The sequence below is a fragment of the Podarcis raffonei genome, chromosome 4 (assembly GCF_027172205.1).
Source record: "Podarcis raffonei isolate rPodRaf1 chromosome 4, rPodRaf1.pri, whole genome shotgun sequence".
NCBI classification, from domain to species: Eukaryota; Metazoa; Chordata; class Lepidosauria; order Squamata; family Lacertidae; genus Podarcis; species Podarcis raffonei.
The window spans coordinates 58770004-58842092 of NC_070605.1; the positions used below are offsets into that span (position 1 = coordinate 58770004).

Genomic DNA, 72089 nt, shown 5'->3' on the forward strand with positions numbered 1-72089 from the left:
GTTCACTATCAGCCCTGCTGCAATGGTCCAAATGGAATAGTCTTGGGGATAAGGAACATAGCCAGTGGGGGAAACAGTTGGAGGCTGCAACCATGGAAGTTGTATTGTTTTACTGGGTGCTCTCTCTGTGCCCATTTTTAAAAGTTCCACATCATGAGCTTCCTACGTGGAATGATTGAGGCTTCTTTTACTATGCAGCTCCAAATTGCCATAAGGAGAGATATACGGAGGAATTGTGAGAGTCACTCAACCTGCACAGTGTAAGCTCTATTAGCAATACAGTGGTACCTCGGGTTACGAACTTAATTGTTCCAGATGTCTGTTCTTAACTTGAAACTGTTCTTAACCTGAGGTACCACTTTAGCTAATGATGCCTCCCGTTGCTGCTGCGCTGCCACCGCACGATTTCTGTTCTCATCCTGAGGTAAAGTTCTCAACCCGAGGTACTATTTCTGGGTTAGCGGAGTCTGTAAACTCGAAGTGTTTGTAACCCGAGGTGTTTGTAACCCGAGGTATCACTGTAATGCTCACTACATAGAACCATCTAAACTTGTCTTTTTAATATAATGTGGCAGCTATAATGTATAAACCAAAACAAAGACTCTCCAAAGATGCCTAAATGGTTGCCTCAGAAGCTACATGAAGCATGTTGGAGCACCTGCATACCCTCCAACATTTCTCCAATGAGAATAGGGATGGATGTCCTATTCCTTAATAACAATGACAACAACAACAATTTTATTATTTATGCCCCACCAAGCTTGCTCCAGCCACTCTGGGTAGCTTCCAACACATATGAAAATATAATAAAACATTTTAAAACTTCCCTGTTTTAAAACAGCCTTCAGATGTCTTCTAAAAGTTGTATAGTTACTTCTTTTTTTTTTTGCTTGGGGGTCACATAGCTCCATACCCTCCAACATTTCTCTGATAAAAATAGGGATGTCCTAAGGAAAACTGGGACGTTCCAGGATCAAACCAGAAACCGGGGCTGCTTCTGTAAATCTGGGACTGTCCCTAGAAAATAGGGACTCTTGGAGGGTCTGCCACTGATGGTCAATAATCCCTTTAGCCCCTTTTATCTGAGGTAACGAAAAAATGGACACAGGAGATGATGAACAGTGTCACACCCATTCCAACCTCAGAACGGTGAGCGACTCCAGGGGTTTCAAATCTTACCCCGGGTTTTGGTTTCCTCAGAATGAAACTCAGTGGAGACCGGGGTGTCTTTGGGATATATGGTTTTATTTACGCATATATACAACCTGGGCATAGGACTGAGGCGCTCACACCATTAATACCCCAACAGATCTGACTTCCCCATTGCTTTCCAGGGATGCCCCAAGCCACAGCTTTCCAATAGATAGCAAGACATGGCTCTCTGCCTCCAGCTCCCTGCCTCCAGCATCCAGCTCTCAGTCCACATGCTCACACAACCTTGGCTGTTGTTTGCCTACATAGCAATTGGTGAAGGGGTGGGGGAAAGGCACAGCCATTTGCTCAACCTCTTGTGGGCCACAAATTCTTCACCCCTGCTTCCCTATGGATTGTAGACAAATGTACTTTGCCCTTCAAATGAAGGTGTATTCACCTAATTGCTTGTTGTTATTATTAGAAAATGTGCTAAAAAACCCAAGTAAACATTCAGAAGGAAGGGGAAGAAACAAAAGAGAAATAAAATAATGAAGAATTAAGGATCAAAGCTTTTGTTTTTTATCTAGCCCCACTGAGTTCAGTGAAAAAAGAGCCTTTTGACTCTTTCTCTCCCTCCCTCTCCTATCTCCCTCCTACTTCAAAACACAATTTATATCCACTGTATGAATATCTTACATTGCATTAGTGCATTATGCTGAAAGTAGACTATCATATTCCAGGCATAAAAGATGATTTTTTAGAGCAGCTTTGATCAACAGATCCTCAAAGAGGCCTGCAAGGGCAGCTGAAATGCTTTTTATTAAGAAAAATAAGGCTGTTTCTCTCCTATTTTTCTTAATTGAAATAGATGCTGAATGTGGGACAGAACAGTATAGTGGCCCAATTAGAGAATACTAGCACATCTTTGAAGAACCCTTGATCAATATTAGATTTTAAGACAAACTAGCAAAAGAAGACTTAATTTTAAAATTTGAGGGGATACTTCCCTTCTTCTCAGAAAGATTAGAAGAGGAGGAGAAAGGGAACAGATTTTTTTAGTCATTTCCAGGGAAAATTGGGGGTAATGCCTGAGGGATTTTCAAAGCAGAAAGCAGCAGGTTAAGAGCTCTTTCTAAGTGAAACCAGCAACTGAGCTTTCAGTACTATACAAATAAGTATTATGTGTCTGTCAAAGTAAGCAGAATATAATTCAGGACCAGATTCTAGGCAAGTTGATTGTCTGGGCAACATCTATTTTTTGTTATAACAAATGCTCCACACACATGATTGACGAGTGGTCACTTATGCATTGTGAAAAAAGGGGAAACACAGCACCAAAAAAGAGAGGACACATATTTGCACATGCTAATCTATATGTAATAATAATAATAATAATAATTTTATTATTTATACCCCGCCCATCTGCAAGGCAGTAAATGCTATTATTTAAATATCAGAAATACAATAAATCTCATCGCACTGGGGGAGACTGTGACCAGTGTGTTGTCCTGGTGCTAATTCTTAAGGTCTCTGGTCCCCTTGTAGTTCAACTTCTTTATCTTTAAACTGAACTTGGAAGGGCCAGCCGTTCAATAAAATAAAGTACAGCTCTTCAAATACAGAACCTTTGGCCCTTCAGATGTTGCTGAACTAAACTCCCATCATTGCTGGCTACTAGCTATGCTTCCTAAGGTGAAAAAGAGTTATAGTTCAGTAATATCTGTGGGCCAGAGATTTCCCATACCTGAATAATCCTCTGTAAGACAGAAGGACACAGGAGTACCCCACACACATCTGAACAGAAAATAAAGTCACTAAGTATCTGTCACTGCTTCGTAGTCAGGGGTGTCAACTTGAATAAAATATTGGGGGCCCCACCATTTGAATGGCAATGCCCATCAACTGTGGCGGGGGACTCATATAATTTGTGGGAGCTGGATCCTATGACACCAGGGTTGATTCGGCTGATAGATGAAGATTTTGTTCCTTATTTTACCAGCTGCCATTTGATGTGATGTTTTACCTTACTTGTTGAGTTTTACCGATACAAAATTAAATCAACTTTTGTGTAGGATACATTCTTTAGTATCATTGCTAAGCCTGTACTGTTTACAAAGCAATCCATTTAATTTAACAATTGGGGAGAGGGATATTCACATCTTTTTCAATAACATTTGTGAACTGGAATTTGCTTTCATTCTGTTATCCCCTGTCTATAAAGAATCAGATCCAAGCCCCCAAGGAAACAGACCATACAGGCAGTGGTGTGGAAAGAGACTTATTTGAGTTGGATTGTGCCTGAAAGGAAATGATTACTGAACTCTGGTTTGGAAATGATGCTGATATCCGAGGGCGGTTTTTTCACCTAGACATTGTGCGAAGATGCTGAACAAGGAATAATGGCTTCACTGGCTGCAAAGGCTGGACATGAAATAAGTCTATTTGTGCTGAAAAGGTAATGAGTGAGGAGGGATTGCGAAAAAAATAAAGCTAGTAGCTCAGTATGGACTAAAGTTTCCCCCCGCTTCATTGTCACTGAACAGGAATCCATATCCTTCTAGCTGCTTTTCACAAGGCTCAGCTAGTTAAACAGTGTCTTTTTTCTGACGATGTAATACAGTCAGATTCTTTGACATTAATCTGCAATTGGTTTAGTCTGGTGAAATACCAGTGCAAGTAAGGGAGTCGTTATTGCAAAAAAAAAAAAATCAAAAAATAAATCACTTCACACGTGCACATGTGATTTCAAATCACAATGATTTCAAAATCAAGTGATGAAACAGGCTTCCCAGGACAGAGACACAAAGGGTCCATTTTTGAATGTGTTGAGGGGTGAATCTGATAATGCTTGATGTGTATTAGGCATATACGTCAATCATCTACTAGTCTTTTCAGTCTTTGCGTTCATTGTATAAAACTGTGGCCTGGATTTTGTCTATTAGTTCCTCTTCACTAGGGTGAGCAACAAATATATTTCTAATATTGAAGAACTGATAATGATTCATGCTGACTAGAGCTGGGGACATCTTCTTCTTTGGCGATCACTAGTAATTGAGTAAGATTGTCTTCCATTAACACGGTCATAACTGTGAGTCCATAACTGACTGTGGAGGCCAATTCTGGATCCACACGTCCTTCCACAGTGGGGACGTAAGTTTCCGGGTGGGAGTTAATCATGGTGAGGGTTTTCAAAATGTGCCTTCCTTTTAGCACATTTCTCTCTTTCGTCCTGAGTTCAAGTGTCTTCAAAGTCCATGACACCTTTGGTAAAGGCTGTTCTCCAATTGGAATGCTCGCAGGCCAGTGTTTCCCAATTGTCGGTGTTGGGGACATAAAAAAGTAGCAGAAGGCATGCCTTCCATTCCAGGCCATTTTGTTGACTTGTTTACTACGAAGGTTTTGGGGTTTTTTTAAATTCAACAAAAAATGGCAGCCAGTAAAAATGAGCAAACTATGGTTTGCACTTGGTCAACTGGTTGTAAATTTAGATCCTGTACAGCTGATCCACCCTAGGAAGAAAACTACTGAGCAGTCCTGAATTACTGAATAGGCAGATTAAGCACATGTTTACTAAAGAGAATTCTTTTTCTTTTTAAAAAGATATTTAACAAAAAGCACTGAAGGAGTCATCACGGGGAAAATCAGAATTTTGATAGACTTCTTTACGCTCCGCTCCAGCTCTTCTGCCATTTTTCTTTTCTCTTTTTATTATTTCTCCTCTCCTGAACAGAGGGCACCCTACTAATGTAGATCGAAATAATGTGAGAAAATCAGTGTCTGTCATTTGTTGCACATGACATACATGAACCTACATTTCAGCATACATGTAAGACTTGTGTCATTTTGAAAAATAAAACTTTATTTTACAATTTAGCATTGTTTTTATTTTGAATCACATATATTTTCAGTGCTTAGGGCCTCAAAAGGTCTTGATCCAGCCCTGCTGCTGACTCATAATTCACATCGCAATGTCTTAGCATTATGTTCTGTCATGACCTACTTTTCTGGTAAAAAGCAAGCCTGAAGAGGCAGGGAGTTGGGAGTTGAGGAGGGAGAGGAGAAGTCCTTTGCATAGCCTGAGATCCTTTGGGATTCTGCATTCTCTTTCCGTATATCAATACAGAGAGAAAAGAACCATATGGGCCCAAGCAAATAACATGTTTTTGCAGAATGTTAATTGTTGCAATGATGGCTTCTACAGTCTCACTTGCAATTTACTTAATAAGATGCTGACAAAAGTATATGTTATTTCTGTTTCCTGACAGATGAAAGCACACATTTTTCAAGTTGTTAGGAGGAAACTGATTTTTGTAAAAGCAAAAGGGTTTTTTTTTTAGCAATTTGACAATTTGCAGTTATTAAGTGATGGATGTTATTGCAAAAAAGAGAAGTGTGTATGCAAACTTCATTTATAGTCTAGGTTGCTTCAGAACTGTGGATATTTGAGAAAGTACTTTTTTAAAATGTTCAAATTCTGACAGAATTACTGTCTAAACATAAAATTCACTCCTTTAGGTATGTTATAGTCTCTACAAGACCAGTTTTGTAGCACAAACACGAAAGAGGCTTGTGGCATCTTCCAGGGATCAGAAACCTGCGGCCTTCCAGATGTTGCTGGACTGCAACTTCCATCACCATTGGCTATGGCGGCTGAGGCTGATGTGAGTTCTAGTCCAACATCTGGAGGGCTTACGGGTACCTCCCCCTTGTTACTGCCAAACAAATTTCATTAGGGCATAAGGTTTTGTGGATTGGAGTCCACTTCCTTCACATGAGGTGCCGGTTGGGTTAAAGCTTACATGATGTAAAGTTTACATGGTAAAAGCAGCACAGCCACCATTTACAGCAGCAGCATTAATTGCTGACAACGCAGACATGTTAGGATTCCTAAATTAAATAACACCTGTAGCGAGGTGTGTGTGCATGCGTGTTGTTGTAGTTCTTTTAGAAAATCCCAACCAGTTACCATGATTCACTTCAGAGGTGACAGAACTTGTGGCACAGGAGACAAATGTGTCTTGATCACAGTAATCAACTAGTGAAGGTGAAACTTTGTGGGTTCTAAGGTCATATAAAAACAGCTCAGGGCATATCGCAGCTTGGATGATGACGGGAGACCAAGTGATGCATAAGAACATAAGAAGAGCCTGCTGGATCAGGCCTAAAGTCCATCTAGACCAGCATCCTGTTCTTACAGTGGCCAACCAGATGCCTCTGGGGTAAGGTTACCAGATGTCCCCGTTTCCCGGGGACAGACCCTGGATTTACAAAACAGTCCCCTGACAAAATCCATCTATTTAGTAGGAAGTTGAAAAGTGTCCCCTGGATTCATTGAAAAAAATCTGGTAACCTTACTTTGGGGAGCCTGCAGACAGGACAAGAGCACAGCAGCCCTCTCCTCCCTTGTGCCCCCCAGCCACTGGTATTCAGGGCTCTAACAATGGAGGAAAAGCATCGACACGGGCAGCCTTTTATTCTGCAAATATGTCTAATGCTCTTCTGAAAACATCCAGGTGGGTGACTATTACTGCATTTTCTGGAAGCAAGTCCCATAGTTTAATGACACATTCTGTGTCTTTATCCTGGCTTTTGACAATTGAGGTGTATTGGTTTTTTTAAAAAAAATATTTTGATGATTTTAAGTTGTTTTACTGGGCAGAGGGCCTTCTAGGTAGTGACGCCCTCCCTCCCATCAGATGTCAAGAAAATAAACAACTATCTGACTTTTAGAAGACATCTGAAGGCAGCCCTGTTTAGGGAAGTTTTTAATGTTTGATGTTTTATCATGTTTTTAATATTCTGTTGGGAGCCATCCAAAGTGGCTTGGGAAACCCAGCCAGATGGGCGGGGCAGAAATAAATAATAATAATAATAATAATAATAATAATAATAATAATAATAAGTTGTTGTTGTTGTTGTTGTTGTTGTTGTTGTTTTAATACCGTGTTTCAATACTATAACCCACCCTGGGACCTTAAGAGTGAAGGGTGGGAAATAAATACATGACGAACAACAACAATAACAACCTCAGTTGCACAAAGGAAACCCTGGCCACTTGGCCTGAACTGCATTATGCTCTGAGACTGCCGGAGTCTCTGAGGCAGCTTTGGCAATACGTATTTAACGCGCGGTGAGAAGGAAGAGAGAGACTTGTTTCGAAGTCGCGGGACCTAAGCTTCCAGACTGGAAGATGCTGCTGCGATGGGAGCAAAGCAGCTGCGGAGGGGAGCAAAGGCTTCCCGCGTTGACCAGCTTGCAGCAAGCGGCGTGCGACTGCAGGGGGCGGCAGAGAGCAAGGGCGGAGCGAGCGGCGGCGGCCCCCTTCCCGGCCGCCCTCTGTGACGTCAAAGGGGGGTCGCCAGGCAACCGGACTCCAAACAGCGCGCCGGCGCTTGCTCCGGCCTTGGGCAGCGCGGAGGGCGACCGGCCGGGTTCGGGCAGCAACACCAGCCCGAGGCGGCGGGCGGGACCGGGGCAGCCATGGCGCTACCGCTCCTGCCCGGGAACTCCTTCAACAAGAATGTAAGTGGGGGTCGGCTTGGTTCCCGCCGCCTCCTCCCCCCCCGCCCGGGGGATCCCCAAGTCCATGTCTCCGGCGCCGCCCCCCGAAACGCGCATTGCCTTCCTCCTCGCGGGAGCCGCGCCTCCACGTGCTCGCACGGATCTCCTCCCGAAATCCGGCTCAGGAGGACCCGCCACGGATGAAACACGAGACGTGATAACAACACCCCCCCTCCCGCTGCACTGGACTCCCACTGCATGGCAGAACCACTTTCCTTGTATTCCCTTTATGAAGCTGGACCGGGAATGCCCCCCCCCCCAGCTCAAGTTTGGGGACTTGTCATTTTAGCAGATAATGTGGGGCTAGGGGTGGGGCAGCACCAGGAGGTGAAATTGATTAAGAAGTGGGGTGGGGAGGAAGAGATATGAATCACTTATCCCCTTCTCCTTTCACCCTCCCTGTGTGATTTGTAACATCACTTTTACATACTACCTCTTCTTTTCTACGAGGAAATACCTTATGTTGAGATAGATCTCCGTAGTTCATCTCCTGCTGTCTGTATTTGCTGCCTGCCTGTGGCTGTGCAGAGGCAGAGAGGTCTTTCCTTAACCCTCTTACACTTTATAACAACTTCGGCTGCACATGCAACATGCATTTTCAGCACGTGGTTCACATCAAAGGAATGGTCACTTAAGGGTGCTGGAAATTGTGGCTTGGTGAGGGATGAACTGCAGCTCCTGATATTCTTTGGTGGGGAGCCGTCTGCTTTAAATGCATGATGTGCATGGGGCCTTTTGCAAGCTCTGTCTTCAATATACCCCAAGCATTACCAGCCACTCACACCTCCATATTCAATACAAAGGTACATGTATCAAAGGAATACTTCAGCAGGGGAGGCAGGTCCGTTAGAGTGAATGAGGCACTGCCCTACCAACCTCAGCCAGCCCCCCTTTGTCTTCCTTTTTCCTTAAACACTCCAGGTTCTCATTTCCTCTTCCTTAGTATTGTTTCCTCTGTAAAACGAACCAGGGAAAATATTGGAGGCAAAGCTATAATTTGTTGGCTCTGTCTGTTATTGGCTCTGACTCCACCCACTATTTGTCTCCCTGCCTTCTGCCCTGTCAGTCCCAATGGGTACCAGTTACTATTGGATTAATGTAAGGATTTTTGTGTCTTGAAAGCAGCATGATTTGCATGGGCATAGAATCATAGAATTGTAGAGTTGGAAGGGATCCAGAGGGTCACCTAGTCCAACCTCCTGCAATGCTGGCATCTCAACTAAAACATCAATGATATATGGGCATCCAACCTCTGCTTAAAAATCTCCAAGGAAGGAGAGTCCCATCACATTCCAAGGGCATCTGTTTCACTGTTAAACAGCTCTTACTATCAGAAAATTCTTTCTGATGTTTAGTCAGAATCTCCTTTCTTGTAACTTTAAGCCATTGGTTTGGGTCTTACCGCCTGAAGCAGGAGAAAACAAGCTTGCTCCATCTTCCACATGACAGCCCCTTAGATATTTGAAGATGGCTATCATATCTACCACATTCTACCAGCTTCTCCACAATCATGGGGGACTGTGTCAAAAGCCTTACTGAAATCAAGTTACAGTACATCCACAGCATTCCCCTGATCCACCAAGCTTGTAACTCTATCAAAAAAGAAAAAAAGAAATGAGATTCGTCTGGCATGACTTGTTTTTTTGAAGCCCAAGCTGGGTCTAAAAATGACAACATCCTGTTGATTTCAGTGAGCGCTGAAGTCAAAGTCATAGATATATCTGTGTGTGTTCCAAGGACATATTTATGAATGGATTTGTACTACTATTGGAAGAAGCATAAATCTGCAGGGATAATTTATCTGCAGGGATTATTTGTTAAATGACAGGTTCAGGAGTGAATATTGCAAAATATGGGCTCAGCCACAATAAAATTATTTCTAGGGTTATCCAATACAGTAAGGGCTGGATTTAAACCAGGCTTCTGCTTTGCTCTTTATTGAAGTGTATTCCATCACTCTGTTCCTGAAGTTCTTTGGAAGAAGTTTTAAAGGAAATGTTGCTTTTCCAGACTTTTTGTGAATACTGTAGTTGTCTTGGTTATTAAAAATAGTTGGTTTGCTCAGAAGGATGCAGAATGCATTGTAAGGAACTGTTAGGTGTTTACTTGTGTTTCCACAGGCACCTTGGTGATGGATTGTTAGCTAGGCAGTCACTTAACATTATTCCCTGCCAAATAGAAACTTCTTATGCTTTCTGTTTAGGCCAGGTTTGGGGCACTTTTAGATCCTGCCCCTTTGTACAGTAGCAACAAACACCTCTGAATATCGTATGCCAAAGCCAGACAAAACAGGACTATTATCTTTGTGTTTTGTTTGTGAGTGCCCAGACTCAGAGACATCTGGCTAACTTCTTTCTGTTGGAAGCAAAAGAGGAGGCTAAGCCTTAAAATGACCCTGAAAAATGATTCTTTATCAAATAATAATGTTTCTTCCCCCTGAGGAAGGTTACCATTTACCAAAATGTGTCAGAGCATTTTATTGTTTCCCAAGGGGTATTATTATTTGATAGAGATTTATTTCCCAGGACCATTTTGAAGCTTTGCCTCTTCTTTTGTTGCCTCATGTCACTGCTCCTTTAGTATCTGTTAGAAACAGAATGGTCTTGGGTCAGATCCCACAAAGCAATTCTTACATTTTTATAATAAACCAAAATTACTAGCAGTCTGTTAGACCAAAAGCTGATTTTGGCCAGTTTCATTGAGCATGAGAGCACTTATTCTTTTACAGTTCATTTTACAGCAGCCATTGACCTTGGTGGCAGCTTAGTGGCTGTTGGCCAGGCCGGCTGAGGCTGAGGGAAGATGGAGTCCAACAATGTATGGAAGAAAGACATATCTCTCCCCAATGAGCAATAATGCTGTATGACAACTCCATAGGTTTCTAATGAGAAGAGCACTAGCTTCGTTTTCATAAGATACAACTCTACACCACTTCAGCAACAAAGTGGTGGTAGATCTCATTTTAAGACTGCTACTTTCCTCAGCGAGTGTATTGCTTTTGTGAGTACTGGGCACGCTGGTATGATAACATGATCAACTTGTGTCTCTGGATGTGCCGGTCTTTGTGCTGATTGTTGCTAATCCAATTGTAACAGCCAGGATCAGCACTATTTAAAAATTCTGCCCCATGACCTTGCAAGCATGATCTACACATTAAATCATTTTGTTATTGGATGCTGCAGCTTGGTGTATGATGGTCATGTGTAAATGAAACAGCTTGTGCGCACCCACTATCAGGATGGGGGTGATATGATGGGGGTGAGATTCTCATCCTCCTCACCTGCTGTTACCAGTCTCTACTACCCATCTGTTACTACTTTCAAAAACTGAAGGCATAAGCTGCCCTTTCCTTCCTGATATCATCAGTTCCTAGCCATTGGGATAAGGTCTAGCCATTGGGGCAAGGTCAAGCGCCTGCTTAAGTCCCATTGTTTAAATGTGGCCCAGAGCTTTATCAGGCTGGGCTGCCTATGTGCAGTACTGTACTAGCCTTCTTATGGAAAAGCATTGTGATGGATGTGATAACTTTCAGAAATCATGAAGCATTATGCTGTCACAAACTTGAACCAAGAATTGGTAACTGAATCTGAGGAAAATTCCCATGTTCCAGAAGGAGGTGCTTTGGCGTTGTGCCATCAAAACCAACATGCTGTATTTTTGAGTGTTGTTTGTGCTGGCACTACAAGCAAGACCAAGCTGATAATAAAGCATGTTGGTTTTGATGGCACAATACACAAGCATCTCCTTATGGAGCATGGACACATGGCTCCTGCTCTTCTGCAATGCTCTTCTTTTCCTTTGTTTGTTATTCTGTCAGTAAAGGTAAAGGTACCCCTGCCCATACGGGCCAGTCGTGTCCGACTCTAGGATTGTGCGCCCATCTCTCTTAAGAGGCCAGGGGCCAGCGCTGTCTGAAGACACTTCCGGTCACGTGGCCAGCGTGACAAGCTGCATCTGGCGAGCCAGCGCAGCACACGGAAACGCCGTTTACCTTCCTGCTAGTAAGCGGTCCCTATTTATCTACTTGCACCCGGGGGTGCTTTCGAACTGCTAGGTTGGCAGGCGCTGGGACCGAGCAACGGGAGCGCACCCCGCCGCGGGGATTTGAACCGCCAACCTGACGATCGGCAAGTCCCAGGCGCTGAGGTTTTACCCACAGCGCCACCCGCGTCCCATTCTGTCAGTATGTCTCCAAAAATATAAGCACACAGCTCTTTTTGATTTAACCCAGGCATAGGCAAACTCGGCCCTCCAGATGTTTTGGGACTACAACTCCCACCAACCCTAGCTAACAGGACCAGTGGTCAGGGATGATGGGAGTTGTAGTCCTAAAATATCTGGAGGGCCGAGTTTGCCTATACCTGATTTAACCCTTCTCCACCCTGAGCTGCCCAACAAGCCTAACGTCCATGTTCTGAAAAAAATAGCATTGATCATACTTCTCTGTAGTATTTAAGGTAATGTGTAGTTTGACTGCAGGTTGCCTCAAAGCCAAGTTTGGAGAGGCCCTTTGTCAATTTTAATAGTTCAGCTAAAGTCTGAAGGGAAAGTCTTAAGACTCCCTGCTGGAAACAGTGGTGGTGAAACTGACAAATAACTGCTGTATGTTGTACTTTGAGGCTACATCCATCCATCATTTTATTTGTATGCTGCCTTTCCATAGTTCAAACCGTGCTCAAGGTGGCTTACAACATAAAAAAGATTACATAATTACAAACGTAACCAAAGTAGTCAAACAATAAACGAAACATCAGAAAATACACAATCAAATTGAACAATTTCCACACAAATTGTAAGAAGATTTAAAATAAATATACGGAAAGTTAAGATCAATAACAGCAACAACAACCCCCAAGGACTCCGCCTAAACAATACCCGTGTCCAAGAGTCTGTTCAGCAGCCTCAGCTTTTGCAGCTGGAGTCAGGGCCCTTCTCTCCTAGGCTAGGTGGGAAAGACTGCAAGGCAAGAAGCAGGTCTTCCAGGGCTCACAGCCAAGATGGCTAGCCAGATTTAGCCCCCCATTTGCAGTCATAAATAAGATGCCACTACTTTTTCCACTTGTGATTTAGTTTTTGATGCCATGCAGTTGTGCCCTACCCCATACACCCGATAATATGGAAGACTTTAAACTAATAATAGAGCTGAGGGCTTGTGTTTTGCCATCTTTGCTTTACTCAGAGCCATAGATTCCACGGCATTCCTGTTATTTCAGACCTACAAGCACAACAACACTCAGTGGTTCCATTTCCACAGAGGGCAGTCCCATTCATTTCATGGCTTTCCATCTCAGTGCCACAGAAATGAGTGGAATTGTTCGGCAGATATGCCCAGAAAAACTACTTCCAAGAGGGACTCATTCTGTGTATCACATCTGAGTCAAGAAAATGATAAAAAAATTGACATGGGCATTTAGACTGAAATTAAAATAGATTTAAAGCCCTTTAATTATTATTTTATTATGATTAACATTGCTTCATGGATTCTGAATTGTGTGACTCAGAATCCATAGGTTTCATTCTGGTAACTGCAATCTAAAAATGGCCTCTTGTGTTTTCTGAAAACATTATTTATTTCCTCTTGGTTGCAGCTAGGGAAAGAAAAGTTCCATAAATCTCAACACTGGAGTTACTGCAATAAGGTTTCTATGTTGGTGGGAGAAGACAAACCTGGAATAGGAGGCGAACCTTTGCCTGGACAAAAGCTGAAACCAAAGTACAGTGTGTTTCCTAGAGGGGTTGGATGTGATGCGCCTTCGTGGGTAGCATTTGATAAACAGGTACAGTGAGACAGATTTGTTGGTTCACATTATTTGCATGTTTCCAGTGGCTTGTGTGTTACTTGATCCCAGCATCCTTAAGTGAAACCTGAAATATGCGTAGCACTTAGGAGGGTGTAAAGGTGAGCAACACACAACTGGGTGATGTTCTGTACTATTGACATCTGACAGTTTCATGCTCTTGGATTGGATGCACAAGGGACATTTTAGGGAACAGGGGACCTTTATTTCAAATTATTTATTTGATAAGATTTATATACTGCTTAATTGCCTAAAACCTCTAAGCAGTTTACTCTCTTGAGCCAGGGATTCCAAAGAATCATAGAATCGTAGAACTGTAGAGTTGGAAGAGACCCTGAGGGTCATGTGGTCCAACCTCCTGCAATGCAGGAATCATTTGCCCAATGTTAAGGGTCTCATGCTCTACTGACTGAGCTATCCCACCAATGAGATGGGCTGCAGGTAGAGGGGTCTGGATTGCAATTTACCTGCCAGATCTTGTGCTGTAGGTGTCTAGCATCTTTGAATCACCAGAATGCCATTCCTGAAATTCATTTTGTCTGATACTGTGGCTTATTTTCAGAATTCAGAGGTTGCTTTTCATCTCATAATTGTCACCTTCAGAGAGAAGCATCTGTCTATGTAGAAAAACAATTCCAGAGAGTATTTGCCATATTATTGGCTGCTGTTTTATGTCATTCCCTGGGCACCTGCCTAATTCCAAAGAGCCCTACACACCTCACCCTGCCTTGCAATATTTTACACAATGATTTATTCCAAGGAAAACAGAAAAATGAATGAATTCCAATTTCCCCAAAAGTTCTTTTTGTCCCATTTAATTCATTTCAGCTTCGAATTTACCCCTCCAGTTTGTAAAGAAATCAGAGGTTGAAGAGAATTAAGCATTTGCTATTTCAGATAAACTGATTATGTAAACATTGTGGCATAAATTTGCTGTAACACTGACCCTGTGCTTTGTGAATGTGAAGTGCAGCAGCTGCTGGGCCACCCCATCCTGTGTACTAATATTAAGACACCTCTAGTCTTGGAAACAGAGCATAAATGAATAACTGTGCTGGGGTAGTGGAGCAGTCTAGAGCCTTAACTATGAATCTCACTTTAGTGTGAATGAATTTAGTGGATTTAGGCAAGCCACAATCTCTCATCCTCAGCCCATCATCTCCAGAATGAGGGCAATAATAGTGATATCCATTCCTATAGCATTTTTGTGGGGATTACTTAATGACAATTACTGCATTGAGACATCATATTCATGGTTTGAAGGAGGATTGGGAATGAGCACTGTGCTCATCTGCTCCCTGTGGTTTGTGCAAGAGCTCTAGTCCAGGATTGCTAACCAGGATCCAACTGTAGTTTGCAATCCTGGCCTTGACGGCTCACTTAGACAACCATGATTTGCTGTTACATCTAAGCCAGGAAGGCTTCTGTTAAGCTATGTATACAAGGGGAGAAGGGAATGGGGAACGGGAGATCATATGTGGAAAGTGTAAGACCTTGATAAGAAATACTTATTTCTTATCCTCCAAATAATAGAGATGAGAGGCTTTGAACACTGAAAAAAGTGTAATATGAGTGATGAATGTATTATTATTATTAATTTATTGAATTGATATTGTTACTCTTATTAAATATTGTTATTAATGTGTTTTTTTAAAAAACAAAAAATGTTAAGTACTATAGGCATTGTGCTGTTATTCTTATGCCATCTAAAGGTACTTTCACTTCTAGGCTTGGTATTTCAGCATTGTAAATTTGTGGTTTATGAAGTAGTTATGCATTAAAAGAATTGTATTTCTTTGTCCCTCTTTTGTAGACTTCCTGAAAATTTAAAATGAAACTGAAGGAGAAGCGCGTGCTCATATTTCATTTTAATAATACATAAAATGGTGTGTTTAGTTTTTCCATTGTGTAATGCTTGCTACAAGGCTATAATGCTTGCAGCATGATCTACAAGCCAGTTCAGCCAACGTGCTTTGGATTTAAATCATATCCTATGCTGTGAAAACCAGTGAGGCACAATCAGCATAAATCCAAATACAATTACTTAACTGGGCTTGGGATTAGGATGTTAAATAGTTAAGTTGCATATGGGACAATTCATGCTTGAAAATGTTCCTCGTAAAATTTGTTCATCAAATTATACTGTCCAAGCAAGCCAAACATAATGCATTTTCCAGAGTGCCCCACAGGACTTGGCTAATTTCCATTCTCTCTCCCCGCCACCCATCATCTCTACTTGATATACAACTTCTGTTAATTTTATTTAAAGAGAGAGAATAAACATTAACACAGAGGCACTCCAAACACCAGGCAGCTGGTGATATTTTGTCACAAAAGTTATATGCGTACATGAAATAGGAATACTGCAGAAGTTCAGAGATCGGAATCGGAAGGTATAATCTGCAACATTCAGTTCTTTGCTAATTTGAAAATTCTTCTTGCCGAGGCTTATGGTTGTTCCCTTTTGATATTTGTAATGTTAGCCATATAATCAGTGTTTAATTATCTATGCACAGCCTATCTAATTAGGAGATTAAATCTGCTCATTAAGTGCAAATTCAGACGAGACTTTACTCTGCATTAATAGCTTCTCTCACCCCCACAGCTGCTGTCACTCTATCTTGCTAGCAAGGCATACTTGGGCATTTTTTGCAGTAAGCCATGCTACAGGATTTCATCTTTCCTGCAACATGGATATGTTTACTCAGAATTAAATACCTCTGTGTTTAAAGGGATTTACTCCCCAATAGGTGTCCATGCTTGGGGTCCCCTGTCTTAGGACTATATTAATAGATTTTCCAATGCACATTTTCAAAGCTGGAAAATAATCAGAGCTACACATCTCTGCAGCATCAGAGGAATCAGGCCTCACTGTGAAATTAACATCCCATAAACCTCCTGGGGAATTGCCAGAGTTCATTCAGCACTATATTTATGTATCTCTGGCTTTTAGAAAGTTACTTTCCTACATTTATTTTTCAAAGCACAAATAGGAAGATGTAATGTTGATCCCCATCCTTAGAGAGAATCGTCCACTCTTCGGTACCCTGATGCTCTCCTTTCTGGTCTGGATTCAGGAGTATGTAGTAGATGCCAGTGGGGACTTTGAGGAGGGCTGCTTCTTGTGTGATATGCGTGGTCTTTCTTGACAAATAAAAAAAGAAAATTGCTGGAGGGTCTCTGCATACAGCCTCCGTCACAACTCATAACAGTATTATTGCTTGAAATATTGGGGAAGGACTAAGAATTCAGTAAGCTTAATCAGAAAACATCACTCTAGGTTGCTGCTTTTCTTCTTGCTCACACTGCTCCATTCTGGCTTTGTCCTTCTAACTAGCTGCAATTTGTGGGAAGGGCCTCACCCATTTGCTATCTCACACAGAGCCCCTTTCCATTGTTCCCCCTAATGGCCCATCACCCAGGTGATCACCTCATCAGGAAGCTAGCCTGGATTACTGTGTAACACTTGTTGGCTCCAGAAAAGATCTGATTTAGGAAGGACCATTAATCATTTAACTATAATAATAAATGCATTTTTCTTATAGCTTTCCCTTCCTCTCAAGAGAGCCCAGGGTGGCTTACAATAATAATAAAATGGCACACTAAAACAGTCTTAAAATCACAATTAAAACCACAGATCAGCAATATGTACGATAGCAGATTGTATAGGAAACATTTATCAAGTTACAAAGGCTTGCAAGAACAACTAAGAGTTTAGCTGATGCCCGAACAGAACTAATGTGTGTTTGTGTGTGTATACGGAGTGCGTGTGTCAAAATAACATTATTTTGTAATTTCTAGTTTGTAGCATTTCTGCACAACTTTCACATACTTGCCAATCTTTTTCACAATATGTGTTAGCTTGCAGACTGTTGTAATCCCACACATGTCTACTCAGAAGTAAGCTCCATTGAGTTCACTGGGACTTATGCCAGGTAATGTAATAATGTGGCATTGAGTCGAGGGATAGGAGAATCTGTGGCTCACCAGATACTGTTGGATTCCCAGCTGCCTCAGCCAGCCTCTGAACAGTTGCGGGTTCCCCATCCCTCGTTTCGACTATTTTCTCAAGTGATGGTCTCATGTCGTTTGTGCCATGTGGGAATGTTGTCAACGAGAGAAGCTGGGAAATAGTACTCGATTGTACACTGTTACAGGGATGTTGCAGAAATCATCCAGATTTGCATTCAAACACAAATGTGGGGCTTCTGCCCTGCAACTACCCACCGCCCCAATCTCATATGCTCAATCATGGTGAATTAATGAGTGGTTTTTGGCTCCACGAAACATACACACACACAACATAATTGGTGAATTTTATGTTGATATTGTTGCTTCCAAACAACATCACTGACTATGGCAACAAATCACTCATACTCAGCCAACTCTTTAATTATGCAAAGTTAACAAAAGAAACTGGTTTGTAACCCTCCTCTTTTTGAGTGGTAAATATAAGGCCTGATTAAATGTGATTTCTTATGTAATGAAAGCGTGATGAAGATGAGTAAATGTAAGTATGATGAGCAGTACATGAACACAGCCTAATTCATTGCGGGGGGAGGGGATAAGGACCAGCAAAGCTCTGCTTTCACATGCAACATGGGAAAATAGAAGGGAAAAAGTGAGTCTACACATTGGATGATGAGGTAGGGATTAGCACATCACTACACTCTAATCAATGCAAGTTTTACAAGAGTATTGGACTTCTCTAAGTAGAAAACAATTCAAATCACATGTGTGACAGGATGACTCACACTGCAGTCCTACACGCAGAATTTAATTGGACTCACTTCTGAGTAGACATATATAGCATTGCACTATCAGAGAAAGCTCAGATGTTGAAATCCAAATCTCTGTGCTTACATTTGCTCAATGCACTGCTTTGTTTAATTTACAGCCTCACATTACTTGTTTACAACCAGTGCTTGTTGATTTTAATTTGTGTTTTTTGTATAGGTATTGTCTTTTGATGCTTATTTTGATGAAGAAGTTCCTGACAAAAATCAAGAGCTGTACAGAATAAGACATTGTAAAATATATTTTTATCTGGAAGATGACACAATTCAGGTGGTTGAGCCCCAAGTGAAGAACAGTGGAATTCCACAAGGTATTTTTTAGTTACAAATGCTCTCCTTGAAGCTTCCCTCTTCATAAACTGTAATCTTTGCCTGTCTGATACAGTTTGTTCTTTACATAGTATTATTATTGCTTACAAGCGGGAAACAGTTAAATGTTAAGAAGTTCAAGTTTAGGTTCAGTTACAAGTTCCAGTGACTCAGGTTAAGGCCAGCTGTGAATCAGTAACCAGTTTGGTGTCTCCTAAACTTATTTGAATGAGATAGCATGGGCCACACATTTCATTCTCTTTTTTTGGAATCTTATCCAATCAGAACTGAGACTCTTTTCTGAAACTTTGTCAAAACCAGTGAGAGAGATTTATTTTTGTGTGCCTTTCCCAGTGGAGATATAAGGCTGCAATGTAGCGCTTTGGTTCTGTCAGTGTAAAGATTTTCTATGAGTGATGGAACCTTCTCTTCCCTCCATGTACCCTCTACATTTGTTCCTGGGGTTTCCCCAACCCACCGCAAAAGATTTTGGGCATGATGCAGTGGGAGGAGGGGTGAATTTTTGTCACACTAATGGGAATCCTTGTTCTGGCTTCCACTAGTGTAGGGATTGAGATGAATACGGCCCCTTGTGGTATGATTTGGCATCAACTCCAGGTGAGAGAGATGTCACCTTCAGCCTCTCTCTGTTTTCGTAGGAAACATTTAGGCAAAAAATAAAACAAGCAAATGAAGTAAACTAGTTCAAACTGTAAAGTCAATGTGGGACAGAAATGTGTGTAACCTTGATCAGGACTAAACCACCGGGCAGAATGAAAGCTTCAAATACCAGTTCAAAACACCTGAGGATGCAAGATTTTGGACTGAAGGTGAGAATGATCACCTTGAAAGATAAATTCAAATCTCTATTACCTTTCCAAAGACAGAATGCATAACACAGTGGTAATAAGAAAGCATCTGTGTTCAGGGATTTGACTGAATGGAGAAATTTTTGCATACATATACTGTTTATTCTTGTTAACTGAACACTGGCTGGCTAATGTTTTCTGATATGGAAGGGTTATATCTATCCCTTAGGGTTAACGTTAGTTTCTGGTGTAGTCCAGATCCCACAATCCAGAGCACAGCTCAGAAGGGGCTGGCCAAGTTCTCCAAGGTCAGCCAGTGGAACAGGAGAAAGACGCTGCCTGCTGGTGGGCTTCCCCAAGGCCAGCTGGATGGGAAAGGAAAGTGCAGTCAGGCACATAAGGCCTCGGTCACATCCTCCAGCTTCAATGAATCACTGATTGTCTCAAGGCATCGGATGTTCCCAAATACTTTAGAAACTTGGCACTGTGTATACTCATGGTCTGGTTATCCTAGCTGGAAGAGGGCGATAGGGCATACAGGCTGTTGGGTGAACAGGAAACATGTTCTCAAAGAAATTGTTGTTCCACTCTTTAGGAACTACTACTCAGTGAATTTAGGTAGGGAATATAGCCTCCACTGACCTTGAGCTAGATGTTCTCTGCAAAATGTTCTGCAGTTTATTGTCAGGATGTATCTAAAGCCACAGATTGAAAACTGTGTTTGTGGTGTAGTGGGTTAAGAGTTTAGGGTTGTAACTTTTTGCCTAATTTGGCACTGAGAGCACTGAAAATTGCTGGAGGAGATACAGATGTAATGAAATAATTACTGGAAGAATTGTGAAAAGATGCAGACTTGATGTGTATAACAAGCATTAAAAGTAAGGTTGTCCCTAATGCTCAGATTTTGCTTATGGATGAAATTGTTTATGGAGCCCAGAGTTTTGTTCATCTGCTGCATATTATACACAAGCATTTTCCCTGTTTGACCTGCTGTCAGTACTGTATAGTAATCAGTCACGTCTCTATTGACATCATGTTTCTGGGTCAAAACATTGCCCCTCTGCATCTTTGCCTATTAGCACCAGTATATTTCCTTGCAGATTCAAGTATATGCAGTTTAATGGAGAAGAAATGCATGAGTAATTTTTTTTAAAATTATGTTTTAAGGGTTTATCCTTGTAAGAGCCACCATTAATAATTGGTTCCATTAAGGCTGTGATTTTATATTTTTCTATTTCATATTTTGTACCTTGTTTGTTGGACAGCCTACCATAATAAGTACTTTGCTTTGATTTACCAACTGGTTCATCCATCCGTGTATCTATAGTGGCAGCTGTAGGTTGCTCTAGAACTGCAGTCCTTCATTCATTCAGTTATTGTGAAGAGTCCAGGCAGTGCCATTGCCATTAATTTCTGAATTCTTTTCTCATTCTTTTCTGGTTTTTGTTGATTTTTCTGATGATGAGCATGATTGCTGCTTTAGCCCATCCTGTGCAAGAGCACTGTTGAGGTACCTTGTGGGAGGAGTGGCTTGTTGATTGCATGGTTGATCATGCTCCAGCATTTCTGTTTGCAATACTGCTACCTGTTCTGTAAGTGTCTTCCCGTTACCTTTTAATAAAGAGTTTTGCCACTTAATGTATTCCTGTGATCTTGTGCAGCCATGGTCTCCTTGGGCACTGCTGAATACAGTAGGACTTACTTATGCATACACATGCATAGGAATGGGCTGTAAAAGTGACTGGAAGGAGCATGAGTCAGACATAACAGGCAAGGAGAGATCCATCCAGTGCCAAGGGAGACATCCCCACATGTGTACTATTGCTTATTTGAGAACGGAGGTACAATGGGATGGTAAGAAGACAGTATTGCTTACTAGACAGTTATTTTATAATCCGTGGGACTTAGTTCCAAGTAAACACAGGGAAAGCTAGCCAGAACACCAGTGATTTTAATTGGTGTTTAGCTAAATTTGGAGCAAGAACATCTGCTTCAGAAATTTATAGGTTACACAAAGCACCACACTGAACTGTGTACCTTCTTAAAAAATTGTTCATTTTCCAAGGGGAAAGTATTGATTTGCAGTCTTGCTGCAAGGGCATCACAAAACAATTGGGTCTGAGTTGTGTCGAGTCCCCTGCTCTTCCCTGGAGCCAGAAGAGTCAGAATCATACCCTTTGCTTATCCTGGCTCCTTTGTTGCAAAGCAGTTCTTGGAAAAATGTGATGCAGAGTGTAGAAGAGTAGAACAGCATTCTGCTACTAAATGTTAAAAATAGTTTAAAAGAATACTCAGAAAGTGCTTCCTTCATCCATTCCTTTTTATCAGAAGGCGTTTTCTCCTTTCTTTGCTATGTGGCTGCCCACTTCAGGTTTTAATACTACTCGAATTCCCCTTCCAGATGATTGCAGACTCGCAACACCCCAGCAGTGTTAAATGGAGTACTGGGGATGGAACCATAGTGTACCCAGTCATAAGACAAGAATTATGATATCATGAAATTGATGGTTGAAAGACCTCACAGTCTGCAATCAGATGTATGCATATCTCTGAGAAACAGCAGACAGATTTTAATCATGTTGATTGAGACACAGTAGAAAGATAGCATTTTGTACTAGATTAAATTTTCTTGTTTTTATATTTTACGATCTCACAATACTAAGTCTGTCAGTTGTAAAGATCTTGCGACACCTTTGAATTTCAGATGTGAATTCAGGTGTGAATTCTATTGATATGGTGATATTCAGAACATAATTCATTGGCCTTGAGCAATAGTTTCTGATTTACGCAAGGTGAAATGTAAAATGTTAATTGGTTTTCCCCTGGTTCAAAGGGGGGAGTAAAGTTTGCAATAAATCTCACAGTCTCAGATGCAGAGCTCAGATACAGTCTGCAAGCTGTGAGTGGGAGAGGAGAGGGGTTGTTCCCCCCCTGAAGTTTCTCCTGTTTTAATTGTGTATATAATATGTACTGTTTAAATATGTTTTGCTTATGGAATTCTCTCAAAATAGAGGACAAAACTTTTCAGGAGTTCGCAACTGAAAAGTGGTGTCTGATATTGCTGAGGCGAGTTTGGCAGGGCTATCTATCTGTTTTTCTGCTTTGAAATGCAGAGTTGCCTTGAACAATTAGCTCAGGCTGAGTTTTATTTTGGTGTGCTGATAGGCAGAAGCAGAAGAGGGGGGTTGATTTCCCCTCAGGCTCACAAGCTGGAAGTTTGCTTGTTTTAGTCTGTGTCTGCATCTAGGGAGGAGATGTGTAAGGCCTTCAGCAGGGCATCAACCTCACTCTAATGGGACTGATGATGACTGGCTGGAATTGGGCCAGATTCAGCTACCAGATATTTCTGGACTGGCTAGTTCCAGGTAACAGCTTAAATAGTTTCAGTTTCAGACCATGCTAAAGAGCTGGTGTCATCATCCACACTCTGCTCAGCAAGGAGCAGGTGCTACTCCCACTCCCAGAGGGGAGAAGTATTGCCCTGAGGGGTGTTGCAGTTTGATTAGCTGGTGATGTTGTCGGAGGTTGACAATGTTTATTTAAAGCCTGTGCCAAGTAGATCTTGGGGTACCCAACAGGTGGGGTAAGCTTGTACAAGCCGTGTTTTCTGGGCTTAAGCTGGATGCTTAGTGTTTCCCATTTCCTGCGGTGAATTTCAGAAGGAGCTGACTTGTGTTTTGCATAACTAGTTGGTCAATGGTTTTGCCTACATGGTGGTGTTTATAGTCTAGTGGAAGTGAGTTCCACGGATGCTGTGTAGATGGTAGCTGGTTTGCTCCAACAGCAGTCTAGTAATGCTGGTTAGCCTGAAGTCAGTTTCCTGCAGAGTTGAAAGCAGGAGTGTTTCGTATCCCTCTGGAGCAGTATGGGATGCAAGTGTGCAAGCTGTGCAGTCAAGTTTGAGTACAGTGCCCATAGCTGTTAAATCTCCAGGAACATAGGGAGTGATGTCTGTTATTTACAGAGGGGGTTCTTGCTCTGTGCCAGTAGAGTGGACTCGGTATTCTGGGAGGAGAATTCCCAGAAGGGGAGCAATTTTCTCTGTGATCAATCTTCTTAGGCTAGTGAAGAAGCCAAGAGGTGTTCATCTCTTTTCCCAAAAGGCAGAGTCCATTTTCTCCCAAACCTGAAGGGAGGAGGGAAGTCAGAAAGAAAGAGATGGAAAGATGGTGTTCTGTGTATCACAGGTTTCTATGTTTGCCTCACTAGGAAGTGGTGGTATGGCAGAGAAGCTAGCAATTCTAAAGTAACAGGAAAAGTAGCTGTGAAAAGGTTGCACACGTGTTTTCATTGTTCTTTGACCATGGGCTGTGAACAGGTGTCTTTGGAGGTGTCTCTGAGGTTTTTTGGAGCCAGGTAGTCGTTCCACGTTGTCAGTGTCAGGAGGTTTGACTGGCAACAGTGTGTGCAGCCAGTGGTGTCAAGACTGAGGCGGATAGCTCAGAGCCATTGAATTTTGAGCTGTATCATTCTGGTATTGGAAGTTTGCTGTATATTTCTCAATAGAGTCGACCAGATTAATTTACTCTGTTAGGGTCTTGAGTAGGGTTTGTAAGTACTTGCATTGTAGTAGCCTGGAGGGGGCTGGAACATGTTTTTGTTATTTGTAGTTACTGTCTTAAGTGGTCATCCTCAAGACCTGAGGAGCTGAAATGCTTTGTATAAAGTCCTGCTTGCCTGACTGGGAGTCAGTGTCTAGTATAGTGTTTCAGTTTGGCAATGCCTTGGTGTGGTGGACGTCCAGGAAGCAAACTGATTGCTGCTGGTGTGTAACCAAATCTTAGTTTTTCAGAGACATGCTGAATTGGTTAAAATGCTGGGGTTTTGCAGTGCATGATGTGTAAGTACTCCTTATATGGTCATGGTCCCTATTGTTTCTATAAAAATGAGGACGGGTGTTGATATTCTCTCTCTCTCTCTCTCTCTCTCTCTCTCTCTCTCTCTCTCTGAGAATCATTTGTTTCAGAAACAGAAGAAGTTTCAAGAAGCAGCAGAAGGCTGAGATTGTTTTGTCTGCGCAAGGACAGTTTCTGTGGGAACTGTTCTTTGGACAGGTGCAGTGTGATAGGAAATGCTGATAACAAGGATTCTGTGTAACTTGTTGTGAGTCTCTTGCTTGTGCCTTGCGGTGAGAGAAGCAGAGAGTGAGTCTTGGACTCTTGTTGGCCTCTAAGCATGCCTTGACCACGGCAGTGGTGAATGCCTGTATATATTTGCTACCAATACGCTTTTATGCCTGTCAAGTAAACCTTCTATACTTGACTGAATCTTTCGGGTGTCCATGAGTGTTTATTGCCTACTTCAACCCTGAAGACACTTCCAAGGAAGGAGCTGCATTGAGATGTAACTCTGCTGAGTATGGATACTGGCACACACAGGCAGCGAAAGTGATGCCGAACTCAGTCCTTCTAAATCATCCATCAGAACTTGATGAATTGATCCAACAATCACTAAGTCTAGCATCCCAAAATCCTTTTTCCAGGCACATGCAAAAGAAACAAAGAAGTGTGGAATTCACCAATAAATGCTATCAAATATCTTGTATAGTGTCTGCCCCATAACTAACTGTTCTAAGGCACAGTCATTTAGTGTCTTTAGAATATTTACCACTGGAACACACATGTACCCAATCTATGTGAGGGTAATTGAAGTCACCTATTACTGCAGTATTTCCTCCTTTGGATGCCTCCCTGATTTCATTCTCCATCTCAATATCACTCTGAGTGTTTTGGTCAAGGGGTGATAGCACACCACGAGTACTAAATTAATCTTGGGGGGCTGCATCACCAACCACAGTGATTTTATGGAGGAGTTTTCCCCTTTGGGGATTTTTAGCTTGTTGGACTCTATATTGTCTTTTGATGTACAGACCAATACTTATTGCCTGTCTGTCCTCTTCCTGTAGAGTTTGTATCCACAGACAAGATGTCCCACCATTCTCTTCATTCCACCACTATATAAAAACTGTATTCTACGACCAAGCATTCCAGTTCATCCATCTTGGCTTGGAGGCTTCTAGCTTTAGCATATATACACTTACATATAGTATATCTCTCCAAATGTCTTCTGTGCTTGCGTTTTAGGCTATTGAGCTTTGGCCTCTTTGAATTGCTAACACATGCCCTGTAATCTGAATGGCTAGTTCTATCCCTCCGCCATTTAAACTATCATAAAGTTTTCCATCTTCTTTCTAAACCACACCCTCCCCAGCTCCTGTTGGCTTTCCCCCTGCAAGCAGTTTAAAAGTTGCCCTGCCACCTTTGTGATTTTTCATTGTGTTCTGCATATTTTCTCATTATTCCGAAACCTTTGTCTCCTTGGCAAAAACCATGAAAGCTTTGTTTTGATATTATTATCAATTTTAAGTGTTGGAGGTTTATAGAAAACTTAATGGATAGTTCTCCCTGACAAGTGGGAGGGCCTTTTCAGTTAAGCTCCTCATCTGTAGAATGCTCTTCCCAGCAAAGTCCACCCACCTTGGCTGACATATTTTTGGTGCCAAATTAAAAAAAATCACATTTTCCCCTGTGGTTTCTGATAGACTGTGATAATGTTGCAGTCAGTATGCTGTGAAAGCTTCCAGCGGCTTTTTCAGAGTGGGATTGCCATGTATAATTTTTCTGTATTGGCATGTGTTTTTGTATGAATGTGTCAATAGCACTGTAATGTATTTATGTTTTTGGTTTTTAAATATGCTGTATGTTGCTGGAGACCAAATAAATAAATAAATGCTCCTAAAAACTCTTTAAAATTATAACTTTCATAATCATTATGATGACTTATTCCCCATGTTGACTCTCTTCTCTGCCACTGCCCTGAATCTCCTCCCCACTCACTGCAATGCTAATATTTCAGACACAGGGCCACTTTTTCAGGGCTTGGAGTTACTCAGATATCAAGCTGTAAAACCACTTCTAGTTGCATGTGGATGGTTGCATTTTATCTATGTGTGTATTCATTCAGTTATTGGATTTATAACACACCTTTCTACTCTTAAAAGGCAGCTCACAATACTATCTGAAAAATTCAGTTTAAATGCAGTTTAAAATCAAACTATACCTTTACAAGCTAAACTAAAAATATAGCACAGCACCGCAGTACATCAGGCAGATTAAGCACTCTGGCAGAAGGCAAACCAAATGGTTGCCTAAATGAAAACTTATTAACTTGGCGATAGAATGCCATAGGAGGTGGGGCCAGATGAGTCTCTTGAGGCAGGGAGTTACACTGACCAGGAGCAGCTACAGAGAATGTAAAAGAAACACGCTGCACAAAGAAAAGAAAAAAACCAGCATGTTAATAATGAACCTAGGCTAAATCCTCTGATATGTTAATTTTATATGTTTTTTCTTTTTTTGAGATGGAGAAGTATTCAAATATGTGATACTGTTTGAATTTTCTGATGAAGCCTGAAAGAGATTCAGCAATTGATTCTGTCAAATGTATAAACTGGTCCGGTGATTTTGGGAGTTAGAATTAATTTCTTTTATTTGGCTGTGACTACTGTTAGCTTTTGGTTCACAGTTCATTTCTTAGGAATGCAGACTGATAGATTTCAGTAAAAGTACATATTTATAATATGTTGGAATACAAGTATTAAGAGAATACCATTTTTTCTTATCTTTTTGAAGTGCTATAACTTTATGATTTTTTAAAAACTGTTTTGTTTTCTGCTTTTAGAATTATTATTATTATTCTTTTTGGGGTCTCAATTTTTCATATCAGTAACAGTATTTTCCATATCAAGTAACTTTAGTGTAATGTTAGAGGTTGGAATATATGATATTAACTGCATTTCCTCTTCAATACAGGAACAATTCTTCGGCGTCATCGGGTTCCACTCCCGCCTCCTAATGAAGATCAGTTCTATACTGTAGATAATTTCAACATCGATACAGAGCTAATCTTTTATGGTCGAAGATATAGGATTATAGACTGTGATCAATTCACCAAAAACTTTTTGAGGAAAATGGGAGTCAGATTGAACTGTCCAGTAAAGTGTCCAGATGATCCCTATACCAAAGAACGTCAGAAGGTTAGCTCTAGCAGTGCTGGTTAAGTACATGCTTGGTTGCATTGCCCAAATAATCGGAATGTTTTTTTATAGCATGCTTATGATAAAACCCCTTCTCGTACAGGTGACAGGATGCTGTCAGTGGCTCCCGGCTGGTTGCCCAGGAAAGTATAAAGACAAGGAAAAGTTTCTTACCTTACCATACTTTTTTATTTCAGTCTTTACAGAGAGAGGCTATAGAACCCAGCCTCTTGTATAATGGCGTTGTCCACTCCGTCTCTCCCACTTCCTCATTCGTCATTCTCATCGTCTCCTCTACGGGTGCTGCTACGTGCCCTCTGTCTTTGAGCTCTTTGCTCTCCTACTTTTAAGGCTCGCCAGGTTCTGGGAGATGGAGAGTCTGGAATGCTTTCTAATGACAACATGTCAGCTGGGTATTTTTCTGGCTCTCCCATGATTTCCCAGCTTTCCCTCTCATCTGCCTCTGAGCTGCTACAGTGGTACCTCTAGTTACAGACTTAATTCTTTCTGGAGATCCGTTCTTAACCTGAAACTATTCTTAACTAGAGGCATGCTTTCACTAATGGGGGCTCTTGCTGCCGTTCTCATCCTGGGGCAAAGTTCTCGACTCAAGGTAACTCTTCCAGGTTAGCGGAGTTTGTAACCTGAAGCGTTTGTAACCTGAGGTGTTTGTAACTCGAGGTACCACTGTACTTCCCTCAAACCCCTGTTGTAAATCTATACTCTTTCCCTCCTCCTTGGGAGGGCCAGGATGGGGAGGTGGTCTCCATCATTCCTCCTCTGCCCAGTCCCTGACACCAGGGGATTTCAAATGCAGAGTTGTTAACATTGTGAATTTATTTTATTTTAGAAGAAAAACAAATCCAGAATGTGCCGGTTAAGGTAAAAAGTTTATCTGAACAGGCCACATAATGTAATAACTGCACAATCCCATGCATATTTATTCAGATGTTAGATCCATTGTATTGAATGGAGCTTATGCCTCCCCAGGAAGCAGTAAGTAGTATGGTGGGGCAGAGCTGCAGAGCCATCCTCCTGACACCATCGCCACTGCTACTGGAGGGTACTGGGATGGGGTAGGATGGCAGTGGAGTTGAGTGAGCTGCTGAATTGAGTCTACCAGTGCATCTATGCAGCCCTGGCCTAAGCATCATCTAGGCAAGCTGTAGCGATGCTTGTGCTGAGAAGGCTCTGCCCCATCACACAGGCCACTGCTGATCCCAGATAACTGTGCATAAGATTTCAGCCTAAAACTGTTGAGCATATTTCTTGACTTGAATTCTGTTCTCTTCATAATGGAGAGCAGATGATGGATGCAAAATAGCACACAATTTGTGTCTGCATAGTGTTATATTTACCATTGATGTAAAATCCAGTGTTTTCAATACATCCGGTGATGAATCAGACTGTTAAAGTCTGGTTTCCTTCTTTCATTTTGCTTTGTGCATAGCGTACTACTGTAATCGGTAGACATTAGTGGCTATTGTGAAATCTGGTGCATTTATATAGTATACTGCTGTCATATGTAAATAAATATTGAACAGCAGATTAGTGAAAACTGTAAAAGTAGAAAAGAAAATGCTTATAATTATCTTTTAACACTGCAGTTATGTGTACGTATATGGGAATAAACTCCATTGAACACAATGAGGCTTCCTTCTGAGTTGAACTTCCAATCTTGTACATGTTATGTGAAATTGTTTTTCTTTGAATTTATTTATTTAAAATTTATATACCATATTTCCTGCTATGAACTTGTCATCCAAAATGGTGTTTAATGAACAGTAACCCCCCCCAAAAGCAATATGATTTGTTACTTTAATCAATTTATTGCTCTGGTCAAAGGCACACACACACAGACCCTATCCCCCATCTTTTTGAGACCTTTCAACTGATGATCAAAAAGGTTTTTGCAGTTTATTATTTAAGCTCCCCAGAGCCTTTGCAGAACTGGTTATGTATACAGATCAGTGCTATTTGAGCTGAAAATCTTGATTAATTCAGTAATAAATGTGACTAGTTGACATATAGGTACCCCATCTCATGTTCGCATAAATACCATTTGCAGAAAAGAAGGAGAGCAGGCACAGGGATGTGTTCTCTTTCTGGCAGAGATGAATTCTAAAAAAAATAATCTTGAATGTTTACTGATGTCTAATGCCTGCTTGTCTATAATACCATTATATGGCAAGGGTAGCCTTGTCCGATAAACAATCATTTAGATGATGGTAACCCATATGGTTGAACTGATGGAGATTTAATGTGGGCTCATAAGATCTGGATTCATTGGCCTTAAGTGCTGGAGAAATGATGGGCTGTTGGCAGGATGGTGGGGCTAAGAGACTGGAGCTCTGGGTAGGCAAAGAAGCTAAGGGGACACTGACTAAGGAGGGGACACAGGAGGCAGGGAACTGAAAAACAGTCTAGTGGCAGAGTGGGTAAAGGGATGAGGACCTAGTAGGCGACCCCTGGCCTTAGAAGCAGAAACCTAAGGGAAAGATGGATGGAAGCAAGAGGAGGTTGCAGTAATGGGGGCCCCAAGGAAATGAGGTTGCTGAAAGATCCCATCCAGTTCCCAGGGATAGGAATTGTTGTGTTCTGTTCACATGGAATAGAGTAGGGATTGATGAATAAGAAATCTAGGTAGGTGAGTGAGAATAAAGGTGCAAGTCAAGTAGCTGAAGGAAGAATGGGCTGATAAGCACAATACGAAAAAAGGAGAGATGAGGAAAGGTCCCATGTTACGGCTGAAAACCACTCATTTCACAAATGCGCTAGTTTATCTTGCAGGATACCAGTAAGGAACCAGAGGGCCTGCGAAACTGAGGGAAAGGATACCCAAGTTTCTTGTGCCTGAGGGAAAACTAGGGAAAGACGTTGGAAAATAAAGCAGTGGATTGGAGTATGGGACTAATGATGGAGCCTGAAGGGGAAATAAAAAGGAATTTAGCAAGCAGAGACCAAAGGAAGAACAATGATAATGAAAAGGGTGAAGAGGGACATAGGGTGAAGAGGGTGTCAAGGGAAGAGTAGTAAGAGATAATGGAGTGGAGGAAATAGGAGAATGGAAGAGGAGAAAGTTCAGAATACAGAGCTGAAGTAATGGGAAGTGAGATATTGTTGCGAGGAGGAGGGAAAGAGATTCTTTGGTAACAGCTAGACAACACATGGTTGGGGAAATTGAACAATTTATGAAGAGGTACATATAGAAGCAGAGAGCTAAGGAAATAATTGTGGGGAAATGGGTTGTAGAGACGCGGGCAAGAAGCAGCTGGAATTTTTCCTACTGTTCTGCAACTCCCTTGTGACCAAAGGTTGAGTAGCTGTGATGTCAGAGAATATTCTCATATATTCTTATTCCTGAGTAGACAGATTAAGTCATGGAATGTTGAAAATCAGGGTAGCATCCGCCAGGAAAAGCAGATAGTCATTGAGTGTTGCGGGAAAAGCATACCTAGGTTCTAGGGTGCAAAAACCAGAAAGGCAGTGTAAAGTTGTTATGAAGATGTGAGCTAGATTTTACTTACTGATGCAATTGATGCTGAGTGTAGGCCTTCAGGTTTCTAAAATAAATAAAAAATGCAAAAAAGCCCCCAGTATATGAAACTTTTGCTTTGTCCATCTATATATCCCTTGTAGTACAATTCCAATTCAATTGTTTTCCTGCTGATCCCACTGAATGTTTTGGTAGACATTTTGTTTTGCTGAATGAGGGTGTAATGTATTCATAGCAAGTTTGTTTTAAAGCCTGGGAGAGAAACATAGTGATAAATAAATACTCCAGAGAGAGATTAAGTAAAATAAATCTCCTGATCTGTCATATCTTGGCCAAGCTTAACCTGCCTTCTACATTTTACTGATGACCTTCAGTGTCGTTTGTCAGAAACCTAGCTGTAGTCTAAAATATGAGCATGAACATGCAGAATTATTATCGTTCCAATTTGTAATATATTTTGGGATGACAACAATCTAACTTTTGAATGGCAACCTTCTGAATGGCAAATTTTATTGTGATCCTAGTTTAAGCATATTGATACTAGTAACGTTTAGATGCATTTAAAGCCACTTTCTATGGTATTGTTTGTCCTGTCTTATGCCAGCATTACCGTTCTTTTGCAGGATGACATGAGGCAAAAAGAATCAGAAACTGTAGGAAGAGGGTGGTGATTCTTTGTCCTTTGCGAACTGCAAATTTTGATAAATAAATAAAAATCTTTTGCACCGCAAATTGATGACAATAAGCCAGAGAGCATAGCTTTATATTGCCTTAATTGGATTACAGTGCAATCTCCTGTATGTCTGTTTACTTCTGAGTAAGACATGTAGGTAGTTATTAGTAGACATGTATGGAATTGCATTGTTAATCTTCCTCCCTTATCCGTTCCTCTGTCTCTAAAAGGAATTGTGATGGAACTGTTTTTAGTTGAACTGCATATAACAACTGCTGGGGAAGCTATATTTCTATTTATATTGCCATTGTTATTTATTTACCATACTTGGTGTTTTAGCTGGCATGTAAAATAACTGACTGGGAATGTATATCTTAAGCCCAGCTAAATCGGGCAAATCTAACTGTGATCTATTCTCCAGGAGGACTGCTGCGTCAGTCCATGGCAGATTTAGAGAATTGTTCATCTCTCTGTTGTTATAATAATGCACTGTAGAATATAACTCCTTCAACAGTATATTTCACTGATAAGTGAGTGGCGCCTGTAGTATCTTTTAGCTCTGTGTGTTGGCATTTGCACTCCACTTTTCTTGAAAAATAAAGTTAAATCTGTTATCAATAAAACAGGCAAGTTACAAAGAACAATCAACATAAAAATTAGCCACAGAAGAAAGACATGAAAAGCATAGTAGTAGTCAATAACACTGATGTGGTGTGGTGTTTAGAGTGTTAGACAAGGATTTGGGAGGCTCAGATTCAAATCCCCATTTCACCATGATGTCCAGAGCTTGTCCCAGTGATCATCTCTCAGCCTAAACTACCTCACAGAGTTGCTGGGAGGATGAAATGGGGTGGGGGAGAAAGCCATGCATGCCATCTTGAAGGGAAAAGGGGAGATGTACATGTAGCAATGAGCAATGAAATAAATAAACACAAGCAATCCATAAACCCCATATAATGGGAAACTTGCTCTGTGTGTCCCCACTAAATGAAGTGAGGGAAAGGGCCTTCTCAATGGTGGCACCCTAGATTCACCTTCTTTATGGGTTGTTCCCCCCCTCCACCAAGTGAACACCTACCATATTGTTACTTTTTATGTCTTCATCTCTTTGTATCTTGTGAAATATCTGTTTAACAACAGCAATATTGGTTTGTTATGGTCATCTTTAATACAAGGTATAATGATTTATTGTCTGTCTGTGAAATGCACTCTGTATACTCATTCCGTTTAGCAGCAGCACGTACTTTCAGGTCCCCAGGCCCTGTGAGAAACTTTCCTCAGAGCACTGACATCTTCTAGGTTATTACTTGCATCATGCTTTTATTCCATCTTTCCTTCAAGGAGCATAGGCTGGTTTACCTGGAATTTGTTCCACTTTTGCTTCACGACAACTTTGTGCAATGGACAGAGAGATAGTGACTTGTCCAAGGCCACCCACTAAGTTTCATGGCTGAGCAAAAAGATTTCAGTTCAGCTCCTCCTGGCCAAAGTCCAGAGCTCTTATTTACTACACTGCTTTGGCTATTAGCCTGCTATATCCACAGCTCTCCTACCACTTACGTCCTTCCCAACTAAACTAAATTCTCTCTTTCCTCACAGCTGTTGCATTAGTTTTTAATGTTTTATGATGATTACTTTTCGAGTTTGCAACATCAAGGCAGATTAACCAGTGGCTGGGACCCGTGTGCTGATAGGGAGGCAAAAAGATCTTCTTTCCCATCCCTTCTTATCTTGGATCCCTGCTTCCTCCTTGACTCCTTTCCCAGTCTTCCTCTTGCCCCTTCTGCATTTTGCTTCTGTGATGTCACAATATCAGCAGTAAGTGTTCTGAAGAAATTAGAAGGTTCTCTTTGCTTTGTGCTTCCTTCATTCTTCCTTTCCTCTGCCCCCAATTCACCCAGGTTTATTTCATTGTAATTTGAAGGTAAAAGTTCAGCCTTCTGAAAGTACACAAGCTTATTCTGATGCTACTCGTGCAATGCCTAGGGCAGGGGTAGGCAATGTGGTAACCTTCAGGTGTTTTGGATTACAATTCTCATTCCTGGTGTTGACCATGCTGGCTGAGGCTGATGGCTGATGGGAGTTGTAGTCCACAGCTTCTGGAGGGTACCACATGGACTTCCCATAGGCTGTTTTGTCTCATCACTAGGATGTTCCAGCTCTGGACATGAACAATTTCTTCTTCACATATTTTCTTTCCCAGCCCCTCCACCCACCACTCCTGACTCTCCTTTGTCCTTCTCTCTGCCATCTCCATTTCATGCTCTCCCTGATCTAACAAGTTAAGTTAATAATTTTAAAGAATACTAACAGGTCCCCTTTGAGAACAGAAACACCCCCAGTTGATTAATAAGGACTGCACAGTTTAGTTTATTGTTTAGTATTGTTTTATATGGGGAGGACAAACTTCAGGGGGGGAAAAGCCATACCTTTTACCTCTTCCACAGGTAATTACATAGCTAAAAATAAAATGTCATCTGATGGTAAGGTAGTCATAGAAGTATTGCTATTTACTGAGGGTTTTCAGTTTTATAAGTTGGTGTTAAAAGTGGATTTCAAGCACCTCACTTTATGGAAACTGTTTTAATGGTGAAAGTGTTATTCAGATGCTTGTTTACATTGAGCTCTAACCTGCTCTAACCCAATTGACATATACCCCAGCATTGTGAAAATCCTGAATGACTCGTTACAAGGCGCAACAGAGAGTGGGCGTTCCTGACTCTAACCCTTGTGGCTCCTGTAAGGAATACATTTTTAAAAGCTGCTGAAATGTTTAGAAATAATGCTTATCATGAAAACTAGATGTTTCTGTACATAAGAAAAGCTTTTACCTCTTCTCTCCTGACCTGCAGTTGATAGATAGTATGAAACCTTTACGTCCATATGAGCGCTTTGATACACTTCAACAATTTCTGGAGCATGACGGACACGTTTTACGTTTTTATGGCGTTTGGGATGACACTGAAAGCATGTTTGGGGATGTCCGAGAAGTGGTGCTGCATTATTTTTTGGCCGATGACACCATTGAAATAAAAGAAGTGATACCACTGAATTCAGGTCGGGATGCCGTGCCTTTATTCCTCAATAGGAAGAAGCTACCAAAGGTAAATTATGTATATTTGAAAACTATGGGTGGTAGTCATTATTCATTTGTTTCCTAAGATGATTGGGGTGTATTAGGTGCCAACTACCCACCTGTGGTCCATGTTCTATTCATTTCCATGGGCGAAGAACATGAGAAGAGCAGTGCTGAATCAGGCCAAAGGTCCATTGGGTCCAGGACCCTGCTATCCATAGTGACTTATCAGCTGCCCTGAGTAAAAGTCAAAACCACTTTTACAGGGAGGCTAAGAGTTTCCCCCCATGTTGGAAAGTTCTACTTTAGGAAAGGCCATAGTTCATGGGTAGAGCATCTACTTTACATGCAGAAAGTGCTAGGTTCAATCCCCAGCATCTCTGAGTAGACCTGGTAGAGACCCCTGTCTGAAATCCTGGAGAGCAACTGCTAGTCACTGTTTATAGTACTGAGGTGGGTGGACCAATGATTTGACTCAGTATAAGGTAGTTTCTAATCTGTTCCCAGAGGTGGACTTAGGGGAGCGAGACTGGTTTGGTTGCACTGGGTGCAGAGCCGTGGGGGCACTGCAGGAGGAGCCTCTACTACGATGTAGAATGGGATGCAAGCGGTGACACTGAATTTTGCCTTTGTGCAAAACTCTTAGTGGCTTAATTCATAATTCAGAAATATCCTTTATGGCCTGTTAGTTCTGTTGCCTGCATAGCAACAGCCGCAGATCTCACCCATCTCTTCCTTTATCATGCTTGGCCTCTGATGTCAGTGGTAACACCATAGTGGATTCAGAAGCTCACGTATATCATTTTATTCAGCATGGCCAGGGCATGGTCTGAAGGCACTTGAGGCTCCCACCTTGGTTATTTTAAGCAGGTTTACCTCTATTCAGTACCTGGATGGGTAAGGTAAAGGACCCCTGGACTCTGGGGTTGCAGCGCTCATTTCGCTTTTCAGGCCAAGGGAGCCAGCATTTGTCCGCGACAGTTTTTCCAGGTCATGTGGCCAGGCCAGCATGACTAAGCCGCTTCTGTCGCAACGGAACACTGTGACGGAAACCAGAGCGCACGGAAACGCCATTTACCTTCCCACTGCAGTGGTGCCTATTTATCTACCTGTACTGGTGTGCTTTTGAACTGCTAGGTTGGCAGGAGCTGGGACAGAGCAACGGGAACTCACCCCGTTGCGGGGATTTGAACCGCCGACCTTCTGATTGGCAAGCCCATGAGGCTCAGTGGTTTAGAAAGGGAAACCACATTATGCCACCTTTGGTTGTAAGAGAAAGCAGAAATGTAAGAAAATAAATAAGCTAATATAAATATCAGAAAATATAGAAATGTATAATATAAATATATAAAAATGCAATATATAGAAATATAAGAAATATATAGAAATATATGGAAATAAGTAAGATAATAGTGATATGGAATAAGAGTGCAGAGTGTAGCTCAGTGGTATATGTGTTGCAGGCAGAAGGTTTCAAGTTCACTTTCTTGCATCTCCAGCTGAAAGTATCAGTGGCAGGTGATGCAAAAGACCTGTGCCAGGTGGACAGGTAGCCTGACCTGGCATTACGTGGCCTCTTTGTATTTTGTAGAACCTCAGGTACCAGATAATGCAGGATATTCTCTTATGTTGCCCTGACGGTTACAGATATTAACAGCCTATTCCTCTCCCTTCCCCACCCCCAGTATGGTCCAATTGGACTGTACCAGCCTGGTACAATCACAGATCGGACAGTCCTGAATGTGTTTGGAGGATTAGTAGGAAATAAAGGCCGTTACATTCTGGACAATCGTAAGGTAAGCTAGTTTCTGTAATTATACTTTACAGAATGCAACTTCATTTGTTTCTGATCTCCACGTATGTGCTATGTGAAGCAAGCAAGATTCCTTAAAAAAAAAAAATGCACACCACAAAATCCAATGTTTCTGTTTCTGTATTATAGCATTTGTTGGAATGAAGGTGATGGTGGTGGTGGTGGTGAAATAAAACATTTTATTACACTCACCTCTTTTATGTTATGCCAAGTTTCCACTTCCAAAAAAAGCTTTCATTTCAATGTGAGATTCATACAGACTTTTGTATTTTTCCTTCCCATTGCTAGACAGGAGCAGTGCACCAGGAATTTTATAAAGACTGTGACCTGAGCATAGGGTCAGTAATCAATGTTTGGGGAAGAAAGATAGTTCTCTGCGATTGTGATGAATTTACCAAAGAATATTATAGGACAAAGTATGGAGTCAGTAAGTAACAGTACTGATACTTTTATGTACTAATTTTGAACTGTGGATTTACATGGAGTGGCTATTTTTTTTGGGGGGGGGTGCCTTTTTTTTGGGGTTGAAATATTTTTGAGTAGTTTTGTATTCCTAGAACAGGTTTAGGTTTGAAATCTGTAAACAATATATTTAGTAAGAAACAAAAATGTAGATTATGCCCAGTGAAGGAATAATGGAATTCCTGCAGTTTTGGCTGCCTTAGTTGCTTCAGCAAATGAAACAGCTCCACTTGTGCAATGCACATATGGGTCCACCATTTAAACGGATGGAGAAGACCTTACTAGTCTTAACACTGATGACACCAATTGCTAGATTAGAGCAGAAGGATGCTATCCAGAACCATTAAAAGCAGTGAGTGGTATTCAACAACATTTTACTCAGAGTAGACATATGGAAATGAATGGACCTAACTTGGTCATGTCCATTAATTTCAGCGGGTCTACTTTGTGTAAAACTTAGTTGAATTCCACTCAGTGGTATTATATTTCTTTCATTGGAATCTGGACCAGGTCCTTGTATTGAGGCACTGTATTGAGTAATAACATACACAGAGAGAATTTGGACCAACAAAGCATTTTAAAATATGCTAGGGAAAAAAATATTAATTATGTTGAACTGACTGTGTGTTTTAGGGATCATAGCCACCTCATACATTATTTCCTGTGGTGACCAAGTTTTTAACGGCTCACATGTGGGCTCTGTTTGTGTGAGCCAGAGTAACAGGAAGAAAGAAGAGAGCTTGAAAGATGGACTTTCTTGGTCTCAGAAGCGCCAGCCAGAGTTTCTTGCTCTGCGGATCAGTTGTACATATATAACCTCTTTTTCATTTACCACCCCCCTTGGCAATTCTCTAACCTGATTGCTACTCTCAACCATCTCTTTACGCCAGGCATTTGTGACTGATCTGAGCAAGCTTACGTATTTATGACTTCTGTTCTGAACGAAGCCTTTTGTGGGCAGACAGCAGTTCTTGTGCACAGGAAGGATAATCTGTGCCCTTCACACTTGTTGTCGGCCGCACCACACACATAGGGCCTGCCCCGATCGATAGCTTTGAAACAACATAAAACTTAGTTTTAATGCTATGTGTACGTTCCTGCCCTAGGGGACCATTTGGCGAAGGGTGGATCATAAATATACACAATAAATAACTCATTGGGGACAGGAGGAAGAGCAGAATCTGCACTGTGCTCACCTCTGGACAGATTATGTCAGGGTACAAAAGATATTATGTAAATAGCCAATTACATAACCAGCCCACCACGGGGTTATGGGAAGGGACCATAGCTCAGTTTTAGAGCACCTGGTTTGCGTGCGGAAGGTTCCAGGTTTAACCTCTGTCATCTCTAGTTAAAAGGTCAGTTTGAAGGCGATGGGAAAGTCCTCTGCCAGTCAAAGAAGACAATACTGGGCTAGATTACAAATAGCGTAAGGCAGCTTCCTATGCACCCTCATGATTAGAGGCTTCTAGTGAATTCCAGGTGACAGGGGAAACCTCTGGAACACAACTGAGCTCTAGGCAGATGTTATTACATTTCCCCACAAAACCTGGGGCTGCGTGGATTCCCCTCGAGGCATAATTTCCCAACAACTCTATTTTTAATGCACTATAAATTGGAGTAATCTTTTAAAGCCAGTGTTTATATATTTGCATGTGATGGATATATTGGAAGTTTTGCTTTGTTTTTTTGGCAAAGTGCCATGCATTATCTCTCTGACAAGAAATTACTTGAGTTCAAAAACGAAACTTTCTCCACTCACCAAAAGACGACAGATGTGTTCAGCACAGAGATATATATTAACTAATCTTTTTAAAGCTGTTCTCTGTCACATTCTTTTAAAAACATCATTGCTTAGAGAAAATAACAAGTTGATTGTACTATTGTGAAATCCTAATTATCACAGATTGCACTAAATCTACTGGCATTTCTGTTGTCATTTGCTGTTATATTTTCATTACTTTAGAAAATGTCAGGATAACTTTACAGTTTGAGGGGAAAAAATATTTCTCTGCTGACTTCACCCCTAATCAGTTACTGAATATATTGCTGATTGGAACTACAGTTCTAAACATAATTCCTTGAATGTAAGTCTCATTGAAATAAATGAAACTTACTTCCAAGTAAATATACTTAAATCTGCATATAATGCAGTTTTTCCTTATGCAGTATAAATTACTTTTACCTAGATTGCTCCTATCTATTTGTGGTAAATTATTTATATAAGTTAACCCAGCAATTATTTCAGGATTAGATTGACATAAGTTTCAACATTGATTACTTAGGTGAGGAAGTAGATGACATACTGGACCACATCAGCGAGGCCAAGAGGGGGGAATTGTCGTCTGGGCAGCCAAGGACCTCTATACACACTGCCCAGGCTTGTGCCCCAGAGAGATAACTTCAGTGCTGCCAAAGCAGCAAAAACAATGTGGGAGGCAGCAGTTATGAGTTACTGGTCTCTGCAGCCACAGTGGGTGCTGTGATACTCCAGTGGTTTGACTTTGCTCCTGGAGGTGCACTGCATTGTCTTTTGAGACAGATGGATGCCAACGAGTGTAAATAAGTACCTCCTGATGTCTGCTCTGAATCTTCCAACACTAAGTTTCACTGTCCACGAGTTCTAATATTACAAGTGAGGGAGAAAATCTGTCTCTAACCACACCATGCATGATTTTATGCATCTCTGTATTAGGAGGAATGTGCATTAAAATGCATATGAAGTTTGGGGAGCACTTTAATAATAATAAAAAGCATAAACTGATGTGGAAGTGTGGGCATGCTGCACTTAAAACTGAAAAATGAAAATAGCAGATTCATCCAGTTAAAGTTCAGCCCTTTTAATTATCATTGAATGCAGTTGGAGATTTAAGCATCACCCTAAATAATTCAGATAGGTGGTATTAAAAGGTTGTTAACTTTTGCTAGGATTTATACCTCCTTGTCTCTAACATTCCTCAGTGTTTCTACCTGGCATCCTTCAGCTAAAGGAAATCTGCAGCTGCTTTGGGGGAAGGCTTTTGTCACTACCCACCTCCCGAGCAAGCAAAGTGGCAAAAATGTTCCCTGGGGGAGGAAAGCAGCTTCTCTTAATTCAGGGCCCATTGAACAATATATCCCTGTTGATCTCAGACTGAAGCCAGTGTAGTCTGTGAACTGCCTGGTAGGAGGAAAGTAAGCTGTTTCCCAGCCCATCCGCTTTTTTGGCCTCCTTTGGGACGCCATTTCAACATGCAAGTTCTCTTTAGTGCATCTGCTAGCGTTGCACTAGATGGCACTGTTGGTATGCAAGAGAGATTGTAATCAGAGTCGTATTTGTTATGCAAGCCCTGAAACCCAGATGCACCAGGCTACCCATACATTGGAAAACGCTACATTTCTGTCTTCTCAAAGGACACATGCCCACCATTACTTTCTAATTCTGCACACGCATCCTTCTCAGATCTGGTTGTTTGTTTTTTTTCAACCGCCATGTGTGGATGTCTGTCCATGATTATTATTTTTAAACAGCAAAAATGTACTGATATAAACCAAGTGAACTCAATGGAAATGAATTGGCTTAACCCCCAAATAGTTTTATTTAACCCGGCAGTCACTATGTAAAAGGTTGGGTCCTCCATGCAAGTTACACATTGTTGACTATGGTAATGATGTCAACGAGTAAATTATGTTCATGAGATGAGTGGAGATCAATTCACCGGGATTAAGGCAGCATTTAAGAAAAGAACACAGAGTGGAAAAGACAGGTTTGAAAAGGCTGAGCCCATTGCAAAGATAAGAAGGACTTTTGTTTGTTGGCAGTCTCCCAAGGCTCACGGAAACATTTCGGTTTTTCCCATCCATAGAGAGAAGTTGACAGAAAGCAGAGAAAAATATCAATCACAGTATGCTCCCAGAGGAAACAACTTGAAAAATATTTTCAAAATTGGGCTTTCCTGTTTAGGGGAAACATTTGCTTTTCTAAAATGCACACGTTATTCTTCAGTAATATATCTGCCAAAAGGGGAGAACAATTTTGTTTCCTTAGATTGAGACCTCATATCTTCAAATGCAGAGCCATTCTTAACATATTCAGGAACTGAACAGTAAAATGTCAGTTGCCAATTCTGTGTTACAGAGGACTTTACTCCAATTCCGTACAAAGCGCCACCTCCTCCGAAAGTAGAAAGAAAGTTCCCACCGTATCATGGATTTGGCTCTGAAGAGGACTCCCTTTGCTCCTGCACGGGCTTGCTTCCCAAACCACCCCAAAAAGACTTCAAGAAATTCATGGAAAAAGACAGGTACCTGAGCAAAGGCAATATTTGGAACCTATCCCCCCCTCGATTCCTGAAATGGAAAGTGAGAGGGGGAGGGAAATTACCATTAAACGTTTTTATGTCAACCGATTTTACAAAAGGGCTTTGTAATATTCATAATTCTTATGAATCAAACCGATAATAGATTTTCAGAATTTAGAGTCTGTGTTCCTACCATACATGCCTGTTTTCGTTAATCTCAAAGGCTTAGCTCTAAAAGAGATAACAAGAACCACAATAGTGACACACTAGTGTCCAGTATGTAACGGGGGAGGGATGCTGTCCTCTCCTTCCTTTGTTTTCCCATTTACTTTTCCTGTTTCCACTGTCTAATCACATGCTGTGCTGCCTAGTGATGCTTTATCAGTTTTGTAAGGGATTCTGGGTTTTGTTAAACTTTTTTTGGAATCAGTGCTTCTGTGTTACTGTGGTTTGCTTGGGAGTTTTTATTAGCAGAATGATGGAGGGAGAGCCCAGACATGTCCGCTTACCCCCTTTTTGGTGGTGCGGCAGCTTTGTGGGACAGCCAGCGCCTCCCCTCTTGCTGACGATGCAGGGCTGGGTGTCGGGGTCTGATCCCTGCCGGAGCACAAACTTCAGCTCCCACTGCTGGCTTGAAATCCTGCTCTGCGTCAGCCTGCCAAATTGGCCAGTGGTGCGGAGGGCTGGGCTCTCAGGGGGCAGGCTCTCGGGAACAATCAGGCTTCCCTCAGGCCCACTCCTGAGGGATTTAAAATAGCTCACACCAGCCCCTGATGCCCAGCTCTTCTTTGTGGGATCACAATTGCCGGGCTTAGTTGGCTCAAGCTCAGCGTAAGACCCGGGGGATTTTTAGCCTTGGTTGGGGGGGGTGTTTGTACCCTCACCTTCCCCTCCAGAAATAGGGTATCCCGTTAAAGGGATCCGTGATGGAGTTGCTTCTGACCATTTGCCCAGACGGGGGGCTTGGGCCTCAGCACTCTTAGAGGCGGGGATCCCCCTATTTGATGTAAGTCATAGGAATCCCTGCTGCTGGGTTGACCCTGATGTCATTTCCGGTAGGCAGCCCGGAAATAAATGCTTACCCAATGCCTGTGCCAAACCATTTCATCTGTAGGCAATAAAGTTGTGGCTTGATTTGATCCCATTCAACTGTATGGTCTCCTTTATTGGTAGCTCACCTGAGCAGGGGCGGGGGTAGTGTGTGGTCATGTCCTGCCAAGTAACTCCAGATCCATAAAATCATGTGTTTCTTGTCTGGTGCGGTATAGAGTACATTGTTATTGGAGTGCCATTTACAATTTATTGCTTTAGTTTGTAAAATTGTATGCTGCTTTTTTAATCAGCTACCTCACAGAGTGAACACTTTTTAGAATGGTAAACAGCTTCTGATATTTTGCTACTGCTTAAGCTTAGGTTGGTTATTCCGCCCCACCCCCCAAACAAAAATGTGTTTGGAAACACAAAAACAAACTCATTAAAGGCAAAACCTGGGCATGGGTAATGGCAATCTTCTCAGTGGTTCAAACTGATGTAAAAGTTGACCAAAGACTGTTAACTTTTTATTCGTTTTACTAAACAAATGGCAGGACTTCTCCATGTAAAGGGAAAGGAGACAAATCTTGACTTTGTACCTCTTCTGCTATTACAGGCAAGGCCTCGAAAGTAATTTACTGCGATTTCTTGCACAATTTATTACTACTGATCCCATTGACAAAGACCGGAAGTTCATTGTTTCTTATTATCTGAGTGATGACACCATTCAAGTGTTTGAGCCTCCCCAACGAAATACAGGTGAGAGGCAGATTCAGTTCTAGGTAATTCTAGTGAAAAGGGCGAAGGGCCTTAGTCATTTATTTATTTTAAAGGATCACAGCCTTCGTCAGTTGGGCGGAAATAAATGCGAGAAATAACTCGTGCAGGGACACACAAGGCACACACATTCATTTGAAGGCAGACAGACCTGTTGCATTAGAAATGGTAGGACCATCCCAGGATTACTTACCCCTAGCAGAGCTGGATTGGAACGAACTAGTGCCAGCATAACAATGGATCATGCAGAGATGCAGTGGCCAAACTCCTTTGAGGGTGAAGACTTGAATGTGCAGGAAGCTTTATAAACATTTGCTTATTTCTAAAAACCCAAATTGTTGTAGCATGTTTGTATGCCCCGGACACATAGGTTACTACTCAGTCTTGTCTACAAGCCTACAAAAGTCCCTGCCCTGCAGAATAATGTTTTGCTAGTCTGTTGGGGGCTAGCAGAGGAAGAAAGGAGGGCGTTTCTATGATGAGGAGATATCCTATGGCTAGCAGGCAAATCCTTAAATACAAGGCTGTGTAAAATCACAACCTCAGAGGGTGCATGTCCTCTGGTTAGTATCTGGGTGGTTTGTAATTGTGGTAGCCACCTCCTCCAATTAGATCACACACACCCCAATTTGTTCTTATTCAGGTGTTAATCACCAATAAAAGCTCCTGCTGTCTCTGGCCATAAACTGCGTAACTGGATAGAGATTTCTAAACTGAAATCCACCATTTTCCACAGTAGCAAAAGAGTACTTGATTTTGTATGGGCATTTAATATGCAGCATGCTGTATGGGGAGCGGGGGAAAGCAAATTTAGGTGCACTTTTCTGATGCTTCAGTAATGTATTGGTGGTCTGAGAATTTAATGCAGTTTAGCTTTTAAGGAGATTACGCAATGCAACTGCAGTTCCCAGGCCTAAATGGATTGCAGGTGGTAGAGTCTGTTGGATTTGGATGAAGGTTCATTGTTGGTGGGTGGGGCCGGGGTGATGGAAAGGGATTATACCCTTTTCTCTCCCTGTGTTTATGATAATTATCTGGTGCACTTTGTGGCTCCTGTTGCCTCAGAGGCAGTTGTGCATATCTTTCGAGATGGGGGTACTGCCAACGGGTTGGGAGACTTGACAATAAGTTGGGTAGTTTGCTGGTGTGTGAAGAATAGGGTGAAGGCTCCATTGGCAATGAAAATGGCAATCCTAAGGGATGTGTGAGCTGGCTTCTGGCTCTTTTTTTAGACTCTTGTGCTTGGCTGCCCAAATCCTTTTGGGAAGCCTGAAAGTGGGACCTGAACACAACACTCCTCTCCCCAACTTGTGATTCCCAGCAATTGGTGTTCAGAGACATTTACAGCCATCGGATAGCCTAGGGATTAGGAGCCAGTGCCCCTCCAGCTGTTATTGGACTCCAACTCCCATCAGCCCCAGGCAGCATGGCCATTGGTTGGGGATGACGGGAGTTCAGACTAAGACCAACATATGGAAGGCCACAAATTCCCCATCTGTGATAACAGCTGATAAGACTAGTAGCCATTCTTTCTTCAGCTAGTGGTGATAGGAATGGGGACAGACTTGTTTATCATCACCATCAAAATTCATACAAGAAGGTTGGGTCTGGTATACTCCATCATTCTGGGGAATTGCAACAAGAGGAAGTGATAGAAACTCTTTCCTAGGTGCTGTTTGTGCTCGGGTAAACAAGATGGTATACTTTGTGTTGTGCTGTATTTCTGAAAACAAAATACCGCACCTTCTCCAACCTCCCAGATCCTTACACTAGTGGGAGAGAAAGAGAGAGGGAGGGAGGGAGGGAGAGAGAGAAGTTTGGGCTGTGCTGTCTTTGTCAGTACCTTCTGAATAATTGGTTTTATTTTTCCATATATTTTTCCATTGCAAAAATTATTTTATAGTTGCTAGAAAGTAAATGTCTCTAAGTGAAGAAACCCAGAACCAATAATGGCATTAAAAGCTTTTGTTGACTAGATAATGCAGCTGTCTGCTCAAACTGATGGTCTTATATGCATCAGTAACTAGATGGGAGGAAGCTGTTGTGACCTGGCTTCTATTCTTGACTCTTAAATTGTCATGCTTTTACAGGCTTAAGTCAGATCCTGAATTTTACTTTAATGGATTTTTCACCTTTCAGTTTTATTGTGAAAGGAAGATTTCTGAACCAAACTCAGGTTGAATAAAGCATTACAGGTTCTGCATTTACTTATAATTTGGACTCTAAATGGAATTTCATTGCATTGCCCATCCCTTTTTATGACACTTATATCACCAAATAATACATATGAAACATTTTATGATGCCTAATGCATACTTTGGGGATTTTGGTTGGGAGTGCAGGTATAAGCAGGAAATGAACCACAGGCATACCAGAGTTCATGTACTGCTTGTTCAGCCCAAAGTATTATATGCCCAAGGGAATGATCTGAGGGCACATGCTACAGCAGCCACTTGGTTGAAGCTAAGAGGGTCTCTGGTTGGGTCGGTGCCTGGATGGTGGACTCCCCGAGAGCATAAAGACTTCCATTCTACAATGGAAAATGGCAGAATAAAAAAGTACTTAGTAAATCTGGGGTTGACCAGGTGGTACCGCCACATCTTCAACTGAGCTTTCATCAGTCCAGCTTGCATGGCCCAAAGGTTAGGGATAACTAACTTTTCCCATTGATTTCAATGACTTGGATTCTAGGATAAACTAACTTAGGGAAGTTTATGCATGGAAAGTTTCCCATCTCCTTTCAGCCACAGGAGCCCCTTGAAAAACCTCTCCTGAGGGCCGGAGACACTCCTGAACAATGTGTGACGGGGTGTGGGAGACTGATGGGAATCACCCTAGGCTTGGGTGATAAGATAACTTAAAGAAATTGATGGAAGGAATGTTTCCCATTCCCCTACTTCCAGGAATTCCTTAAGTTAACATAATGTGGAATCCAACCCATTGAAATCAGTGGGTCACGTTCATATTCCTCTCCAGCAGGCTCCTGTATCGCATCCCACACCATTCCCAACCCACAGGAGAAACTTTATGAGGGTTGCACTTAGTTGTTGTGGGTGGGAGGAAGGATGAGGAACTCCTTTGTCAGACACTGAAATGGCCATATCAAGGAATCTGCATTTAAAGGTGGAAATAAATATTGTGGTATGGCCAGCTGGCTGATAGGAAATTTGAGGGTGCAGTTTCTTTGGTTTCTTTCTGAAATATACAACTTGTTATTTATTGTTCTCTTGTTACAGGGATAATTGGTGGGAAATTCCTGGAAAGAGGTCGTGTTAAGAAGCCTGGGCAAGAGCTATATAAGGCTGAACTGTCTGAGTACTACACAGCAAAGGATCTGTATGTCGGAGCTAAAGTGTGTTTCCATGGACACGTCTTTCTTTTGGTGGATGCTGATGAGTATGCTTTCAACTACATGGAGAAACATGCAAATGAGGCAAGCTGTGCTTTCCAATCCTTATTTGGCCTTTAAAGCGTATGGAGTTTTATTATCTTGCTTAAATAATGGTGGCTCTGAAAACCACTGTTTATTCACCCCCAAGATCAACACAGAGCCACCGTTGTCTCATTTGAAAATGACCCGGTGAGAAAAACGGGTCCATGTTCTCAACCTGTTCTCTGCGAGATACATACCAAATAATGTCTTTGGTAAATGTCATGGAGTACACTTTGTGCCTGATGATTCAGGCTCGCAGATTGACTTTCATAATGTCCTAATCCTGCCTTTGTTCCTGGAAGAATAAATCAGCAAAAGCAAAAAAAGAGAACTGCTGATACAGTCTGCACTGTACCAGTTAATTTTCCCGTGCAAAAGATAAAGGAGTCGAAGCTAACCAAACAAAATCCATAAGAGCATCTGATAGTTGTTATGGTTCCTTCTCCACAAAGGAGTTGTGCAAGAGCCCTTGGGAGAAAGAACAACCAAATAGGGATAAAATTAGGATTCTGAAAAAGATAGTACAGCACTAGGGACACTGTTTTTAAAAAGTCATATGTTATGGGTTATAACGTATTCTAATGAAATAGCCATGTTTCAATAAAGTTGCATTAGGGTCACTTCCAGACAACCTGTTATTGAACGTTCATCCTGATGTGATTGAGCAAAGTTTGCAGGGAGATTAGATGCCAACCACTATTTATTGAACATTCGTTCTGATTTGTTGTGCAAGATCCCCAAATGGTGAATGCTGTTCCATTTCCGGTGCTGAAGTAAGATTCTGCAACAAGTCCAATTGGCTTCTGTATGTGGAGGGGGTGCCACATCTTATGCAGCACAATGTCTTTGACTGGCACTGATTTTCTCAGGTTGAACTTGGCATCACTTTGAAAACTTTTTATACAAGCTGCTTTGGGATTCAGTGCTGGTGTTTTAAAAATAATGCAAATATAATGCAACTAATGCATGTCTTTGTCATAAAGGATATGAATAACTAGCTACTGTAGTTTTCAAGCTGCTGTGCATTAGTACTTTGTATGTATTAAATATATGTTCTGTTAGTCTCACCTGGACCCTTTCTTTACAGTTTCCTATGGCCAATATCTGCGTAATTTTGGACAAACTGAAGGCGATAGGAGAACCTCGATCAAGAGAGATTAAGCAGATTTTTGCAGCTGCTGATCCTCAACACACCACCACTATTGATTATGATGAATTTAGGTAAGTCTCTGAATGCCTAGACGAAAGGCAGTTTAAGTTTAGGGTATCATCTGTGAGGTTCATATCATCAATAATAGAGAGAGAAAATCTACTAGGGTGTTGGATATTGGCTTTCTCTATTACATAGAGCACAAACAGGTTAACTAACACAAGGTCCTTAGCAGTGGTACCTGTGGAGCACCTATGGAGTCTTGTTCTGACCTGAATTTGTAGCTTTTAGTAGGAGGGACATATTGTGTGGAGTTTTGGCAGTCTCATTGCTATAAATGATAGGTGCAATGAATACACACAGGCTGCATACACACCCTACACTTAAAGCACATTTTCACCCCACCCCCTGCACATTTAATAAGCTACAGTTCCCAGTACAGTGGTACCTCTGGTTATGAACTTAATTTGTTCCGGAGGTCCGTTCTTAACCTGAAACCATTCTTAACCTGAGGTACCACTTTAGCTAATGGGGCCTCCTGCTGCTGCCGTGCCACTGGCACACGATTTCTGTTCTCATCCTGAGGTAATGTTCTTAACCCGAGGTACTACTTCCAGGTTAGCAGAGTCTGCAACCTGAAGTGTTTGTAACCCAAAGCGTTTGTAACCTGAGGTACCACTGTAGTCTATGGGGAGGGCCGCTGTGCTTTAAATCTATGGTGTGTATACTGCCTCAGACGTGTGAAGCTGCCTTACACTGAGTCACACTTTTGGACCATCCAGTTCATCAGCGTTTCCCACTCTGATTAGAAGCTGCTCTCCAAAGATTCAGACAGAGGGTTTTCCAGCTGCCCGAGATCCATTTTTTAAAAAAGAGGTGTGAGGTATCAAGCCTTGGTCCACACACCTGACTCTGGTTGCTGGCATGTTCTGATGATGCGCACCTCACCCTGTTCCTAAGGCTCTTGTTGGAACACAAAAGCCTCACTGACGAGTGCAAAATTGAAGCAGATGACAAACCCACTTTATTGTTCCTATATTCTATTCCTGATTTCCAGTCCTGTTCTTTCATTATACGACAATTTCTGTCATTTGAAATCCTTAAGGCTGCAGTCTATGCACACTTACATAAATCCCATCAAACACATTTAATTGTCACTAAACATGCATACATGTTTGTGTTTTTCTTGATACATGCAATAATTACAGGTTTGTGCAGAAACATTGTCAAAGTAAACACGAAACCTCCCTGTGGAAACGCAAACTTATTTCACTTTCTCCTTGTCTTTTAATTAAGGGCATTTTCCAGTGTTTTGCAGGACACTGGCCTGAAACAGTAAAAATGTTTAAACTAGGATCTACAAACTCCACTTCCAAGTCATTTTCATCTGGGCAGAAAATATGCAAAAATTATACTCTGCTCTGAAGCTTCCAGTTACTGTACTCCCCCTGCCCTTTATCTTATTTTCCATCTAGCCTGGAAACGGATGATTTGTTTGTTTTTTCCTTGAAAGCTAAAGTGCGACCCCAAATTTTGTTCTTGTAACTCCAGTTGATGATTTGGCATTATGTTTTAATGGCCTGGTTTGATCCATTTTCTACAAACATATTTTACAACTGGGCACTGTTTTGTAAGCACAGATGGATCTTTATCATATCCCGGGACTCAATTTGGATGTTTAAAGTAATGTGCATGATTGTTGTGTCTTTGTATTGAAATGAAAATCAAATGGCAAAGTACCATGCACATATTGAGGTTTTATATTTCTGAGAATTTCTTATATCAGGAAAAGTTATACTGATTTTGAGCAAGCATCCATACATCTCTTTGAAATATTTGGCTTTTGTTATGACTTAAACCCATCCTGTGCAATGTGCTTTTTAACATGTGTAATAATTTGAAGAGAACTTTGCAAACCAACACTTTCAAATTATAGTGCAATCAGTTTAACAACACGATAGCTTTAAGAAAATTTTGCTGCCTCGACACAGATTGAGTTTACTTTTTGTTCTTAATGCAAAGCCACTTCAGAACACACTGGAAAGCAAAAGAAAAATAACAAAAAAAATTGTTACCAAATCAGTAGATTGTGCATCACTTAAATATAACAGCTTTTGAAGAAGGTTTTTTTGGGTTTTTGTTTTTTTAAAAAAATTTAATTTATTTGTTTCCGTGTTATATGAATTAGTCATTATTTCTACATGCAGCTATTCAAAAAAGTGTTTATGCTGGATGAGTAGATAAAACAGCTGCAAAAAGCACAATTATTAGCACAGTTACGACATTTTGGAATTGGGGTATTGTTAAGGGAATTGTTTTTGCTAGGGGGGTTGTTGCTGTTATTGATATTATTTTTTTGTATCAATGTGTTTCATTTATTGTTTATGACTACCTTTGATATTTTTGTAATTATGTTTTTTTGCATGTCGTAAGCCACCTTGAGCATGGTTTTAACTATGGAAAGGCGGCCTACAAATAAAATGATGTATGCCTGTATGTATTTTTCCATTTCATTTTTTAATTTCCATTCCATTTCATTGTGTTGAAGCTCAACAAAAATAAGATTTAGTGTAGATGCTAGTTAAAAATTAGCAGTATGTTTTGTGCCAACACAGTTTTGTACTAACGGAAGGCCACTTCAGAAAATGCTGTATACATTTGTTGCTCTTTTCAGGTACACTTCATGCAAGCAATTATAATATGCATTTTTTTTCTTCCTCAGAAATTTGCTGTTGAATATCTCAGATAGAAATTTATCAGAACATGAAATTATGACCCTTGGGCGATACTATAGCTTGAGAGATAAGAATGAAATGGATACCACCTATCTTCTAGCAGTGGCCCAGGAACAACTTAAGAAAAATAGCTTTGAGAATTTTGGTCAACTCTTGGCAATGCTTGTGTACAACGACCGGAGCAAGTAAGGAATGACTGTGTACATAGCTAAGTACTTAAAGGGTGCAAGGGGGTAACAGGGAAGTTATAATATATTTACAGAAGGTGTATGTTGTCAGTAGGATACAGCTTCTGAACTTTCAAAACAGTTGTTCTTATTCAGCTTCTGCATTTCTGATGCTAATGGCTTGTAAGCAGCTGGATGTAGATGTTTCCGTTAGGTATGAGGAAATAGCTGATTTTCCTATTAATTTCTATGAAGCCCCTCCTGGAAATACGGTGGCCTCACCTAGTGAGGAAGGCCATCTCTGTCCGTGTTGATTTTCCCATTGGAATTAGTGGGAATCACACTCTGATCCTAATCACACCTACTTGGAAGTAACTTCAGTACTTCCTCTGCTTTGGATTGTAGACCTTAAAGTCCTTTGCTTTGCCGATGGTGGTTTGGGAGTGTTCTTCTGCTTTAAGTGATCGGAGAGCTTTGCTTCTTTCCTTACATTGAACATAGGCAAAATATGTCATCTGTCTCAAAGTCCTTTGCGGCATTTTGGAAAGACCCAGTGTATCTTCCTTGCCTCCCTTTGTCGGGCAGGGCTTGTCCTTTTTGCTGCTCTGAGAATCCAGTGTCACTGTTATGTTCTGAATCTAATTACTACAGGGAAACAATTTTTAAATCCTATTGACTTAATTGTTTTGGTCTGCAATCTGTTAATTCAAAGCTCCAGGTTTGGAAGAGAATATATCAATCTGTTTCCCACTGGCCTTCAGCACATTTTAGCATCCTGGAGGCAAAGTGCTTGAGCAAGTGGGATTTCTGGGGCGTGGCGTGAGTGTCATTTGGGTGGGCAGACGAGCCTGGTGCCTAGTGGTGGTTTCTTCTTTTACTTTTCTCTCCTTTGCCAGAAGAGCCAGAGAGCTGCAGCCCTTCTCTGAGGGTGCATGAGGGGGAGGCCCTGGCAGAAGCACTGAGATGGACAGGTTGACTGGTGGCTTAGGAAAAAGGAACACGAAGTCAGACCAATGGCCCATCTAGCTTTTGAGTTTGAGCAGGATCTGGAGGCGCTGGGGAGTGACCTGGAGCCTTCTGCAGCTAAAGCAGATGTCCTACCTCTGAGCTGTGGCCCTTGACCCTAATAAGTAGGCATGAGTATTAGCCTTCCCTGGTACTCAAAGCTCCACACAATGGAGCAGCTTGAAGGCAAGGAACAGTCACCGGACTGCATTTTAAGAAGCTTTCCTTTCCAAAAGCTTTCCCACCATCTTTTCCAGGTTACTATTTTTAAAATGCAGATATTGACACCTCTTAAACCAAGCATTTTACATTTTTCTATTTTCATTTAAAAAATGAATTCCATGAGAAACATTTCTGTTTGTGCAGATGCGGACTGCTGGCCAGCGACAAGTGCAGGACCATATGCAAGTCCTTCAGGCTACCAGTAGCAGATGATCTTTTGCGAGCGATATTGGCTGCGTAAGTCTCAATCTAAGATTATATGAATTTATGTAAATGGTGTGTTGAGTCAGGAATGCTGGAAACCAGGAACAGTTTTTAAGCAAGTTGAGGAAGGTTTGAAGGAGACATAGCCTCCTGGGGCATACACCTACGTTTCTTTTGTCTCACTGCTGCGGCTGGATTTGCTGATATCCGGAAGTAGAACAAGGGGTGCCTCCACAATCTACTACTACTACTACTACTACTACTAATTTATTATTTGTATCCCACCCATCTGGCTGGGTTTCCCCAGCCACTCTGGGCGGCTTTCACAAAGACCAAAAATACACTAAGATGTCTCACACATTAAAAACTTCCCTGAACAGGGCTGCCTTAAGATTTTAATCCTGTACAGGGTTCCCTAAAGCAGTTTTTGTTGGGGTCAACAAGTGAAATGTGATAGGCCATGACCCACGGTAGAAGCTAACAATCTTGCCACGGTGAGAGAAGTGCTGTTCCCTCTTAAAATTCCAGCTATACTGCAAAAGGGAGTCTGCTGCACTCTCCTTCAAGCATGAGTCAGTCCAGATCTTTACCTTTTCTCCCTCTCCCCTGAAGTCCAGCTTTGACAGGTGGCCAGGGCTACCCACCAGCCAATCACCTGACATCATGATGACATCAGGTGACAGCTAGCTGGGTGGCCCTGCCCATCTGTCTAGAGTTGACATGTGAAGTCAGCTTCACCAGCCTGTTTTCTGCAGGGGACAAACACTCTGGTGAAGCAGTACCCAACAGGATTGAACTCTCTGCTCACCAGCTGATGAATAGTGACTTCAGTCTTGCTCTCTGCTAGGCTCTGAGCAGGATTCAACCCACCACCCATGTATCTGAGTGGGAGCAGGGTGCAATTCTGTGTTGGCTGTGCTTGCCAGTTCTCTCATCAGCTGCTGAATTGATGGGGTGTTAAATCCTGATGGTTTGGCTGTTATATATTATTGAACCCCACTCCCCCATCAGAGTGATGTCAGCTGATTAACAGATGGGTGTGGTTTGGGGGAAATGGCCTTGTGGGCCAAATTGGCCTGCTGGTGGGGCAAGAGGTTCCTCACCCCTACGTCAAAGGGGTGCATGAGACAGCTGAGGAGGAGGCATGCCTGGTGCAACTTCAAAGCATTCCTGCATGACTAGGGATTGAGGAGCAGCTCACTCAGGCTGAAGCAAACAGCCTTCCATCTCCATCTGAGGCTGTTGGGGAATAGAGAGGGAACTGCCTCCTGTTGCAAACTTTTGAAACAGTTGGGAAAACCTGGAAAACTTGTTTATCTGAGGTGAAAATGAGATGAGTGTTCACACAACAAACAGCTATCTTCAAATTGTCACCAGAATCTTTAGCCTGACTTGAATAAAATGGCAAGCTGTCAGCAGTTTGCCAAGTTGTGCTTCTCCCCGTTGATTGCTTCACATACTCATGAGAGTTTCATTTTTGTCTTCATTGCAAACTGTCTTTCTGTGGATCCCTTCTTACCTTTTTATTAACGAGATGGATCACATGAGCTCTGTGTGTGTACATTACACTCTGATTCAATGTCTTAGAGATGCTGAAACAGCCTGGATTATTGTTTAGGAACTGTGCTGTTCAGACAGCTGTTTCAATAGTGACGGTTTAAATATATATATAATACACAGATTGCAAATGCGGTCTGAATCTGACAACATTCAGTGAAAAGAGGGGCATTTGTTATTGAGGTGTGGGGCTGCTCAGATTGAAAACGACATGGCACAGATGTCAGAGTTCCGCTGGGCATCTATTGTACTGAGCAACCTGCTTGCAAAATGAGAGTGTAGGGCTATTGCTTTAACTTGTGTGACTTTAGGAATATTACAAGGTTTATAGCTCCCATACTTGCATTGAGGTGGGGGAGAATGAACCTGCAGTTTTACTGTGTTTTGGCATGGGCTTCTCAAGATGTGCTGTGAAACTCACGAGGGAAGCCTCTGTGTAAGGAAGGGTCAAAGCAGTACACTGGAGGAGAAGCATGCCGTCTCTTGGCCCAAGGCCACCCAAGTTGTCATCCCTTGCTGAAGCCCAGATTTTCCTCCTCCTACCTAACCCATCTTGGGCTCTCAGGAGCTATGAGGCTTCTTGCTCAGGTCACTTCCTCCTTACCAAACAGCCCCCTCCCCCCCATCTCCTGTTTTGCTGAGGGCTTTGATATTGAATTAAAAGACTATATAATGCCAGACTTGCCTTGTATTGCCTTGTTAAAAGTGAAACCTCTCAGAACGTGAAATGGTTCCTCACCTTTTAAAGACTTTTGTGGCCTGTCATAAGACAGCAGTAGGTAACCTTTTGTTTTTCCCCTCTTTTCTGAAATGCCTAATAAAAATAAGGCACAGTTATTAAAATATCTGGTGCCTCCATAAAACAAGAACTTTTCAGGGAGTTCCCTGCGGTAGGCAGATGGATGACTTTTGCAATTTGCTGCACATTCATCATTTCTGACACCTGCTCATGAGCATTAGTCAAAGGGAGTAAAATAATTCATTTTTAGAACTCCCACTAACCTGAACTGCCAAAAGTTGTTCTGGGACAGCTAGAATCCAGGAGTGAAATGAAGAATTCTCTCCTGGAAAGCAGTAATTAAATAGATGCAACCAGAAAAGAGAGTTATGTTCTATCACTTATGATAAATGTAATAAGTATTAAACATGGGGGCCTTGTTATCTATAAACCATGGAGCAATAATATGAAACTGTATTTGTGATGTGTACCCTGATCCCAAATGTATTTCATAAAGTGAACTGTATTGCACCAGTTATCTGAAAGAGAAGCCCACCCTTGCTTTCTCTGAACAGTGTGTTTAAAATCAGCGTATTAATCTGAAAATAAACTACAGGGCTCCATATCGCAAAATATGAAATGGGGCAAAGGAATGCATTACTTATCTAAAATACAGACATTAATTGAATTTGCTGTGGTTATTTGATAGCAATGAAGGCTAAGGGCTTGAATAGTTTCCCATGTTACTGTGCCACACTTGTTAGAATATTCTTTGAAAACTTGATCCAACAAATTTGAAAACTGGAGCATGTCCCCAGCTATTTCTTGAGTTATACAGTTCTAGTTTTACAGGGGTAGAAAAAGCATGCACTGTTTTTTCCACATTAACACACAACTCAGGCTTTGATAGGAACAGTGAAAAAGGAGGTAGATAACTGGTGTTCAACCCCATCTTCACGGGGCCGCATTTCCTGTGAAAGATTAGGAAGACAGTCAGGAGGTGCAGTTTGAGGGAGATTTGACACTAGAGGCCCAACTGGTCCCTGTGGCCCATGGCTGCTTTTGATCTCCCCTCCCCACTTCACTTATTTCAAAGATTTTTACGTCGTCTCTTACGGCACAATCCCATTCTGCACAGAGCGAGCCTGGCCACAGTTACCTGTGCTCCAATAACCTTCGGTCTAGACTATTGAAGTGTGCTGTGGGGAGTGCTCAGAAACTTACCGTATTTTTCGTCCCATAGGACGCTCCGTCCCATAGGACGCACCTAGTTTTTTGGGGGGGAAATAAAGGGAAAAAATTTCCCCTTTATTTCCCCTCCAAAACCAGGTCGGGGAACAGCGGGATGGTGGCGCTGCGCCTCCCCGCTATCCCCCGAGCTTGTGGGGCTGGCCGATGTCTGCCCGACGCGCGGGGTGCTCTGCTTCAGGGCATCCTGCGCGCCGGGCGGCAGGCTGCTATCTGCAGCATGGGGAGCCTTGCGGGAACTCCCGCAGGGCTCCCCACGCTGCGGGTGTCTGCCCGGTGCGAGGGGCACTCTGCTTCAGGGCGCCCCGTGCGCCGGGTGGCAGGCTGCTATCCGCAGCGTGGGGAGCCTTGCGGGAACTCCCGCAGGGCTCCCCACGCTGCGGATGTCTGCCCGGCGCGAGGGGCGCTCTGCTTCAGGGCGCGCCGGGCGGCAGGCTGCTATCCGCAGCGTAGGGAGCCCTTCGGGAACTCCCACAAGGCTCCCCATGCTGCGGATGTCTGCCCGGCACGAGGGGTGCTCTGCTTCAGGGCGCCCTGCGCGCCGGGCGGCAGGCTGCTATCCGCAGCCTAGGGAGCCCTCCGGGAACTCCCGCGGGCTCCCCAGGCTTGCTGATAGCTTCCTGAAGCCTGGATAGCGAGAGGGGTCAGTGCGCACCGACCCCTCTCGCTCTCCAAGCTTCAGCGAAAGCCTGTATTCACCCCATAGGACGCACACAGATTTCCCCTTCATTTTTGGAGGGGAAAAGGTGCGTCCTCTAGGGCGAAAAATACGGTAAGTTCAGAACCCAGCAGCTAGATTGCTACTTTTCTGGGAGCAAATCCCATTGAACATACTTCTGAGTAAACATTCATAGATCGTACTGGAAATCAGTTACCGGGAAAGGAAGCGTGGGTGGAGAAGAAACTTGATGAGCGTGCAAAAGCACCTGAAGTTAACAGAAGGGGTAATCTGGGGTTCTGTTTGGAAAGGCATTCATGGAGCAACAATTCAATGTACAGTAGTTAAGAGAAGCACAGGGTCAAAAATACTGCCTTCTGTGTGTTTTTTTTTTGTTTTTTGTTTTTTTAAAGTGCATACCCTCCAGTGGAAAATAATAAACAATTGGGTTTATATATATCCAAAAATTGCCTTCTATTCAAAAACCTATGCCACAAATTAAGTAAGTCTGCATATGGCTGCTTTGCATAATAGATTCTGGTTCCGAGATCCAGGTAGCCAGGTTAACTTGGACTGACTGATTCATTTTGGGGTGATGATTTGGAAATGGAAGGTGAGAAGGGTCTGGAAAATGGAGACAGGTGGACTGTGGAATAGAGGCTGGAGAATGGTAGCTATTGGAGAAGAACAAGACTTTTTCAGGGCACTGGGCCATTACCTCTGCTTAACCACCAGAAGTCCCTTTCTGAGTTCTGAAGTTTTTCATCAGACACTGTACATGCATTGCAAGCATTTCTTCCTTAGAACCTTGTAGCTCTTCCATTTCCCCCTGGTCTTTTCCGAGTCAGCCAAAAGAAGCACCCTGTGAGCAGAGAATGGCAAAAGCTTATTAATAAAATTGCAGGAGGTTAGCATAGTGTAGCCATCTAGTCTTTTCCCAAAAGATACTTTTGTGATGAAAGGTTGTAATAGTAGCTGTAAAAAAAACACACACAGAATATATTACAAGGGCCATAGAGCTTACTGAAAGAATACACTTTATTCTTAGACTGAAGTGTAAATCAGGTTTAATGCCTGTTGACTTTTATTGGGTGTGTTTGCTATTTAAACATAAGGGATTGGGAATAATTATTATCCAGGATTTTGGATATAATCTCTAAATTCTGGCTATTTATTGGTTCAATATTTTTATGTGATAAGTGATTACTTGTCCCAAACCAGAAGAAAAAATAATAATGTAAAACATATTTGTGGCAATTTTCCAGATTCCCCATCAGCAAGCAAACACAGGAACATAATTACCATCCCTAAACCAGTTGCACACTTCTGATAAACAAAGATTTTTAAAATTTTCACATAGGACGGTTGGACCTCATGGAATTCAGCTTCTAAATTCAGAAATGAGTCCCATAGGAATCAGCCTATAAGAAATATTCCCTTATGATAGATAAACCATGGGAGCTACAGGGACCACAACCTCCCTGCCATTAAATTGTGCTAGCTGATAGTAGCATCAAGGCATGAATTGCCCGGGGAAGAGAAAGCAGGCCAGCACAATATTCAGAAAATACTCCTGCCACATCCCTCCTGACTGCGTACCCTCCCAGACAGAGGAGAAGGGAACATGAACACCAGTTCAAACCAGGTGTTCATCCTTTTTTCATAGGAGAATTCCAGATATAATTCAGTGTCTACTCCAAGCATATGAAATCAAAATAAATGAACAGTTTAATTTTCCTTTATTCTACATCATTTGTTAATTCTTATAATAGCAGGTTGCTCAAACTAGACTCACCTAAACATTTTCATTTGGCACTCCCACTTCATTTGGAATTTTCATTTGGTACTCCCACAGTGGTAAGGTACCGCCTCTTTCCATATGAACCTACCCGGACCCTGAGATCATCTTCTGAGGCCCTTCTTCATGTGCCTCTTTCTTGAGAGGCCCAGAGGGTGGTAACACAAGAACAAATGGGTTCCATGGAATCATGGCTGTTGTAGTTTGCATTCAACTTTGTGGAGATGAAACATGCTAGACCCCCCACTGGCCCCACCGCCTTTTGTTGAGGGAATGGCTGTCAATGAGTGACAAAGGGTATTTTTTTCCCCTCTGCACACACGCACACATCATGAATTCATGTCCATTTGGTTTTTATAGGTTCAGAAATATAGTTTCTAGGTAAAGGATGAAAAATCATTGCTGTGTTAAGCAAAGTAATAGCCAGTCACTTCCTGAATATGTGCATTCCCAATCTGATTTTAGGTGTGAAGATTGCAAAGAGCAAGTAAATTATAAGAAACTAGTCGATGGGCTAAACTGGAGAGATCATCCAATTCCAGTTTTCCAAACCATCTTGATGCCTTTACAGGTAAGCCAAAAGTATTTCTGACTAATGGACCTGCACAAACAAGAACCTCCTATTGTAGCTTTCAAAGGAAGTCCAAACATTTATTGCAGTCAAATAATAAAAAATGTACTTAGTAATGAATGAGAACAAAACATCCAAAACTTTTTGTGGATTCTGAAACTTCACTACGCTTATATTCCTATTCCGAGGGCCACTTCTTACTTGACTGTTGAGGTTGCACGTTCTTCTGATGAGGCATAAGCCACATGTTGGGTGTCTCAGTACATCAAATTTCCAACCGATTTCCTGCTGCTGCATGACATCTGGATTGAAAGTAAAAATCTATGCTCAGCTTGCCTCAAAGTATTTTTGGTGTATTTCCCCCCTTGTTTTAATTGTTTAAATCGCTGAAGATAATTTTGATGAGTACATTTTAATGAAAAGGGGGTCCTGAGGGAAACTAAAGGAAGGAATGGAATTTGAATCCCCCTGTTGGATTTTTGAACTTTATCCATTATATCTTCATCTCACTTGTGATTTAGGATTGAGTATTTCTGGAGTGCTTGATGATTATATCTGACACACAGAAACCTCAGGCTGCGCTCTCATTGACTAACTGAATCCAGAGAGTTTTATTTAATCTGTCTACCAGTTTCTAAGCTAACAGGTCCCAGGAAATAAATCTTCTCCTCGCTGGTCCCATGGCTTCATAGATGCAGTTTACTGCCCTGATATCTTCTCCAAGAATGCTGTACTGAAGATCACTATTCCCCAGCTAGCTTAATCTCTAGCAAAAACTAAACAATTTATGTCCCAAAATTCCAAAGCCTGGTTTAAAGATGAGGTCTTCTCCCATCCCTGACAGCCATCAAACTGTCAACTGGGTCATATTATATTGTTAGTGGAGTATATTGAATGTATTCTGTTTTTATAGCACTGATTCTCAAATGGAAAGAGAGATAGTGCAGGGAGCTTCTGGAGCTACAGAGACCTCATCCTTAAGATGGGCCTGGGCATGCCTCTGGAGCATTATACGCTGCCTGGGAAAGGGGAGTTTTTTGTGAGGCACTGGGAAATTATGCACATCCAGGTCTGGTTTAAAGATGAGGCTTCTGCCACTGCTGAGCTCAGCCTTTTATCATGGTAAGTTTTAGGAAAGCATGGAGGGAGGAAGCACTGTGGAGAGCTTCTTTGGGTTTGGTCTTTCTGAGTTTTCTTGGAAAGTTCATGGAAGGCTCAAGCTTTTTCTGCAGGTTCTCTAAGAAAGTATGGAAACCCAAGTTGATTACAAGGTGGGCTGAGGAGAGCAAGCTCCTCGCTAGTTGCACGTAACCAGTGGGTTCTTGTGGTGGTGGTGTATTTTTAGGTTGGGCATGGGAATCAATATTCAGCCCCGCCTTCAGAGTAGCCTCTAAGATTTTGCTAGTCTCCTGTTACTGACTCTGCTCAAATTAAGGCTGATTAGAGTGATTTTGCATTCCCCAGGTGAGTTTTAATGCTGCTGAGGTTTTTCCTTGTCTCTGCCTCTGTTTTAAGGCCATTCGTTCTAGAAACTTGCATCTGATTTCTTAAGCTTAAACATATTCTTGTTAATGTTACTCTATAATACCACAGTTCTGTTTGTATAACGATTTGTGGACGGAAATGAGGACAGCATGGCTTAATTGGGTTTTGTGCCATTTCTGGCTGCTTTCCATTTCAGCCCTAAATGTGTTTTGACCACTTATTCTATTATTTTTAGTATGAAGATGAATGGAGAGGGGAGCCACCGACCCTTCCAGTGAAGAAGGTTCAATACTTACCTCTCATGGTGGATCTCTTTGGTAATGAAGATTCTTAGCACCTCTTGCAGATAAATGTTGCAACTTCCTTTCTCTGGAGACTTACTGTACATGCTTTTTTAAATAAAAGAATCACAGTTATAGATTTTTGGGGAAATGTAAGTTTTTGGTTTTTTTACTTTATTGTAGAAATATAATTTAGATACTTTTGTAATTCTTTCAAACTTCAATAGACTGTACTGTACATGCACTTTCACAATTAAAATCATTTAAATTTACCTTTACTCTCGGTTGTTATATGTGCAGTGAGCACTGGGTAACTCAGGAGTTTCCAAATGTTTTTGTGAAGTTTCTAGCTAAGGACCAAGTCCCTCACCACCACATACACACAGCCAGACTCTGCTGCCCTTCTGTTTTCTTACAAGTTGCTTGGGGATAGTGGCCATGCTGATCCAGACCCTGACACGACTCCTGACCCATTAAAAGCTACATTGAAGAAACAATTTGACCAGCCTCCCATCACTGCATATCTTCACTCAGAAAAGATGTGCCAGGCAAAACTCTTGCCTTTTATGCAACTTGGAAAAGATATGGACACTTTTGCAGTAGGATGGCTTTCATAATAAAAACATGATACGTTACTTTGAGCTTGGACACAGGCCTAGTCCTCTCTCAGATGGCAATCTTGTGCCTTGCAGTATCATTCCAGATCTGCAAGTAGTGGCTTACAGATCTGAGTGTTCTGAGTGATCTGACTTTGTGGTTGTAAGGGCTGCAAATTGCCCCATTATGATCTAGTTTTAGCAAATGCCAGATGAAGTGAAAGCACACTTCCTGGTTCTGCAGCTTCAGATTCTGGTAAGGGCTTGTGTGCTTGAATGCTTCTCTGTGAAAGAAGAAAAAAGGTTCTTGCAAACAGACTTCTATCATAGTTGGGAATAAATTTTAATTATGCAGTCCCTCGACAAATATAATAGTGGATCTAGCATAATGTTCTCTCAGTATTAATATCTATATGGTAATAGAAAAAAAATCTAAAACATAGTTTCAGTGGCATTTGAAACTCTAACTTGGAGATGTGGTAAGACTGTGGCAGATAAGATACGCATTTATGGTATTATCCAAAAACAAAGAAATATCAAGGCGGGCAAATGATAGAAAGTAGAAAGGATATTGCAAATTATAAGTTTTCTTTTGACCTATTGGCCAACTTCTTGTCTGGTTTATTAGGGGTTGGGGTGGAAAACTGCAATTTGGTCATTTTTAATATATAGTTTGTGCAGCCAGGAAAGGGTCATGATAGCTCCTAACCGGAAAAGCACATCTCTTCCAAGCATTTATGAATATACAACTGGAATTTGGAATGTGGGCAGATTTTTGAAGACCACTAATTACAAGCGAATTAAAGAAAGGTTTCCGTTATTCAAGAAATTTAGAGAATTTTGCTTTTTTATTCATTATTGGAAACATAAAATTGACAATGTACCTTTATGCTTTGCTTTCTTTATATTAAGAATCATCTGGTACTGCTTGTGTTTCTTTTTGTCTTGCTTTGTATCCCTTGCCTTTGAGTTCTTGTATCTGCTCTCTTCAATGTTTTATTGATTGCGACTGTTTTGCCGACATGGAATTTTGCTTGGAAATAAAGTTACAAGTCCAGGAAACTAAAAGGAAGAGCACAAATAACAATAAACCAATATCACAAAAATTCACTGGTTACAGTCCTTGGTTTATCATCGGCAAACTTGTAGCACAATTAAGAGTAAAACAGCCTAAAGAGAAGCTCACAAATGCTTGTGTGCATTTGGTCGAGCAGGTTACTTAGCTAAATCAAATTCAGAAACACTATATGCATCTCTAGTTGATTGGACTGTGATCAGAAGCTTGAAGGGCTTCAAACTAGGGGATTAAACACAAACCATTAGACCATTGTTTTGTATGGATGGGACTTGCTTTCTTTTTTCTTTTCATTGTAGATGTATTGTTTTTCAGTATGACATTAGCCACCTTGAGTGCATTGTATTCAGAGTGGAAAGGTGATAAAATAACATCACAGCAAATAAGCCAGTGACATAGGTTAAGGAGAGAATTTGGCTGAATGGTACTAGCCAATGTGATGCTTTCCATATGTTGCTGAACTACAACTACCATCATCCCTGATGGTTGGCAGTGCTTGCTGGGGCTGATGGGAGTTGGGTTTCCAACCACATCGGGAGACATTACATCAGTCCTGCTGCAGTTGCTACATCACACTGACTCTCACACTAGATTGCCCTCATGAACTGTCATCACATCTTGTGTATGAGACGTTCCAAACTTGGGCATTGACCAGTTTCAAAGCTCAATTTAAATGACACCAATTTCTCCAGAGGGCTTTGAATTTGGGCCAGACTATTCTGTCTGCTCCTGTTACAGAAAACATTCACTCCTGCTTTCTGCAATGCACTGAAGTACTGGCTTAAATGCCATGTAAGCCTCTGTTTATAAAGATAAGAGTTTGCATAGGGTCCAGGTTGATTTTTGTGACTGTACTATAGAAGTATAATATAAAGTGGAGGGAGGTAGTTGTGTAAGGAAGTGTATATGTGCACGCTCAACATATTGTACATTACTGCTCTAGTTTATTCACAGCATAAACAAGCAATTTGCAATTAAAGTCCCCTTATGGGATTTATGCCGGTAAATGGTGATAAACTATAACTATGCCACTATAAATAACCTGAACAGTAGAGGAAGCATATAATTTACAGATAATATCCCCATTAGTAAATTTTATGGACCAATAAACAGCTCCCACAAGTTAATAAATGCCAAAGCCATAAACACCACCGCTATTAACGCGGCAAGATTTCAGTCCCTCCTCCTTTTGTTGGTGGTCCCAATATACCAGGAGAAATGTTATCTCGGGAAAAACATTTATGCTGGCTGTATAAATAACAATGAATTCTTCAGACCCATCTGGAGCTCCTCCATCTTCTCCATGACCCAGGTGGTCTGGTTGTGGTGGTGTGTGCTTTCTGCTTCTCATTGCAGCCCCTCCCCACTGGATATATCTGATAGATATATTGGCAGAGAGAAATCACACCCCAAATTCCTCTGCCCTTGTCAATACACAGTTTGAATTGCATAGCAGCCATTAAACAACGAAAATTCAGATGAATTTATGGGTCCCCTTTAACTGCACATCACCATCCTTTCCCCACTTTCACAGAATAGTGAATGGTGTGGCTGAAGTATGGCCGTGACTGACAACCTGAGAGCTAATACAACATCTTCTTTATAGGAAGAATGAATTTCCTTTTTGTTCAGAACAGAGAGATGGTTAACGAGACCAGCTGAAAAGAAAACCAAGCCTTCTCTGATATTTAAAAACAATGACTGAAATAGCGAAGCATCTTCCATAACATGTCACGGCTTCGTTCCATCAAGCAGTCAGTCAGCTAAGAATGTAATTGTGCCATCAAACTCTTTGCAAAAATACATTCATAATGTTGCTTGACGTGCTGATGACCCAAAATGACTGAGAGCTTTACAAATCAACCTAACTTCATTTGCCCCCCCTCCCCCCAGTTTGATCTGTGCCATTTCTTTCAATCTGATTCTCCTACAAACAATGCACACTGTTTCTGTTAGGCTTTGCCATTTTGGCTGAGCTTGTTTCCATGAAATAAGCCTTCTTTTAAGCTGCTTTTGAGATTCATGTTTTTGACCTCTGGGGCCTTCATGGCCTTTAGAGTATTCTTATCTTTACCATGGGGATTGCTCTTTTAGCAGCCAAAGGATTAACTACCTCAGAAGCAAGCCACCCAGAAATAGCCTCTTTTCATTCTCCCTGCCCCTGGCATGATTTAATGTACACGTTTTTTTTAAAAAAAAATAATTCAACTTCTCTTCAAACTCCTTGGGTTTTATGTTCTGAGAAGAACAGCTGCATCATCCAAATAACTTGTTCCCAGGGCATCATACAAATGCATGCGAACACTTCACATTCAGTAACACTGGCTGGTGTTCTCAGGCCTGCTCAGCAAGGTCAGATACAAACCACTTGAAAGGTCTCAAAGGTCCCACTTGGCTTGCATTGAGATGAATTCATTGACTTTGCAGGGGGGGGGGTAGCCAGTTAGCAGCTCACACAAACCACATACAGCCACAAAGGGATTTTATCTGGTTCCAGATTTCAGTGCCGATATGGTGACAGGCCAATCAGGTTTTCCAATCGAAAGTGAACCCTACAACCAACTATTAAACAGGACAGATTGGGTCTATTTGTGGGGTGGGGTGGCTCCCAGCAAAATGGTTTTGGCACACCTATGCCCTCTTCCTCCAAATCCTAACCCACCAGTACCTCCTTCACGTCCCTTGAGTGAGCAACTGAATGACCATGGCAAGAAGCAGACTCACTCTGCTTACCTGTCCGCTCCATCTGGGTGATAGGGCAGTGTGGCACAGAAGATGGGTTTACCCATTCAAGGAGGGCCATGCCAGCTTGGAGAGGCATTTTTCATTGCCAGTGTTGGCTATTGCTGCTTCTCAGCCTGCTGGTGGTTGGTACCGGTTCTGCTGGGCCTTCCACTCTTGACACCAGGCCTCCTATTAAGATTCTGGGCAGTGAGAGATTGCTGAAGAAGCATCCACCCAGCAGTGACTGTGAAGAAGAAGAAGAGTTTGGATTTGATATCCCACTTTATCACTACCCTAAGGAGTCTCAAAGTGACTAACAATCTCCTTTCCCTTCCTCCCCCACAACAAACACTCTGTGAGGTGAGTGAGGCTGAGAGACTCCAGAGAAGTGTGACTAGCCCAAGGTCACCCAGCAGCTGCATGTGGAGGAGCAGAGACATGAACCCGGTTAACCAGATTACGAGTCCACCGCTCTTAACCACTACACCACACTGGCTTCCCTGTGGTGTGTGGATGAGGAATGGCTTATTTTTCCTAATCTGATTATCTGAAGAATAATGGGAGGAAAGTACAGGCTAGGGATGGCGGAGAAATACAATTTATTTCACGTGTAAAACTGGCTCTATCATACTTGCACTTTTCGAAACAGTATGAGACCAGAAGCACAGCTGGCCTTCAGAATTCTCACCTCTCTGAATTTTGCAATGCAGTTTGCCAACCAAATGATGTTTTCAAAGATGCATAGATTCGGGGAAAGTGTACACAGCATGAATATATTAGTGAAAATAACATATGATAATGCTTTACATTTGGAGAAATTGCAAAAGTGTGTACATTACTCAAAACTACAAACAAACATGTTTATTAGGAGATATTTCATTAGAATAATTTTCATGAGGATTTTTGAAAACAAAATTCTCAAATTGAGGCAGAAATGTGGAGAACAGAATTTAAGATTGGGGAAAAAAAGAAATGGATAGACCCGAAATTGACATCCTGGACAATGAGAAAAACATGCATACATGGAATGCGTTAAATCCACTCTAAACTGTAGTGTGGACACATCCATAGTGTCATTAACACACCAACCCTGCTGCTCTCAGGAGGAGCCCTTCTGCAAGTATTGCCCATGACTTTTGATTCCTCTGAAAAATTCAGGACAAGAACCAGGGATGCTTTGTAAAACAGTGAGTTAATATTTGGATACTGCTAATAGGTTCTGAACAGCTTGGCAGGCCTCAGCAAGGGGGGGGGGCAATGTTCCCATTTTATGAAGGTCAGAAGTATCTCCAATCCTACACCTGCCAAAGGATGTACCGTAAATTATTTTGGAAGGGCTGTGGAGTTATAACAGAAATCCTGAGCTATGACAAATTGTCTAAGAGTGCTAGAAGAACACGAGGAAGGAAACGCTTGCAGCAAGTCCAAAGCAAATTAATATAGCTAGAATCAGCACCGCAATATTTATGACCTGAAAACAGATAAGCAGCAGGATCTGACTTTATGCATGCCAACTTACCTCAACGTCCATGACACAGAACAGTGGCAGCAGCAGGCGTGTTCCTGTTATGCATCAACACTGTGGTCTGTACCATCCGCCAAACAGGTCAAAATATAGTTAGTGTCTCAGGAGGGTTAGAGACCAAACATAAGTCTAGAATCACAGTGGGAGAGCTGGACTCTGCCGGTAAACTCCAAATTAGATTTTATTACATGTGGATGGTGATGATGTAATGTTGATCTGAATAGTATATTAGTATAAAGACAGCCTTTTATCTGGCTGCCCAGAACTTGTCAACATCAACATCAGGGAAAAGTGGGATAGAGTGCTCTTACCTTTTTGCAAACTTTGTTTTGAAGTTGAATTCATTGGCACTGCCTTACTAAAAAAATAGTGTCGGTATGGCCATGCTCGGAAGGAGGTTGGTGTGGGAGTTTGCCTCATGCAAACGGAATCTCTGCTGCTTGAGAAAATGTTGGCATTGGCTGAAACTACCTCCAGTGAATTCATTGGGCACTGGAAGATGTTTCTCCAGGTGATAGAGGAGGAGCTTGAAGAGAATTCCAACGAAAACAAGAGGAATATATATCCCATATTTCAGTTTATGTTCCCAGCAGTGCAAACGGCTAGCTCTGCTTCACACAGTGCCTTCTCTGCATCAGAAGGGTCGGCAGCCCAAGGAATTAATATTCTGGTGACCTTTACAGCTGAGCAGTTTGCTGTTTTGCTAACAAGTTTGGGGTGGGGGTGGGGCTGGAGCCATTAACACATTGTTCATCCTCAACCCCAAAGAAAATGTGCCTGAAAAGAGCGCTATGGCTGCCTAGCCTTTTACTACTGACCTTGAAGAGGGCATCTCATTCATCCTTTTTTTTACCAGAATTAATGACTGAGCTACACACTCAAAACTGGTGGGGGATGAGGGAAACAAAATTCAGAGAAATATCCACATACTTTCCCCACAACTCCACAAATACTTGGGAATGGCAATGGAATTTGCGAATAACTGCTTGGCTGACACATGGCTTTTGAAAAGCCCCTAGAAGCCAATAAGATTCACTGCTCATTTCAAAGGTATTGGAAACCCACATTGAACTGTTCTCCAAAATCCATAATTCCCTATACTGGATTCTAGTACTTGGCTTACCAGAGGGGAAGCAACCCTTTACTTTTTGTGATTGCTCCCATAACAACTGTATTTTGAGGGATATTAGGAGTGCATGACCATGATTTGGCTGAAAATGGGAGGTGATGGGATGGGACATATGTGGATTTCTTTAAGGACCCCCTCCTTTCCCTTATTTCCACACACCCTATTCTCTTCTTATCCTTGTAGAACAGCACCCAGTCAGAGTCTGTTATGTAAACACACCTGAGGGCAGGCATCTTTTATCTGCCAAATTTCTATTTAAGCTTTGGTGTACAAAACACTTTATGGCTCTCTTTTTCTTTAACCACAAGGGTATGGTTCATATTCTCACAGTCATTCATCTGGTAGCTGCTGGCTAGAGTGGGGGAAATAAGGCAATCTGGCTGATTTCTGGCCCAAGCAGCCCTTTGATTAGGTGACAATGAGAATCTAGCAGCATGTGTAGAATTTACTGCAAATTACCGGTAAACGTTGGGCACAATACTGGAATTAAAGATGTGTGCAGTGCCCTGCAAAGGTAGAAAACCAATGTTATAGCTTTGCCACTGGCTATTTGGATGTCAGTCCTCATGGCTTCCAGGGTCTGGAAAATACTTCTGAAGATATAGTGATTTTCCAAGGCCATTATGTGAATTTAATGGCCAGGGAGGGATTTGGTCTAAAGTTATACTAATCCATCACTGTCACCTTCACCACCATTAATAAGGTTGCTCCTCTCTTTTTTAAAGGCAAAGGTAGTGGTTTCAAAAGAGCTGAAACACTTATAAAAAAAACCTCCTATCAAATTATATGACGTTACCTTGTTCAGTGATGGTTTGCCACAGTTTCCCCAACTTGCTGTGCTGCTTGTGCCACCATTTTGTAGTGAGTGACATAGGCATTCCCAGATAATTAGGGATTGTGTAGTAAATGGGATGACAGTCAATCTGAGTTGGCTGCAGGCTGAAGTTGCTTTTTTTTTTTTGCATGATCCCCCCCCCCCAATTACCCAAGAAGGGTAATCGTCTCTCCCATGAAAGAAGGAAACCTCCCTTTGTTACAGCCCAAATTTTTAATCCTTTTTGTAGCATTTAAACCACTTTAGCGTTTTTATTTCTTCCTCACAGTAGATTCAATTCAGCCAATTTTAAAAGCATAAGTTTCAACAGCAATTTAAAATGCTTTCATTGCTTCATTGTTTCTTAAATCACTTTCCCACCCTGCCCTTCCTTCAACATGGAACACAGTTTGTGTCTTTTTCCTGTGTCCTGCCCCCTAAGTGATGTATGAACTTTTTGGGGACAATGTGTAAGCGACCACCTGTGTGCCAACTGGCATGTGGGCAACCAGGTCTACTGGGGAGGACATGGAAGTTGTGGAAGAACTTGCGACTGGACAGAGTTGTCAACTTTTTAGCTCCCTTTTCCTTCAAATACCTTTAGAAAGAATTTAATCTGCTGATAATTAGCAGGCATCTCCATTCTGTGAAAAGTTTTACCCCGGCTGATGTTTGAGTGCAGGCAGCCCTTAAAGGCACCAGAGGAGGCACCAGAGGGGTTGCTTTTTTTTTCTGGCCAGCTGGCAACCCTATGAGGATCGCACAATATATAGGTCCCACATAGCTGGTTAACTGACAGCCTAATTTCTCTCATGCTGAACCTTAAACTGTTTACAAAGAATGTTTGATAATGATTTTGATTTTCCTAAGGATCAGCTTGATTGTTAAAATGCTGCACTCAGGGAAGTCCTAGTAAACGGAAAGGGGTTTGTGTTGGCAAAGTCTTTTGGGGGCTGGCATCGAAGCAGCTCGTTCTGAGCCGTTCTTTTCAGGTTTACAAAGTTTCCACTGGAGCCAAACTTCCTTCACAGCCTGGAGGGGAAATATTTCAGGGGGACGGGGTGGGAGAAACCTCACAGTACCAGTGTGTAAAACATAATTCTAAATAAAACTCTCCATAGCATGTACTTTCTCAAGTTTTTTGTTTTTTAAAAAAATCATGTTTATATTGGGAAATATGCACTTTTCCCTTCTGGGCAAATTAAAACCAGCTGAAATTGCTTTATTCAAACCTCCCCCCCAATACGTTTTTCTTTAGTCAGAGATAAAAGATTGAGCTCCCACTGAGAACTTTCCTCAAAGAAAGTAGTGCATGACAGAAAGGTAGTTATAATGCAGATCATGTTTTCTTGCGCCCTTAAGTTGAATTCTTGCAATTTATGGCATTTCTCAGCTATTTGCTTGCCTTTCAGGAGAGAATGGTCTCGCTCTGCTGGAATCTGGGTTCTATTAGAAGAACAAACAAACCTCCTCAATGGCCAAGAGGGATTGCCTAATATCCATGCAGCCCCTGTCTAAGCATGTTTACTCAGAGGTAAGTCCCACAGATTTCAGTGAGACTTACTCTTAGGGAAGTGTGCATCAAACTGCAGCCAACACCTCATAAAAAACCCCTTTCAACAGCCTCAACTGTGAGAGAGTGCTGAGCTCTTTGTAGGGTTGCTTGTGCAAGTGGGGTTTTATGGCACTGTGCACCTTGCAGAAAGCTCCCCATTCCTTGTGGCATATGTACCTTACAAGGCTACCCAGGAGGGTGGCCAGATGCAAAGAGGGCAGGGCTCCTGCACATTTAACAGGCCACAGAAGAGAGAATTTCAGCAGGTGAATCTTATAGGATAGGTTACACTTGCAGCAATTCCCTCTACAGTGGTACCTCAGGTTACATACGCTTCAGGTTACATATGCTTCAGGTTACAGACTCTGCTAACCCAGAAATAATGCTTCAGGTTAAGAATTTTGCTTCAGGATGAGAACAGAAATCATGCTCCGGCGGCGTGGCGGTAGCAGGAGGCCCCATTAGCTAAAGTGGTGCTTCAGGTTAAGAACAGTTTCAGGTTAAGAACGGACCTCCGGAATGAATTAAGTACTTAACCCGAGGTACCACTGTACTACATAGCTATTAAAAGTTCAGGAGCCCTGTCCTCTTTTGCACCTAGCCACCTTAAACTTCAGAGTCAGGAATGAGAGTGAAATTCAACAAGGAAAACCGAGGACAGCATGTATGGCTAAAGTAACTTACACTTTTCATTATGGATTGTTGTTTGCCACCCCAATCTCTGAGCGCTGCGAGATTCCTGGGGTTCCAGGCATTTACTTGGGGTCTGTGGAAATGAGGCACAGCGGAGTCTGTGGTGTCATTATGACATTTGGTTTATTTACACATATATACAACCTGAGCCCATGATAAAGGGGTTCACAGCATTAACACCTCCAAAAGGTTGGCTGGACTGCCATCTTTCAGACCACTCGTCATCATATTTCAGGAGCACTGTTACCTCTGGCCCCTACAAGGATCAGTCCAGATATGTGCTGTTTCCATTTTCCACTTCCTTTGATGGGGGCTCTTGCCAGCTCACTTGTGGGCCCACTTGGACCAATGATCACATTATAGGCATTTTGTCTGAACCAAAACTACTGGGCAGGAAACACCACAATCCAGGGACAGAGATGGGATTTTGTATTTTTATTTTTTTGGCACAGGATAGCCCACTGCTGCGTAAACACAGGACTTGGCAGCCTCTTTAAGAGCAAACAACCAAATACTAAGTCAGCACAGGTTCCGTGAACCAGAACTGGGCAAATTTCAGCTGGACAAAGCAGTTGTGCAAATGAGTTCTCTATGTTGGCAGGCTAGCTGCTTTTCATTTGTTAGACTTTCAAAATCATACAGTGTGTAACTTTAGCTTAATATGAAAGGAAAACTTGGGATTCTGGGTCCTGTGGCATCACAACTCAAGTGTTTTGTTTATCATCCAAGCCCCCAAAACCACCAACCTATATACCTGCTATTTTTTTCCTGGAAATCTTGCTTCTCATTTTAATTGTGGCTGCAACTGTACACACACTTCCCTTGGAGTAAGCACCATGGAATGCAGTGTGACTTATGTCTGAGTAAGCAACAGAACTTAAGAAAAAACCTTCCGCACCAGGCCAATGTTCCCATCTAGTCCAGCATCCTGTTTTCACAGTGGCCACCAGATGCCTATGAGAAGCCTGTTGCAGTTTCCAACAACTGGTATTCAGAAGTGTGCTGCCTCCAGCCCTGAAAGTAGAACATAGCCATCATTGTGGAAATGAAATTATCTGCTTTGTGAAGAAGTACTTCCTTTTAGCTGTCCTGAATCTTCCAAGATTTAGATTCATTCAATGTTCCCAAATTCTAGGGTTATGAAAGAGGAAGGAAATATTTTCTGTATCTACTTTTTCCATACCATACATAACGTTGCCTCTTACTCACATTTTCTCTTAACTATGAAGTCCCAAATGTTGTAACCTTCCCTCATAGTCGTTTCAAACCCCTTGATCACCCTGGTGGTCCCTTTCTGAACCCTTGTCTAGAATATCCTTTTAAAGGTGAGGCAACCAGGTGAGTAAACAGTAAGTGTGGTCCCACCATAGATTTGTATAATGGAATTATGACATCAGCAGTTTTATTTTCAATCATTTTCCTTATGATCCCTAGCACGGAATTTGCCTTTTCCACAGCTGCTTCACCCTGCATTGACATCTTCCTTGAGCTATCCACTGTGACCCCAAAGTCTTGTTCCTGGCCAGTCAATGCCAGTACAGACCCCATGAAAGTACATGTGAAATTACGATTTTTCTGCCCTGACTTTACACTTGCTTACATTTAATTGCATTTGCCATTTTACTACCCATTCACTCTCTCGGGAGAGGTCCTTTCGGAGCTCTTCGCTATCCCTTTTTGTTTTAACAATTCCGT

The 72089-nt window shown here is 41.9% G+C and overlaps 1 protein-coding gene across 3 annotated transcripts; it reads left to right on the top strand.

The window, feature by feature from the left end:
• The first annotated feature begins 7488 nt into the window (after positions 1–7488).
• EFHC2 (EF-hand domain containing 2) lies at positions 7489–60555 on the top strand. 3 transcript variants are annotated; one of them, XM_053386873.1, is made up of 15 exons: positions 7489–7656; positions 13284–13472; positions 18450–18600; positions 27219–27442; positions 34464–34715; positions 36373–36483; positions 36789–36927; positions 41080–41245; positions 42891–43033; positions 46288–46484; positions 47572–47705; positions 50357–50554; positions 51908–52000; positions 58412–58517; positions 60238–60555. In XM_053386873.1, exons 1-15 carry the CDS (start codon positions 7615–7617, stop codon positions 60334–60336), a joined length of 2244 nt encoding a protein of 747 aa, XP_053242848.1. In that variant the 5' UTR covers positions 7489–7614; the 3' UTR covers positions 60337–60555. The 3 variants fall into 3 exon arrangements, with proteins under 3 accessions (XP_053242848.1, XP_053242849.1, XP_053242850.1); XM_053386874.1 differs by lacking the exon at positions 13284–13472; XM_053386875.1 differs by lacking the exons at positions 18450–18600; positions 27219–27442 and having other exon boundaries at positions 7490–7656.
• Positions 60556–72089: the final 11534 nt, after the last annotated feature.

Bases quoted from the DNA above. Each gene is read 5' to 3' on its own strand.
- EFHC2 (XM_053386873.1), top strand. From the start codon at position 7,615: ATGGCGCTACCGCTCCTGCCCGGGAACTCCTTCAACAAGAAT. The intron at 7,657-13,283 runs GTAAGTGGGGGT...TCTTGGTTGCAG, and splicing joins GGAACTCCTTCAACAAGAAT to CTAGGGAAAGAAAAGTTCCA. The intron at 41,246-42,890 runs GTACCTGAGCAA...CTGCTATTACAG, and splicing joins AAATTCATGGAAAAAGACAG to GCAAGGCCTCGAAAGTAATT.